The sequence below is a fragment of the Impatiens glandulifera genome, chromosome 4, assembly GCF_907164915.1.
Source record: "Impatiens glandulifera chromosome 4, dImpGla2.1, whole genome shotgun sequence".
Taxonomy (NCBI): domain Eukaryota; kingdom Viridiplantae; phylum Streptophyta; class Magnoliopsida; order Ericales; family Balsaminaceae; genus Impatiens; species Impatiens glandulifera.
Window position 1 is genome coordinate 13,632,059 of NC_061865.1, and position 72,089 is coordinate 13,704,147.

Below are 72,089 nucleotides of genomic sequence, written 5' to 3' on the forward strand. Positions count from 1 at the left end.
AAGGGTTAAAAATTTGATTTCAAATAACCCTTTATTAAAAATATAAACTGATAATCCCATATAGCTGAAATTATGTTTAATTGTTGCAGCAAGATTCAGGGCCATCGGATCAGCGTTGAATTTTCATCCAGCGCCTAGGAGGACGCCATGCGTCCGGATGTAATGAAACACATGCGCTCCCGGGGCCATACTCGATCAACTAACGGGACGTCAACCCAATTAGTCTAATCGCCCAAGTGCCAATAGAACGCTGACGGACCGCCAACAATGCATTTTGACTAAACAAAATGACGTCGTTTTGACCGTCTTCTTCGCGAGCTCCGGAGACCCGCGACTGGCAACAACAATCTTCTAGAATCTTTAGCTCCTTAGTTTCTCAACCTTTCATTTTTTCTCCCATGTTCTCGCCTTATCCTCACTTTCAATTCCCTTAGATATAAAAGTCAAACCCTAGCCAAAGAAGAATAAAGAACTTCGGGGATAAGATTTCAGTCATCAAATTGAAGTTGAATTAGACTTCAATAACTGAACTAGTTGAGTATAAATACTCTATAGGTCCTCCTCTTCTAGATTATCAAACAAAATCCCAATCTTACAAGTCAATTGAAGAAATTTCAAAAATTCAAACAAACTGATTTTTTGCAGAAGTTTCTCCGACGACCTAAGCTTCCATCTAGGCTTCGGGAAAGCTTCACATACATCCTTGGAGTGTTCTTCAAGTGTTGTAAGCTTCCAGATCGTCTGTATTTCGATTGATGATTAAAAATTGATTTTTTCTAAGTTTGATCGGCTTGATCTATTCTAAAGTTTAATTATGTGATTTTATTTGTTTAGTTACATTCCCTAGATGATATATGAACTTTCTTCTTAAAGACTTTTGATCAAATCAACCTAAAACGAAAAAAAATAAAAAATTGGTTTGAAAATCTGGATTTTTTGAATTTGATGTTCTTGAACTTTAAGCTTGAATTTTTTTTATTCAAATAGTTACTAAACATGTTTGTAAACATGTTAGGATGATTTTCAAATTATAATAACAACATCCCGATCATATTTGATCCAACTGGAATTTTGAAAAAAATGGATTTGAATTTCTTTTTCAAAAGTTGTTACAAAGCTTGAAGGATGTTATTGTTTTGTTGTGTTCGACTATGTTCATCATTTCAAAGCTAATGGAACAAGAATTAGGCCTTGAGATGACATAATTCAAAAGATCCCAAATTTTGACCTATAAATAGTTTTGAGAAATTGATATTTGTAGAGATCGATTGATCGTGATTAGGGTTAGGTCTTTTAATCCCTACAATCATATGCGTTGATTGCAACTTACATATCCTGATTTCATGATTTGTATCAGAAGATACAAGACCTGCAATTCTTGACAAATTCAAGAACTCTCGGTCGACTTGAACCAAGGAAAATGCCCGATGTTCTTAGCCTGGGACCGAGAAGGACCGAGACCAATGACCAGTGCTCTTGAGTCAAGACTGGGGCCAATGACCGATATTCTTGAGTTAGGACCGAAACCTAAGACCGGTGTTCTTAAGTAAGGACCAATGAATCCGAACGAGGTTTCTTACCTCGGACCGAGATGTCTCACCTGGGATAGAGCCTCCTAGGTCCACGATCGAGAAAGTTAGACATGGGTCCAAGCCTCCTAAACTTAGGACCGATCAACCTGAGTTTAGAACCGAGCCTCCTGAACCCTAGGACCGAGCCCTCCGGTCCCTCAACCGAGTAGTCCGAGTTCGAGACCGAGCCTCATGAACCCAAGACAGATCCCTCTAAATCCATGAACCCATGCTCCCGAGCCCTGATCTGGACCTTCCCGGTCTAGACTGATCCCGTCCAAGCCTAGAACGGTATAACCGGACCCAGGCCATAGGACTCTGGTCCTAAGACCTATTTGGTTCTGCTTTTCAAAATTTAAAAATATATTTTAATTTTGGAACCCCAATCTATTTTTAAATAATCCCAAAAGGTCAGAAAATGATATTGAAATATTTTTGGGATATTTCCCAAACAAATATTTTGGCGACCCTATTTGTAATTTATTTTTAAATTCTAACACTTTTCTGATATTTTTTAGGGTTTTTGCTTAATCTTATATCAACGCAATCGTATGTACGCCTTTTAATTAATTTTGTATAATTATTTACGTAATTTAAACATATCATTGTTTAGGACTCCCGAACTACTAATTAAAGAAAATAAATGTTATAAATAAATATTGTAATAGCCAAACTTTTCTTTTAAAAAATAAAACCGTCATTTGACGGGCGTGGAGGACATAGTGTGAAAGCCCTTTCCCGAGCGTAATAAAAAACCGAACTCCTTATAGAAACTCTAGTATAAAGTACGTTTATACACGTACTCTTTACTATTTTTTCTAAAATCATTTGCGACTTTATTTTCAAATAAATAACCTTTTAAATTAATTATATTTAATTAATTTAAATCGGGTTTTAATCAAATTATTATTTGGCCCAAATTATTAAAATTTTTAAAAAATTAATTATTTTTACATAATTAATTTCTAAAGTTCACACGTATTCTCAAGATCTTTTAAATTAATGGTTTCTTTTAACAAAAATGAATGACACGCAAACAAATGTTGAAAAACATCGAACCTCGGACTACTTTGGGCGTCCCCGTATTGCCACGTGTCGTCCAAACACGTGCTAAGCTACAAATGAGACCATTCCCGAGGGTTACAACTGGAAATTAAAGAATATTAACCAATTGCAAAATCAAAATAACGACTAATTATTAATTATAAATTGCATTAATCTATAATTCCAAATGAATCATGACTGAAAAATTAATATAATATTAATTGTATTTATTATTTATTAAATCAAATATTTGGTACTTTTGTTTTAACAAAATTAAAAAAATACATAATAAAAAGGACTAATGAATCATATTACTTTTTTATTTATGCAATGTCAAATGTGTAGTATACATGTGTCTTTTCATTATACATAAATTGTGAGCATTTATCAACTAATTATTGAAATTGCTAATTAGTACTTTCAAACTCTGATTTAAGATAAGGAATAAAAAACCTTTAGACCAACTAATTAAATATAATACCCTAGATTTGTTCAAGTCCAAACCTAATCCTACCAAACCTAATGACTTTCTTTACATAGGACGTTTGAATATGTCTTGGTTTTAACTTTTAACCTTATCTTCCCCTTATTAATCTTATTTTTCTTTTGCATAAGCTCCTGTTTTATCTTCTTATTAATGGCGTTTTTTTTTTATATATTTTCCTTCAACATAAACTCTGTTTTACTTTTTCAAGGTTTTTTCATTTCAAAGTCATAATATAAAAAGACACATAACTCTTTGTAAGGTAACAAGATAAACAAATATTCATAAACATATCATGTAAATGTCCTTCCAGATATATTCAAATACATGTAAAGTTTAAAAAATAAAACTATGTTATATTATAGAATGATCATAATTAATTAAGATGGATTGATTAACATTATTTTATAATACAACATGCAACTTATCATTTCATGTGAAAATTAAGTGCTTATTTAAAATAAATATCATTTGATAAGTGCGATTTAAAATGATTAAATTCATTATATATAATTCAAATTATTTTAAAATATTTAAATTAAAATATGAATGACTTAACAACTCAATATTATAATATGAACATAAGAAAAAAAAATAATCCTTAAAAATTAATTAATCTGTAAAGATAAAATAATTATTAAGTACTTTTCGCATTTTATCAATTCAACTTATATATATATCAAACTTGTATAATTCTAATTAAAATATTTTCATTTGATTTATATATTATTTATTTGTTAAACTTATATAATTTCAAAATTAACATCAATATTCATCACTTAAGTTTTAGTTTTTTTTTATTAAACACATTCGGGGTTAAAATATTTATAGATTTCTTATAGATAATTTTGCTTCATACTCAACATGAAAATGCATGCTTATATTTTATTTTGATAAAATATAACCGATGCATATTTAAGTTAATGGAAATAGAAAAATCATTTTTATTGAAATTGAAGACCTCTCTCGTATTAAAATATTGTAATTCCTAAATAACCATTGGTAAATTAAAGTTTTTTTTTGTCCAAACATAAAAATCAATGAAGACTACTTCAATGAATAAAGTCATTGCTGATGTTAATTTTGACGAATAAAATAGGTAAAAAATCAAAGGTGTCATATATATGTGACAGTTGAAGAACAAGTCCAATATTGATCCAAACTAGAATAAGCAAAGTATAATATAAAATATATATGTATATGAAATCATGAAGGACTCCCATCCATGCCTATAAATAACATGATTCTTCCACTCCCAAATTCATCGTATAAATAGTTTGCTTTCATTTCATATATCTTTTCCAAAACACGAATTAAGATGAAAGGACAATTCCTTGTTCTTGTGGCCGTTGTCGCATTGGCTTTCACTCTTGCCAAAGCTTCCGACCCAAGCTCTCTTCAAGACTTTTGTGTCGCAATTGATGATCCAACTGGTGCTTGTATGTAGTTATATTTATATATATACACTTGATTATTTTCTTCTTATCTAATAGTATTAAGAAATATCTTGTAATTTATCGGTAGTGTTTGTCAATGGAAAGTTTTGCAAGAACCCAAATCTCGTGAATGCAAAAGATTTCTTCTTTTCTGGACTAAACAAGGCCGGGGATACGTCAAATCCTCTTGGTTCAAATGTTACTGCGGTGAATGTCAATAATTTGAAAGGTATTAGTTTCTAACACCACAAGAGTGTTTCTTTAAGAAATGTTTTCTTATAACTTATTTTGGTTGTGATATAGGACTCAACACATTGGTATTTCTTTGGCTCGTATTGATTTTGCTCCTTATGGATTGAATCCACCACATACACACCCTCGTGCTACTGAGGTTCTTGTTGTCTTCGAGGGTACTCTTCTCGTAGGCTTTGTGACATCAAACATTCCTAACCAAAAGAATCGACTCTTTACCAAGACGTTATACCCGGGAGATGTTTTTGTGTTTCCCGAAGGACTCATCCATTTCCAACAAAATGTGGGGAAGACTAAGGCGGTTGCTGGAGCGGCCTTGAGTAGCCAAAATCCAGGAGTAATTACCATTGCAAATGCCGTGTTTGGATCAGACCCCAAGATTTCTCCCGATGTTTTAACCAAGGCTTTTCAAAATCCAGGAGTAATTACCATTGCAAATGCCGTGTTTGGATCAGACCCCAAGATTTCTCCCGATGTTTTAACCAAGGCTTTTCAAGTGGACAAAAACGTCATCAACTACCTTCAATCTCAGTTTTGGTGGGACAACAATAACTAAATGAACGACACTATGAAAAACAACTTACTTTAGTACTATTTACAACATTTTATAATTTTTTTACACAATAATTACTATATATATTCAATAAATTGATGTATGAATAAAGTTTGATTTTGCAATTATATACAATAAAGTTATTATGTTTGTTAAAACATACTATTTTTTCCAAGTCTATGTCTATTTCTCTTTTGTTAAAACATACATTCAAAACGAATTCATATAAACAATGTTTGCATTAAACACAATAGTTTATACTTGCACTATATATTTTTTAAAAGTAATTGCTGAATATATATATATATATATATTTATATATCTAATCATCCTGTTAAGGAATTGGAATTATATGTGAATTCCACCCTTATCAATTTGGGATTACAATTTCATTAAATCAATTTTAATTCTTATAGAATTGGGTGTTGGTGCAAATTCTTAAAATTGTGAGTTATAAGCTGGCAATATGAAAACATAATTGGTCTGTTAAATAGTATGAAAGTTCAAATAGGAGAATGTAAATACTAATATGAGAATCTTTCAAGTAAACCACTATAAGAAAGCCATGGTACGACGCCAAATAATTGTCTAAAAGTAATCAAATGAATGTTAGGATTTGCATCCCAAATCTGACATGCTTGAAACAATATATGAAAACAAAAAAAATTGAAGAACACAAGAAAATACAAATTTATAGTGGTTCACTCAAATGAGCTACGCCACTTCAACCGACACCAGATTTCACTATGAAGAAGAAGAAATACATAGTTTTTAGCCTCACATTCTATCTCTCTAAATTATGTCTCATCAATGTAAACTCTTAATAATTACATATTTATAGGGTAAACATTCAAGTAATAAAACTAAATAACTTTTGGTCAGGCCCAAGTGCAAATCCAAATACAAACCCAATAAACTACAATTAACTATTGTAGAGTTTATTATAAGTGCAGGCTCCATAACTCAACAATCTCCCACTTGGAGACTAATTTTATCATCTCTCGAACGGTAGTGACTTCCATCCGGTGTCTTAATGAAGAAGACCAACTGAAGTTGCACACAACTTAAGTTTCTCGTTTGTCACAGCTTGCATCAGCATATCAGTTAGATTTTTACTCCGGGAATCTTATCAAGAGCTAACACTCTATCTTTTAAAGCTAATTGGATAAAATGATAAAGAATCTATATATGTTTTATTCTTCCATGATAAATATGATTCTTTGTCAAATGAATGACACTTTAGCTGTCGCATCGCAACACTTCCCTCATAGTTTTGATCCAATTCTCGCAAAAAGGGTTGCAACTACATCATCCCCTTAGCAACCTCTTTCACAGCAACATACTCTGTCTCACAACTAAAAAGAGAAACAATCTTATGTAGTTTTGAAACCCAACTAATTGTAATACCTCCTAAATTATAGATGTATCATGTTGTGCTCTTTCTACTATCAACATCACACATTGCCAGCATCAACATATCCTTCCAAAGCCATATTAGACTTTCGAAAACAGAAAGCGAGACCCATACTTCCTTCTAAGTATCGTAGTATCCACTTTACTATGTCCCAATGATGTTTACTCGAGTTACTCATTAATATGCTAACAACTCTCACTGTATGTGCTATATTTGGTCGTGTGCAAAACATTGCATACATAATACAACCAATGGTAAAGGCATATAAAATAGTGTCTATGTAATTTTTCTCATCCTCTATTGAAGGCAATTGATCTTTAGATAGTTTGAAGTGACTGACTAAGGGGTAGTAACTAGTTTTACATCGTACAAGTTGAATTTGCTAAGAACTTTCTTCACATATTATTCTTGTGAAAGTTTGAGAACTTCTTTATATCTGAAAATTCTCATCCCAATGATTTGTTTTGCAGCACCCAAATCATTCATTGCAAAATTTTCAGACAACTTTTTCTTTAACTTGTTAATCTCATACAAGCTTGCTCTAGGATCAACATGTCATCAACGTAGAGGAGCAAAATAATGTACGATTTATCAAACCTCTTGATATAACAGTAATGATCAGCTTCACACCACAAAAAAATGTTACTTTTCATAAAGCTATTGAACTTCTTGTACCATTGTCTTGGAACCTATTTCAAACCATACAGACTCTTCTCAAGCTTACACAAAAGCTCATATTTTCCTTTGATTTCAAATCCTCGTGGTTGTCGCATATATATCTCTTCATCTTAATCGCCATGAAGAAAAACAATTTTAACATCCATTTATTGTAGATGATTGTCTTCTTTCATAACCAAACTCAAAATAGTTCTGATTGTCATGAATTTGACCACTAAAGAGAAGATCTTATTGTAGTCAATACCTTCCTTCTGTTGAAATCCTTTCACAACCAACCTTACCTTGTACCTCATGGTTTTGTCATGTTCTTCATGAAGATCAATTTGTTGTGATGTGCTTTCTTTCCCTTTGGTAGCTCAGTGAGCTCCCAAGTCTGATTTGACATCAAAGAGTCCATCTCATCTTTCACTAAAACTCTCACTTAACTGATTCATCAGATTGTATTTCTTTCTCGTATCATTTAGGTTCTCCTCTATCTATCATTTAGAGATGGGGACCACCTCACGACTGATTTTGATTTTTGACGATCTTCTTAATTGTATAACCAGTGTTTGATGATTTGCCTATGTGGACACGTTCTCAACGATTTCATCTAAAACAATACATTGGTCTTCTTCGATAATTGATATATATTCACCTAAAAATCTCTCAAATCGACTGTACCAGTCTCTTCTAGTTTAGAATCACCATCTGATGTCTTCTCAACACAATCTTTATAGAGAACTTGTTCATTGAAGATAACGTTTCTTCTATGGATAATCTTTTGATTTTGATTATCCCAAAAACGATAACCAAACTCGATATTAGCATAACCAATGAAAAAACATTTATTATACTTTGGATCAAGCTTGCTCATATCACATTCATTAATATGAACATATGATAAACAACAAAATACTTTAAAATAAGAAATATTTACCTATTTTATTACTCTAGGCTTGTTTATGAATTATGAATTCAAGAGGAATATATGGTCCTCTGTTTATCAAGTAGGCAACAATGTTGATAGATTATGCCTAGAAAGTTCTAGGCAGCCCTGCATGCAATCTCATGCCCATAGCACACTCGTTTAATGTTCGATTCATCTGATCATCTACTCCATTCTCTTAAGGAGTTTGGGGAACAGTCTTCATCATACTAATCCAATTCACATCACATTACTCTCTGAAATCTGAACTGATGTACTCGCCTCTGTTGTCGAATCTCAAGCATTTAACCTTCTAATTTGTTTCATTTTCAACCAAAGCCTTCCACTTTTTGAAAATAATAAATACTTTAGACTTGTGCTTCATTAAGTAAACTCATACTTTTCTTGTCAAAATATCTATAAAAGTGATGCAGTAGTGTGATCCACCAATAGAAGAAACATGTTAAGGTCCCACACATCAGTGTGTACCAACTCTAACCTTTCTTTCTTGAGCTCCTTCCTAATATTTAAGAAACTCACCCATTTCTATTTTCCAAGAATGCAATTTTCACATAACTGATGTTCAACCGACTTCAGTTCTGAAATCTGTCCATTCTTCAAAAGAAATTTCATCCATTTTTTGCTCATATGGACCAACCTGCAATGCCATTGCTCACTGTTCTTCGAGTCATCAACTACAACAACAACTATTTCTTTACAAGTTGAAGTCGTGTATAATGTTCCAGTTTTGTAACCTCCAGCAATAACTATTGCTCTTTTAGTCACATTCCACGCACCATTTCCACAACTGAAACTATGACCTTCTTCATCAAGTTGTGTAACAAAAATCAGATTGCAAATTAAAACTAGAATGTGTTTCACCTTATTAATCTTCCAAACATAACTATTTTTCATCTTCAATTTGATTTCTTCCAAGACAACAATATTTAGTGGCTCACCATCTGCGAGATAAACTTTCCCATAGTTTTCAGGAACATAATTCTCCATTAATTCTTTGTGGGCAGTGGTGTGGAAAGATGTTCCCGATTGCAAAACCCATGAATCTATCGGGCTATCAACAGACAGAAGAAACACATCAGTGACAGTTTCTGTAACTGAGTTGGCTGCATCATTTTTATCATCACCGTTTCTCTTTGGTAATTTGCAGTTCCTCTTTAAGTGACCCTACTTACCACAATTCTAGCAATCAAATGTCCACCCAGAATTGGACTAAATCCTCATATTCTTCGACACAGATCTTCTCTTACCTCGGTTGAAATTTCTATCATTACTCTTACCCTTATTTTCACCATTCATAATAGAACCTTTGAACGTTTCACCAGAATAAATTTTACGAATCTCTTCAACAAGAATACGATCTTTAACTTCAATAAATTTCGGTTTAGAATTTCCAACAGAGTTGCTAATTGTTGCCCTCATAGGCTCCTAACTATTTGGTAGAGATGTTTACAAAATCAGGGCACTAACTTTGTCCCTAAAATTAATCTCAATAGATAATATTTTTGATTCACAATTGTATTAAATTCGTTCAAATGAGTAGTGATAAAAGTACCATCAACCATTCTTAAATTGAAGAGTCTTTTAATTAAATATACATTGTTGTTAACAAATGGTTTCTCATACATATCAGAAGAGCTTTCATCAGACCCATGGCAGTCTTCTCCTTTGCTACGTTGTGAACAATAATTTTGGCTAGCGTCAATCGAACAACTCCCAAAACCTGTCTATCAAGGAGTTTCCATTCAACTTCATCCATCCTCTCTGATTTCTCACTCAAAGACACATGAAGCTTCTTTCCATATAGATAATTCTCAATTTGCATCCTCCACAATGCATAATCTATTCCATAAAATCTTCTAATCCCATGTCCTTTACTGTTATCGCCTGCCATCGTTTCAAATACTCCGATCTAGCCTAGAAGCTCTGATACTAGTTGTTATGATTTTGATTCCCCAAATCTGACCTATTTGAAATGATCTGTAAAAATGCAAGAAATGAAGAACACAATAAAATACAGATTTATAGTGGTTCACTCAAATGAGCTACGTCCACTTCAATTGCCACCAGATTTCACTATGAAGAAGATGAAATACAAAGCTTTTTTTGCGTCACACTTTATCTCTCTAGAATTCTGTCTCATCAATGTAAACCCTTAATAATAATATATTTATAGGATAAACATTCAAATAATAAAATCTAAATAACTCTTGGTTAGGCCCAAGCCCAAATCTAAATACAAACCAATAAACTCTAATTAACTATTGTAGAATTTATTATAAGTGCAAACTTAAAAGAAAAACATGTTGCAAAACAAATTATGAGGAGGTTATAGGTCCCGTCGATCGGGATGTAGTTGGAAGTCCAACCCCACCTTATCCTCACCATTTCCATAAAATTTTACTTGTTATGGATTTTAGCCAATGAATTATATATAAACCACGCAAAACAAATTATAAGAAAATGCATCCAAAATGTGATATAGAAAATTTTATTATTACGAGATTCTAAATTTTATTCAAAGATCTCATTTTTTGAATGGAGGAATTTGACGGATGATAGATGCAAAAATTATGTATTATGGTTAGTCGTTATAGAATATGTTGCGAAGAGGTGGAGAGGACACATCACTTGTTTTTGAATTGAATGAAGAAACTTGATTTGGAGCATATTTTGAAATATAATTGACATTGAATGTGTGATGCCTAAGTCAATTGTTGTATGCTGGGTTGTTGGATAGAGACTGCGAGCTGAATAATTTGGCTTATAAACTTTTACTTGAGATGTATTTTAGCCACTTAATTTTCCAAGTACGTACTTGATTTTGACAATGAATCTTATTATGCATTTTTTTAATTATGAAGAACTAACGTGACAACCATTGACATGACTCTCCACTTTCATTCAAAGAGCTTTCAATGAGAATCGAACTCGTGATAATTTGGTCTTTTAAGTGAACTATTTTCACTTAGTCACTCGAGGAATCTCATTATAATTATCTGTCTAATACTTCTTATTTTTCTTTCAATTGTCATTCTATTAAAAAAGTCGTCTAAAAAAGCTATTTGACGAATATTGTCAGTTCAATCGATAAGATGAAAGGAGCCACCAAGTAAAAAAAAAATAAACTGGCTGGAAACAAACCGCACCTTCTGTTTCCGATGATTATAAACGTCGGAGTACCTTCTACTGGCCGAAAGCAGAGAAAATTGCACAATCGTTCTTCTTTTACCGACGTTCATTTTTGAAGCCACTTCTTCAGTTATTCTAAATTGACAAGGGTGGAATTTCATATACTTTAAAATTCCACTGTATTTATAATTCCAATTCCTTAACAACATGATTAAATATATAGTGTTAAACAAAAATTTCTAACTTTTAAATATATAGTGCAATTAATGTATTTTTTTAACAAAAGAGAAACAAACTTAGATTTGGATAACAATAAAATGTTTTAACAAACGTAATAACTTTATTGTATATAATTGGTTTTGAATGTAAATGTTTTAGCAAAAGAGAAATAGAGAGACTTGAATAATGATAATAAGTTTTCTTTATTGTATATAATTGAATTATCAAATTTTATTAATGCATCATCTAATATAATAGTAATTATTGAGTAGAATAAGCTTGTTTGATATTGAAGTATTTTTTTTTTATCTAAACCGAATATTTTATCTCCTTTCATTTTATCTATTTTTAATCACTCTTTTTATATGTCAAAATATCAAAATACCATTTATTTAATATTTTTCTCTCATATTTTAATCTCAATTATTTAAAGTGTAAAATAATTATTAAATTTAAAAAACTAATTTTCGAAAAATTTAAGTTAACCATAGATTTTACCCTAAAAAACGCTAGATCAAACAGGCTCCAAAGTCTAAGGTAAGTCAAAATTCAAAACACTTTTTGAGGGGCGGATATGCTCTTTATTCAAAATAAAAATATGTCCAAAAGTATAATTTGGACCATAAACTTTTACTTGAGATGAATTTTAGCCACTTAATTTCTTAAGTACTTGATTTTGACAATTAATTTCATCAACTTGTAATATTTATAATTATCACTACCACTGCTTCTTATTTTTCTTTAAATGTCATATTAAAAATAAGTCGTTCAAAAAAAGCTGACAATTTATAACTTTTAACTGTAGATAAGTTAAAAAGAAACAGCGCCTTCAGTTTTCCGACGTTTATAAGCGTCGGAAAACCTTCTACCGGCGCAAAGAAGAAAAATGCTTAAATTGTCCTTCCTTTACTGACGTTTATTCCCGTCGTATATGTAGTACATCCGACGCCACTGCTCCTGTTATTATGGGCAGCGGTTTGTTTGGGTTTTTTAATCTAGGCAGGTCGCACACCCGTGTGATTTTTCGTTAATTCGGATATTGGAATCCGTTAATTCTGAAAACTTTTTGATAGGATATATATAATTGCTATCAAAATGTTTGAATGTCTTATATTTCTTAAAACCTTATGAATTTAAATGGAGAGTAGAAACGTAATTGAACTAGAGCTTATCTCGTCGATTGATCTCCGATTGGGCTTATGTTGTTGGGAAACCCCGGAGTTAGAATTATCTCTTATTGCAAGAACAAGAATAACATCTTACATGTGGCTTTAAAATAATTATTTATTTAAAATTCGTGCAATAAACTCATATATAAATTTTAGAAAATTTATTTATTAGCTCTCAATCATTTTAAAATATAAAATTGGGGACTAAAATTTGAGTGTCTACAGAGTACCCATCTTACACCAAGTTTGGATGATACACTTGAATTAATGAAAACGAATGTCCAAACTTAAATAATAGGCACCTAATTCAACTCTCCCAATTTCTCTGAACTTGTTTTACTTATAAAATGGTAATATACTGTAAATAGATCAAACTTGTCGAGTGTCACATGAGACTCACATATAGACAGACCTCTTTACAAGTTAGTTATAATTCGAGTCTTTATTAGCTAGATGCTGGATCGTTGGGACACAAACGAAGGAGCTTTTAGTTTGGAAGGGAAATGAAGATTTCCACTCATTTTATTCATTTGGCGCCTGTGGCGGTTGTTTTTCCTCAACACACATATGATAGACGACGAGTTTCTCCCGATACCTATAATTTTCTGGTGAATTATCTGGTGGAAAGAAATCAGAAAATATATAACAACCAAAGTAGGTCATTAAAAATTATTCACAATATCATTATCATAACGATGTTAAAGATTAGATTCGTATACATGTGAATTCGTGTGAAGACATTATTACTTTTCTTGAAGACTTTCGAGTCATTAATTTTATATGTTATTTTTCCTTACTTTTTTGAACTCTTTTTTTCCGTTTATGATTTTGTTATTGTGCTAAAACCATTTTTATTTGATTAAATGGATCCTTAAATAAAAAAACAAATTACTTTTTGACCAACTAATTAAATACAATACCCAAGATATGTTCAAGTCCAAACCAAACCTAATGAGTTTCTTTATACAGGGCGTTTGAATATGTCTTGGATTTAACTTTTAACGTTATCTTCCCCTTATTAATCTTATTTTCTTCCCCTTATTAATCTTATTTTCCTTTTGCATAAACCCGTGTTTTATCTTCTTATTGACGTTTTTTATAAATATTTTCCTTTTAACATAAACACTATTTTACTTTTTCAAGGTTTGACCATAATTTCATTTCAAAGTCATAATTTACTTTTAATAAAAAAAAGACGCATAATTAGCTATCTGGAAGGTAACAAGATAAACAATTCATAAATATATATATATCATGTAAAAATCCTTCCAGATGTATTCAAATACATGTAAAGTTTACAAAATAAAACTATATTATATTATAGAAAGATCATAATTAATTTAGATGGATAGATTAAAGAATATTTTATAATAAATCTTATCTTTAATCGAAAAATTAAGTGCTTATTTAAAATAAATATCATTTGATAAGTGCGATATAAAATTATTTAATTATTTATATTTAAATCAAATTAATTAAAAATAATTAATTAAAATATGAATGACTTAACAACCTTGATCAATAGTATAATATGAACATAATAAACAATTTGAACCCTTAAAAATGAATTAATCTGTAAAGATAAAATAATAATTATTTTTATTGAAACCATAGACCTCTCGTATTAAAATATTGTATCTCCTAAATCACCATTGATGAATTAAAGATTTTTTTTTGTCCAAATATAAAAAACAATGTAGACTACTTCAATGAATAAAGTCATAAGTGACAGTTGAAGAACCAGTCAAATATTGATCCAAATCAGATATGAAATATATATGTCACACAAATGTATATGAAATCATGAAAGACTTCCATTCATGCCTATAAATAACATGATTCCTCCACTCCCATATTCATTAATTCATCATATATCTTCTCCAAAACAATAATTAAGATGAAAAGACAATTCTTAGTTCTTGTGGCAATCGTTGCATTGGCTTTCACTCTTGCCCGAGCTTCCGACCCAAGCTCTCTTCAAGACTTTTGTGTCGCAATTGATGATCCAACCGGTGCTTGTATGTAGTTATATATGTATACACTTGATTATTTTCTTCTCATCTAATCGTATTAACAAATTAATTGTATTTTATCGGCAGTGTTTGTCAATGGGAAGTTTTGCAAGAACCCAAATCTCGTGAATGCAAACGATTTCTTCTTTTCTGGACTAAACAAGGCCGGGGATACGTCAAATCCTCTTGGTTCAAATGTTACTGCAGTGAATGTCAATAATTTGAAAGGTATTAGTTTCTAACATCACAAGAGTGTTTCTTTAGGAAATGTTTTCTTATAACTTATTTGTTGTACGTATAGGTCTCAACACATTGGGTATTTCTTTGGCTCGTATTGATTTCGCTCCTTATGGATTGAATCCACCACATACACACCCTCGTGCTACTGAGGTTCTCGTTGTCTTCGAGGGTACTCTTCTCGTAGGCTTTGTGACATCAAACATTCCGAACCAAAAGAACCGCCTCTTTACCAAGACGTTATACCCTGGAGATGTTTTTGTCTTTCCCGAGGGACTCGTCCATTTCCAACAAAATGTGGGGAAGACTAAGGCGGTTGCTGGAGCGGCCTTGAGTAGCCAAAATCCAGGAGTAATTACCATTGCAAATGCCGTGTTTGGATCAGACCCCAAGATTTCTCCCGATGTTTTAACCAAGGCTTTTCAAGTGGACAAAAACGTCATCAACTACCTTCAATCTCAGTTTTGGTGGGACAACAATAACTAAATTAACGACACTATGAAAATAACTTACTTAAGTATTATTTACAACATTTTATAAATTTACACAATAATTACTATATATATTCAATAAAATGATGTATGAATAAAGTTTGATTTTGCAATTATATACAATAAAGTAATTTTGTTTGTTAAAACATATTATTGTTTTCCAAATCTATATCTATTTCTCTTTTGTTAAAAAATACATTCAAAACCAATTCATATAAACAATGTTTATATTAACATACAATATATACTTGCACTATATATTTTTACAAAATTCTGTAAAGTGATTAAGTGAGAATTGAACCCTTGACATTTATCCTTAGGTCGATTCTTTTCAGTTAGTGTGAATCTATTTATAATTATTTAATACTTTTTATTTTCTTTTTTAATTGTCATTCTATTTAAATGTCATCGTAAAAAAGCTATTTGACGATTATTGTCAGTTCAATCGATAAGATCAAAAGAGTCATCAAGTAAAAAACATAATAAACTAACTGGAAACAAACAACACCTTCAATTTCCGACGCTTATAAGTGTCGGCGTACCTTCTACCGGTGCAAAGCATAGAAAATTGCTCAAATTGTTTTTCTTTTACCGGCGTTTATTTCCGTCATTTATGTAGTATTTCCGACGCCACTTCTTCAGTTATTCTAAATTCATTATAAGTGTGGAATTGAAACATAAAAAATCATTTACATTTCAATTCCACTATACTTATCATTTCAATACCTTAACAGCATGATTAAATATATAGTGCAATTATATATACTATTGTGTTTAGTATAAACATTATTTATATGAATTGGTTTTAATGCATCTTCTTTAACAAAAGAGAAATAGACATAGACTTGGATAACAATAAAATGTTTTAACAAAGATTATAACTTTATTGTATATAATTGGTTTTGAATGTATTTTTTTTTTTAGCAAAAGAGAAATATTAGAGAGACTTGAATAATGATAATAAGTTTTCAACAAACATAATAATTAACTTTATTGTATATAATTGCAATATTAAATTTTATTAATGCATCATCTAATATAATAGTAATTGTTGAGTAGAATAAGATTTTGGGATGATGCTTAAGTTTTACATAGTCCAAGATTAAGTTAAAAAATAGAAAAAAATGGGGAAATTGTAAATTAAGATTAAAGGAGAAATCGTTAATTAAGTTGAATTAAGAAAAATGTTTCAATTAATCAAAATAAACTTAGGATAATTAAAATGAACACACATAATTTTGATGATGATTTGATGAAGAAATAAAACTAAGTTCAATAATGTGTTAATATGCTGGTAAAACTGAGTGCGCTGACAACAGAGATGCTCTAACAGCTGAGTTGCCATCAGCAATATATTGTGCCAACATCTGAGTTGTCATCAGCAATGTTGCGCCAACATCAGTGTTGCATCAATATTTGTGTTGCGCCAACAGCTGAGTTGCCATCAACAGTGTTGCGCCAACAATAGTGTTGCTATTGAGCCAAAAACTGAGTTCAGTATCAGCAGTGTTGCTCATCACCAGAGCTCAATATCAGCCGAGTTCCACATCAGCTCTCTATTCTAACATACAAAATGATAAACGAATATTCCTTTCACCTACACACTACCCCGTACAAATAAATATGTCATTCGCCTGCGCACTACCCCGTACTAATGAATATTTCATTCTCCTGCACATTACCCCGTATGCCAGGCGTACGACAAATGTACCACTACCACATGTTAACAAAATGGATTCGACCATTGTCATGATTCAAGGATAAAAAGATATCAGAGAACAACGGTGAATCTTCTTTGTTGCTTCGTTCATGAAAATCTCTCTCGGTTCTCTCTGGATTAAAAAGTGATATTCACTGTTATTTACAAGTTACTACGTTAAGCATACACGAGACGATATACATAGAGATAATTTTTTGTATCATTAGATAGTGATTTCATTATTGTAAGTTGAACATAACGTTTTCTGTTCATAAAGATAGTGTGAGAGCTAGGAAGTCAGATAGTCAATCGTTAAGACCTGTGATCTGAGTGAGTTTGTGTAGAGGTTATACAAATCAAAGTCTTTTAGTGGAATTCTTCTGGAAATAGAAGAAGGGGTAACATATGAGTTTTATCGTCGAACATCCTTTGTCGGGTGTGATGTGAAGGAAGATATTGAGCTTGAACCACTACCTCCTTTGTACCCTGTGAGGTCCATTTTAGCAGAATTAAGGTGCTCCCACTACCCTTCTCAGAGCAATTCCTTGCTAGAGCTAACGAATTGGCATAAAATCTTGTATTGTCTATCAATTAATTAATGTTTCTCTTTATAATGAGAGATGAAAATAGTTAATCTTTATTATTTAAAAAATATAATTCATTTTTTTTATTTCAAAAAATCTTTTGAAAGGAGGAACACTACATCACAATTTTGAGAAAAAATGTTTTAAAGTCTTATATATGAATTTAAATCGAGAGTAGAAACGTAATTGAACTAGAGCTTATCTTTTCGATTGATCACTGATTGGGCTTATTGCTGAGATACCAGGAGATGAATTATCTCATAATGCAAAAACAATAACAACATCTTACATCTGTATTTAAAATAATATTTTATTTAAAATTCGTGTAATAAACCCATATATAAATTTTAGAAAATTTATTTATTGGCTCTCAATCATTTAAATGTATAAAATTAGGGGACACAAATTTGAGAGTCTACAGAATACCCATCTTACACAAAGTTTGGATGATACATTCAAGTTCATGAAAACGAATGTCCAAGCTTAATTAATAGTCACCTAATTCAACTCTTCCAATTTATACGAACTCATTTTACTTATAAAATGGTAATAATAGTGTAGAATTATCAAACCTATGAGACTCACATATAGACATACCACTTTATAAGTTAGTTCTAATTCGGCCCGGGATCGTCACTTTGTGGGTTTGACATCGTCTTCACCGCAGTTGTTGTTCCTCAACACGCATATGATAATCGTCGAGTTTCTCTCGATACCTATAATTTTCTTGTGAATTATCTGGTAAAAAAAATCAGAAAACATATAACAACCAAAGTAGGTCGTTAAAAATTATTCACAATGTCATTAGCATAACGATGTCAAAGATTAGATCCGGAATATATGTGAATTCGTGTGGAGACCTCGTTACTCTTCTTTAAGACTTTTGAGTCATTAATTTTATATGTTTTTTATTTATGAATTTGCTGTTTTAACGTTTTTTTATTTTATTAAAGTATCATTAAAAAAAAGTTACTTTCAATCTCTCATTTAAGAAATGATAAAAAAAATAAATTATTTTTAGACCAACTAATTATAATAGCCAAGATATGTTCAAGTCCAAACCTAATGATTTTCTTTATATATGGCGTTTGAATATGTCTTGGTATTAACTTTTAACCTTACCTTCCCCTTATTAATCTCATTTTCCTTTTGCATAAACTCGTGTTTTATCAATAATTTATAATACATCTTATCATTTCATCGAAAAATTAAGTATTTATTTAAAATAAATATCATTTGATAAGTGCAATTTAAAATTATTTAATTCTTTCTATTTAAATTAAAATAATTAAATTAAAATATGAATGACTTAACAATCTCAATAGTATAATATGAACATAAAAAACAATTTTAACACTTACAAATTAATTAATCTGTAAAGATAAATAATTATTAATTTTTTTTTTGGCATTTTATCAAATATTGTATTAAAATATTTTCATTTTATTTATATATTATTTACTTTTTAAACTTATATTATTCCCAGATTAATATAAATATTCATCACTTAAGTTTTAGTTTTATTAAACACATTCGGTTAAAATATTTAGAAATTTCAAATAGTTAATAGAAATTAAGGAAAACAAATTGACAACATTGCTTCAACTCAACATGTAAATGCATGCTTATATTTTATTTTGAGAAAATATAAAGATGCATATTTAAGTTCTCGGAAATAGTAAATTCATTTTTATTGAAACCAAAGAGCTCTCGTATTAAAATATAGTAATTCCTAAATTACCATCGATATCGATGAATTAAAGAGTTTTCTTTTTGTCCAAACATAAAAATCAATGAAGACTACTTCAATGAATAAAGTCATTGCTGATGTTAATTTTGACGAATAAAATAGGTAAAAAATCAAAGGTGTCATATATATGTGACAGTTGAAGAACAAGTCCAATATTGATCCAAACTAGAATAAGCAAAGTATAATATAAAATATATATGTATATGAAATCATGAAGGACTCCCATCCATGCCTATAAATAACATGATTCTTCCACTCCCAAATTCATCATATAAATAGTTTGCTTTCATTTCATATATCTTTTCCAAAACACGAATTAAGATGAAAGGACAATTCCTTGTTCTTGTGGCCGTCGTCGCATTGGCTTTCACTCTTGCCAAAGCTTCCGACCCAAGCTCTCTTCAAGACTTTTGTGTCGCAATTGATGATCCAACCGGTGCTTGTATGTAGTTATATTTATATATATACACTTGATTATTTTCTTCTCATCTAATAATATTAACAAATATCTTGTATTTTATCGTTAGTGTTTGTCAATGGAAAGTTTTGCAAGAACCCAAATCTCGTGAATGCAAACGATTTCTTCTTTTCTGGACTAAACAAGGCCGGGGATACGTCAAATCCTCTTGGTTCAAATGTTACTGCCGTGAATGTCAATAATTTGAAAGGTATTAGTTTCTAACACCACAAGAGTGTTTCTTTAGGAAATGTTTTCTTATAACTTATTTTGGTTGTGATATAGGACTCAACACATTGGGTATTTCTTTGGCTCGTATTGATTTTGCTCCTTATGGATTGAATCCACCACATACACACCCTCGTGCTACGGAGGTTCTTGTTGTCTTCGAGGGTACTCTTCTCGTAGGCTTTGTGACATCAAACATTCCTAACCAAAAGAATCGCCTCTTTACCAAGACGTTATACCCGGGAGATGTTTTCATCTTTCCCGAGGGACTCGTCCATTTCCAACAAAATGTGGGGAAGACTAAGGCGGTTGCTGGAGCGGCCTTGAGTAGCCAAAATCCAGGAGTAATTACCATTGCAAATGCCGTGTTCGGATCAGATCCCAAGATTTCTCCCGATGTTTTAACCAAGGCTTTTCAAGTGGACAAAAACGTCATCAACTACCTTCAATCTCAGTTTTGGTGGGACAACAATAACTAATTGGACGAGACTATGAAAAACTTAATTAAGCATCATTTTATAATTTTACACAATAATTACTATATTTATTTAATAAAATGATATATGAATAAAGTTTGATTTTGCAATTAAATACAATAAAGTTATTATGTTTGTTAAAACATGATTTTAATGTTATCCAAGTCTTTGTCTATTTCTCTTTTTGTTAAAAAAAATACATTAAAAACAATTCATATAAAAAATATTTATATTAAACAAAATAATATTGTGGAAACTCATATATAGCTCATTGTCATAACCTGATCGATTGAGGAATATTGAACCATTCTGAACAATCGGACTCATACTTGCACTATATATTTACAAGTTAGACATTTTTGTTTATTAAATAATGTTGTTAAGAATTGGAATTATAAGTGTGAAATTGGGCTAGAGTTTTGAGGCTCAATTTGGTGTGTCTCAATGTTAAGTAAAAAGGAGGAAAAAGATATTTGCGATAATTTGTTGAATTAAAAAAAAAGGCATGAAATCACATCATGGAGAAAATGTCAATCAAATCGTATTATTATGGAAATATCAATCGCCACGAGATCATATTATAGTTAAAATGTCAAATAAATCAAATGATCTTTACCCTAACTATGAATTATAAAATCGCATATATATATATTTATATTTATATATATACGAGGAAGAAGATGTGAGACTAAAACCTAAATCAAACAGAGAGAGTTAAAGTTTGTAATCCCTATTATAACTATATTGAATCGATTTTTCGAAAGTAGGACGTATGACATTGTTGGTCCGAACCTAGGTAAGATACTTGTGTCGTTATTTTGTTTTTCTTAGTTTTACGCTATTATTCTGAATTCCACTATGGTTTCTATTATTCCGCTTACATTCTTATGGTGATAATTTTTACCAGATGGGAAAAAAGACTTTGGGTCGTGGAAGATGAGGGCACACTTAAGCAACATGGGAGTTGCTAAATCACTCAAAGGAGAATCGCAATTACCATCCTCGATGGATGCGGAGAAAAAGATGGAGGTGTTGGAAAGGGCCTATAACACCTTGATTCTTAGTCTCAATGATAAGGTGCTGCGAGAGATTGCTAGTGTCACGACGATAACAAAGGTGTGACTTTAGTTGGAGTGTCTGTAGCACTATCATCTCAGATCTACATCAAATAGAAATTCTTCAAGTTTAAAATGACTGAGGGGAAGAACATGCAGACGCATCTCGATGATTATGTCAAGATTATCCTTGATTTGGAAAACATCGAGGAGAAATACAAAGATGAGGATAAGGCGCTGATGCTTTTGAATTCTTTTCCGAAGTCATATGAGACGTTCGTAGACATACTTGTGCATGAGAGAATGAAACTTACCCTCGATTATGTGATGAGTACATTGAAATCGAATGACCAAAAGAAGAAGAATGAAGAGATCAATATGTAAGTGGAGATGGACTCTTGGTTCGAGGGAAACAGAGATGTGAGACAATAAAGCAAGAAGAAGAGACATTCGAAGTCTCTTGGGAGAAATATACTAAGTGCTACAATTGTGACAAGGAGGGGAACTTTAAGCGAGATTGTCCAAATTTGAGTAATGACAGTAAGAAGAGCGGAAAAGTGACGGTTGTTCAAGAGGTTGAGAATGAGTACGAAAGTGTGGATGTTCTCGTTGTCTCCACTAATCAATCCAAAAAACATTATCTGATTAGTAACATTCACACAACCATACAACAAAGATTAAAAACTAAAATATTACAATCAATAATAGCTCATAATTATCTCAATTAGGGTTTTTATTTCCATATAAGTCATATTATTCATTTGCTCACCCCTAAATAATCTAGTATCCGAATGCAAAACAAATGTGTACATCTCATCTTGTATTAATATAAATGATGGTAATTATAACTATCTCTTGTAACTAGTTTATGGTAATTTCACCATTGATGATCGAATTAAGCTTTAATTTTTGAAGAATAAATACCCAACCTTATGGCGTGTGAATAATAATTAATCAAAGAAACCTAGGAGCTAGGTCTAACCAGGTGTTACTCAATGCATGTATTCTTGGCCAATATTGTATCAGTTTCAATCTTATCTTCTAGACAGTTATTTTCGGGACTAACCCAATCATACGAAACCTTGTAAACTTACTTATGTATTAATTAATCAAATAAACCTTGGAGACTTGGTCTAGCTAGGAAGATGTCACTCCATGCATGTTAAGATAAGTGAATGATTCAAACTTTCCATAAAATACATGTCACTGCTTTGCGTATCATTATAATCTCAACATGTGTCACGTAAATGAAGATTAAATCAAGAAAAACATTGAAAACATTAAAATAAGACTAACACTAAATTGCATTTAGAATAATCATAATTGAGATTTGAAAGATTAGATTATAATTTTCTACCAAAATCCCCCTTTTTGTGTAGTGTATATTTAGAACTCACATTCGACATATTTGTGATATATCTTAAAAAATTATTTATACAAAAAATAATAATTAACAAATAAGGATTTTAAACAAATTAATTAATTGATTAAACAAATATGTTGTCAAATAAACAAAATGTATGTACTTATTTATGTTTTAGTTAATTAATTTGAATTCACGTGTATCTCCTTGAATATAAACTTTTATTTTTTTATAGTAAAAAATAATAATTTACAAGTTAAATATTAATGAATTTTTTATTTTTCAAAAATTATTATACAAGTTTGAGTCATTAAACTTATGGTCATAATTATTGCCTTCTACATTCAGTTAAACAAGTATTAATGAAAAGATGTTAGAAGGAAATAGTTTATATATCCACTTCCTAGTTTTAAATTTATATTTCTGAAATTTAGTAGTCAATCCAAAACTTAATTTCTAGACCAAGTAAATATAGATTTGTTCAAGTCCTAACGTACGTAATCATATATAGCAAACCTTATAAACATACTTATGTATTAATTAATCAAATAAACCTAGTTAGGAGACTTGGTCTAGGAAGGTCTTACTCCATGCATGTTTTCTTGACCAATTATTTCAACCTTATCTTGACACTTATTTTCGGGATATATAGACGAATGATTCAAACTTTCGATATCATTGCATAGAAATACATATGTCACTACTTTGATCATCATTATAGTCACAACATTTGTTGCGTAAATGAAAATTAAATCAAGAAAAAATGGAAATTTTCAATTATGGGGGAAAATGGCAATTTTCATTCAAAATCAATAACTAAAACAACAAAAACATAAACAATGAAAACTTACATAGCTACGTACTTCTAAACAGGCTAAATGTTATGGTTTCCCAATTTTTTATATAATGGATGTATATTTAAGTTTTCGGAATTAAACTAGTAAATCCATTTTTTTTAAATTATCGTAATTACTGAGTTTACTTAGTGTAGATAGTTTCTAGTAATTTCACCCTGGATGAATCTGAGTTTTCTTTTATCATAATGTAAAAATCAATGTAGACTACTTCAATGATTAACGTCATTGTTGATTTTAATTTTGAAGATTAAAGAGGTGAAGAACAGGTCCAAATTAAGAACAAGCAACTATAATATACAAATTAAATATTTCACTCCATTGTATATGAAGTCACGAAGTAATCCCCTCCATGCCTATAAATAACATGATTCTTCCACTCCTATATATATTCATCAAACTTTACTTTTTTTATTCTTCTGCATTCTAAAATGAAAGGACGATTCCTTGTTCTTGTGGCCGTCATCGCATTGGCTTTCACACTTGCCCGAGCTTCCGACCCAAGCTCTCTTCAAGACTTTTGTGTCGCAACTGATGATCCAACCGGTGCTTGTATGTAGTTATATATATATATATGCTTGCCTATTTTCTTCTCATCTAACCAACAGGATTAATAAATTTCTTGTATTTTATCGGCAGTGTTTGTCAATGGAAAGTTTTGCAAGAACCCAAATGATGTGATTGCAGACGATTTCTTCTTTACCGGACTGAACAAACCTAGAGATACGTCAAATCCTCTTGGATCAAATGTTACCGGTGTGAATGTCAACAATTTGAAAGGTATTATTTTGTAACTTCCCAAAGTGTTTCTTTCCACATGGTATTTTTTGTATATTAATTTTGGTTATGTTATTTATTTGTTAATTATACAGGACTCAACACGTTGGGTATTTCTTTGGCACTTCTTTGGCACGTATTGATTTTGCACCTTATGGATTGAATCCACCGCATACTCACCCTCGTGCTACGGAGGTTATTGTCGTCATCGAGATTCGAGGGTACTCTTCTCGTAGGATTTGTGACATCAAACATTCCAAACCAGAAGAATCGCCTCTTTACCAAGACATTATACCCAGGAGATGTTTTTGTCTTTCCCGAGGGACTCATCCACTTCCAACAAAATGTGGGAAAGACTAATGCGCTTGCAATAGGGGCATTAAGTAGCCAAAATCCAGGAGTTATTACCATCGCTAATGCCGTGTTTGGATCAGACCCGAAGATTTCTCTCGATGTGCTAACTAAGGCTTTCCAGGTGGACGGAAACGTAATCAACTACCTTCAATCTCAGTTTTGGTGGGACAACAACAACTAAATAAAATGGACTATGTAAAACTTAAGCATTATCATTACTATTAGATTACATGATGTATGAATAAAAATTGATATTTCAATTATATACATACAATAATTAAAGTTAATTATTATGTTTGTTGAAAACTTATTATCATGATTCAAGTCTTTCTATTTCTCTTTTGCTAAAACATTTACATTCAAAGCCAATTTTACACTATATATGTTGATTTCTCTTTTGTTACAAAAGTACATTCAAAAGTATATATTTAAAAGTTAGGAATTTATGTTTAACAATATATATTTAATCATGCTGTTAAGGGATTGGAATTATAAATATATGATTTTTAAGTTTCAATTACACCCTTGTCAATTTAGAATATCTGGAAAAGTGGCGTCAGGAGTGCTACATAAACTTCGGGAATAAACGTCGGTAAAGAATAACGATTTGAACATTTTTCTCCTTTTTACGCCGGTAGAAGATATACTCCGACACTTATAATTGTGTGACACTGAAGGTGCTGTTTGTTTCCAGCCAGTTTATTTTGTTTTATTTGATGACTCCTTTGATCTTATCGATTGAACCGACTATAATAGTCAAATAACTTTATTTTTATTGAAGTTATTATGATAAATTATTTATAATAATCACAAAGTTAAATACTAAAATACTTATTATTTTATATTATTATTTATTATTTTATTGTCATATAATTAATACTTTTAAATTTTTAACAAAAAAAAATATATCACTTAATCATTATAAATCATTATTTTTTAAATAACCAAGTTATATAACCAAAACACTAACCAAACGATTTTCCTAGATATCAAATCTTACATATTTAGGATTGACGTATTTATGAACTAATTAACTTTAAAATAATTATTTTTATGAAAATAATTCTATAATAAGATATAGACGGGAGTCGTTTAAGGATAATGACAAAAGCATTATAAAAACACGAAGGTCTAAAGTGTCACCAAACACCCGAAACACGACGAGATTGACTATTTAGGGAAACAACAATGAAACACATAAGTCAAAAAATTTCTCCAACGAACAAATACAACATAAAATCTTGCATTAATGAGCTTGGAGATCTTCAAAAAGATCAATGAGTTCACCGACCGTCTCTACCAGTTTTCGAGAACAGACCTTCGCAATCGTCATAATAATAACGTTGTTGAGTAAATACATCGGTCGATCGCGATCACTCAACGTCCTACGGTTTCTTTCGAGTCAAATGGTCCACCAGAAATAATCGGGATAGAATCCCAACCTCCCAACATTCAACCATTGACTTAGGTATCACCCTCTTAATATCAATCATATTCCAAAATAGGCTTCAAATTGTAGCCACTCCTTTACAATTCAAAACTAAGTGAGGTGTCATCTTCACATTATGTAACGATTACTCATAATACATTTTTTGCATTTATATCCGTCAAGATTCATTTATTCAAAAACAAAATCTTTAAATGGAATTTAGAATCCCGCAACTTCTCCTATAAAAAATCATACGGCACAATATCCACAAATAAAATGTAACAAAGACAACCTTAAAGGAATACACAGCAATTTCAAACAAATATGATCACGAATGAATAAGCAAAGTGTATGTGTACTTATTTATGTTCTTAGTTAATATTCATTAACAGTTAACTTTATTAATATTAATTTTATAGTAAAAATTAATAATTTACAAGTTCAATATTAAGATATTTTTTATTTTTCAAAATATATTATAAAAATTTGAGCCATTAACCATATATTATGGTCATAATTCTTGCATTCTACATTCAGTTAAACAAGTCTTCATGAAAAGATGATAGAAGAAAATAACATATCCACTTACATATATAGTTTTAAGTTGGTTTATATTTGTAAAATTTAAGTCAATCCAAAAATTAATATATTTCAAATAAAAATAATCTTTGGCTATAAATAAAGAGTTAGCAAATTGACTCAACTCAGTTATTTGCAAAATTGACTCAACTCAGTTATTTGATCATAATTGAATTCTTATTATGATCAAAACATTGCATGACATCTTATAGTGGTTATTTGATCATAATTGAAAGATTCTCACATTAGTATTTACATATATTCTCTTATTTGAACTTTCATTCTATTTAACAGATCAGATATGTTTTCATATTGCGAGCACAATTTTCAGAATTTGCACCAATACCCAATTCTATAATTAAAATTGAATTACAATCAATTATATATCATGAAATTATAATCCCAAATTTATAAGGGTGGAATTGAATTATAATTCCAATTCCTTAACAGGATGATTATATATATAGTGTTAAACCAAAAAAACTTAACTTTAAATATATAGTGCAAGTATATATTATTGTGTTTAATATTAACATTGTTTATATGAATTGGTTTTGAATGTATTTTTTTAACTTTAGAGAAATAGACATAGACTTGGATAACAATTATATGTTTTAACAAACATAATAACTTGATTGCATATAATTGCAAAATCAAACTTTATTCATACATCATTTTATTGAATATATATAGTAAATATTGTATAAAATAAATGCTGTAAATGATACTTAATTAAGTTTAGTTATTGTTGTCCCACCAAAACTGAGATTGAAGGTAGTTGATGACGTTTTTGTCCACTTGAAAAGCCTTGGTTAAAACATCGGGAGAAATCTTGGGGTCTGATCCAAACACGGCATTTGCAATGGTAATTACTCCTGGATTTTGGCTACTCAAGGCCGCTCCAGCAACCGCCTTAGTCTTCCCCACATTTTGTTGGAAATGGATGAGTCCTTCGGGAAACACAAAAACATCTCCCGGGTATAACGTCTTGGTAAAGAGTCGATTCTTTTGGTTAGGAATGTTTGATGTCACAAAGCCTACGAGAAGAGTACCCTCGAAGACAACAAGAACCTCAGTAGCACGAGGGTGTGTATGTGGTGGATTCAATCCATAAGGAGCAAAATCAATACGAGCCAAAGAAATACCCAATGTGTTGAGTCCTATATCACAACCAAAATAAGTTATAAGAAAACATTGCCTATAGAAACACTCTTGTGATGTTACAAACTAATACCTTTCAAATTATTGACATTCACGGCAGTAACATTTGAACCAAGAGGATTTGACGTATCCCCGGCCTTGTTTAGTCCAGAAAAGAAGAAATCGTCTGCATTCACGAGATTTGGGTTCTTGCAAAACTTCCCATTGACAAATACTGCCGATAAAATACAAGAAATTTATTAATACGATTAGATGAGAAGAAAATAATCAAGTGTATATATAAATATAACTACTTACAAGCCCCGGTTGGATCATCAATTGCGACACAAAAGTCTTGAAGAGAGCTTGGGTCGGAAGCTCGGGCAAGAGTGAAAGCCAATGCGACGAGGGCTACAAGAACAAGGAATTGTCCTTTCATCTTAATTTTTGTTTTGGAAAAGATATATGAAATGAAAGCAAAGTTGGATGAATTGGTGAATATGGGAATGGAAGAATCATGTTATTTATAGGCATGGATGGAAGTCCTTCATGATTTCATATGCGTATATATTTTATATTATACTTTGCTTCTTCTAATTTGGATCAAAATTGGACTTGTTCTTCAACTGTCACATATGACGCACCTTTGATTTTTTACATCTTTTATTCTTCAAAATGAACATCAATAATGACTTTATTCATTGAAGTAGTCTTCATTGATATGTTTGTTTGGACAAAAAGAAAACTCTTTAATTCATCGATGGTACTGATTTAGGAATTACTATATTTTAATAAGAGAGCTCTTTGGTTTCAATAAAAATGAATTTACTAGTTCCAAGAACTTAAATATGCATGTTTATATTTTCTCAAAATAAAATATAAGCATGCATTTACATGCTGAGTTTGAAGCAAAGTTGTCATTTGTTTTTACTTTAAATCTATAAATATTTTAACCCGGATGTTTTAATAAAATTAAAAATTAAGTGATGAATATTGAAGTTAATTTTGGAATTATATACATTATTTTTTATATTAAAATTAAATTATGATTTTTGAAATGAAATTAAAACTCCTCTTTTTTATGGTTAAAATTCATGAGGTGAGAAAATAAAACGCGAGTTTATGCTATAAAAAAACATCTAGAATAAAAAGAAATTAAAACACAAAAAAATTAAACAATTGAGAATGACTATTTAGAATAATATGAAGATAAGGTTAAAAGTTAAAACCAATAAAATATGCATATTCAAAGGTCCTTAGGTAAAGAAATTCATTAGTTTTGGTAGGATTAGGTTTGGACTTGAACAAATCTAGGGTATTATATTTATTTAATTGGTCTAAAAGTATTTATTTTTTACCTTTTCTTAAATGATAATAAAAAAATTATTAATTTTAATACAAAATTATTATATATTTTTAATATAATATATAATAAGTTAAAAAAAAATATAATAATAAGAACAAATAAATTTTGGTCTTTGTACCCCCAAATTTCGAGATGATACCAAATATAAGAGAGTTTTGTATCTTTCTTTTTTTTTTTTTTTTTTTTGTGTTGAGAAAACGACATTTAATTAAAAAATCCCAAAAATAAGAAAAAAACCACGAGTTTAAGAGATTATTCTAGACAAGCCTAAAATGATTTTGAAGTCTTAACATTCTGAATAAAAGCTAAAAAACTAAAAACGTAAATGAATTATCTGATTACAATACTTTCAATTCTAGTGAGTTTAAAAAACGGTAAATTCCAGTTTCTACAGATATTCCAGTTCTGCTCCGTGCTTAGAATTCTTGTCCATGTTTCTGCAAGGGCGCTGCAATCCGATACAATGTATTTCCATAACTCTTCAACGCTCCTGCGGGTTCTGCCATATACCCTTGCATTCCGTTCTTGCCAAATGTTATACACCACTGCTTCAAAGTCGCATTTGAACACGCTTGTTGCAAATCTATTTTCCTTGGCTTTGAGTAGTGCTGCATCTTTGATTTCATTCCATTCGCTCGGGAAATTGATCAGCTCCAGGTTTTTATAGAATCTGTCCCAAAGCTATGAAGCAATGCAGTAGCTCCCAAATAGGTGATTTATGGTTTCTTCATTTCCTCTACATAGAAGACAGTTCGTGTCCGGGATGCTCATATATTTGCTGATACGATCACGAGTGTTGAGTCTTTCCTAGAAGGCGAGCCATATGATGAACTGGTGTCTAGGGATAATCTTCGTTGACCATACAAGAGGAGCCCATTCTACTTTCTGTGCTTTTTCCCGTGTTACCTCCCATATTTTCTTCGATACCAGTTTCCCATTGTCCTCAGCTTTCCATTCATAAATATCCGGTATGTCGTGTAGTTGTATGTTACTTATATGATCAAGTATCCTCTGTCCTTCTGGATTTCTTCTTAGGAGTGATTCCCAATTCCCGTCTTTAATGTCTCTGATTTTCGCTTCTGTGTAGTCCCTTCTGATGCGGGTATTTTGAAACTCCTCCTTGTGGATGATAGACTGGTTTTCGAACCAGGAGTCGTGCCAGAATAGAGTGTTTTTCCCGTCCCCTAGCCGAATGTCATAAAGATCTACAATATCGCTCTTAGTTTAAGAATCTTTTTTAGAGACCAGCTCATACATTCATGAATTTTGCAGGTCCAGATACTGGTTTCGTATTTCATAAACTTCGTGTGCACTCATTTGATCCATAGTGACTCCTGATTACGCTTCAAAACCCACAAATGCTTGAAGGTGAGAGCATTGTTCCACTCGATACAGTTCTTCAAGTCGATGCCTCTCTCGTCCTTCGGTTTGCAGATAGCGGTCCATTTGACTTTTTTTCTTCTTCTTCCGCTACTGCCCCAGATAAAGTTCCTCAACAGTGTATCGAGCTCCTTCATTACCTTCTTCAGAATGACTATTTGTTGCGTCCAGTAACCAACTATGCTCATGACCACGATTTTGATAAGTTCGATCCTCCCTACATAAGAAAGTTTTTTCGTTGCCCAACCGCATCTTTCTTATTTAACAATATTATGATGTGGGAAAGACATTATTAAAGTTTGACAAAGAGACATGAAGACTAAAAAAAATTCATTCGACAAAATCTTTAAAAAATCCAATATTAAACAAACTCTTGTGATTGTTACACTTCTTGCCCATTGGACTTTAAATATTATTTTTTTTAAACAAAATTATTCATTAAAATAAATAAATAAAATTAGTTTCATATAAAAAATAAAAATTCAAAATAAAGAATGATATAACCAAAAAAATAAGTGTATTCCATGCTCTGAACCGCCTCATTGTCATCCCTAATTCTATAATATGTCCGAGCATGGAGTCAAAATATCATACCATTCTAAAGTGAACCCAAACAAGTCCTAGGCATCTATATATATGCTCCAAAAAACCTACTTGAACAAATCTAGTGAAAACAAATGAAAAATATCACATGAGATAAGTTGTTTCTTACCCATTCCCCCTTTTATGTACTATTTTAAAAACGACTTAGTTTATATTTCTATATTTGTCTTCTTTTATATTTTGTTAAATGATTTTAAATGATCTATGATCGGCTTCCATCGGGTTCATTACTTTGAGTCGTCACGTAAATCAAAATAATCTTCTGAAAAATGAATGTAGCAACCTGATGCAGCGTGCGTGGCTAGGATGAATCTTTATCAAGATTCGTTGATTCTTACGAATACCGAAAGTCGATAGATATTGAGGAAACCTCGTTTTCTGATTAATAATCTTCTTCTCTCTTACAATGGAATACCTTCAGGGTATTTATAGGACTTACACGTATTAAATTAGGAATTACGTCTAATTACAATTTAATTACACTAATTTAGGATATTCCTTCCATAACAAGAATATCCCTACCTAATTTAGAATATCCCTTGTAATCTCTTCCTTAATTAGAATATATATTATAATCCTTTCCTTGATTAGAATATATCTTCCAATCCCTTCCTTAATTAGATTATCTTCCAATCTCTTCGACTCGCACCGCATCATTCCCCCCAGGGTAGAAAAGATTCGTCCTCGAATCTGGAACCGCATCATCCTCATCAGAAGAAGGCTCACCCACAAAAGGAACAAGATGCTTCACATTGAACACATCAGAGGTACGCACATGGCTGGGAAGGCGTAAACGATAAGCATTGGGGTTGATCTTCTCCACAATCTCAACAGGACCAATCTTCTTAGCAGCAAGCTTGCTATATTCATGAGCTGGAAAACGATCCTTAGTCAGAATAGCCCACACAAAGTCACCAACTTCAAAATCAACAGCACGCCTTCTCGAATCAGCCTTCTCCTTGTACTTGGCAGTAGCAGCAACCAAGCGGTCATGAGTGGTCTGATGAACCTGAGCCAACTGACCAACAAAATCCGCAGCAGTGGAATGAGGACGCACCTTGCTGGGCAGCGCTAACAAATCAAGAGGAGCACGCGGAGACAGCCCGTAAATCACATGGAAAGGACTGAAACCAGTGGAGCGATTAACAGCATGATTGTGAGCAAACTCGGCCTGAGGCAGCTTCAGATCCCAAGCCTTAGGATGATCCCCAATTAAACTGCGCAGAAGGTTCCCCAAAGACCTATTAACAACTTCAGTTTGGCCATCAGTTTGCGGGTGATAGGCACTGCTAAAATTCAGCTGAGTATTAACCAAACGCCAAAGACTCCTCCAAAAGTGACTCACAAAGCGAGTGTCCCGATCAGAAACTATGGAGGCAGGAAGTCCATGAAGGCGATACACATCCCTGAAATAAAGTTGTGCAACAGCCACAGCATCAGAGGTTTTCTTGCAGGGAATGAAATGAACCATCTTCGAGAATCGGTCAACCACCACAAAAATCGAATCAGAACCACGCTGGGTACGTGGCAGCCCAAGGACAAAATCCATACTGACATCAGACCATGGTTGAGTGGGAATAGGCAGAGGCAAGTATAACCCGGCATTAGTCGAAGCGCCCTTAGCCAACTGACAAACACGACAACGAGCAACAAAACGCCCCACCTCTTTGCGCATCGAAGGCCAGAAATAAGAAGCGGCAAGAAGCTGGAAGGTACGATCACGCTCAACATGGCCTTCTTTGTGGAGTTCCTGAATCATCCTCAAACGCAGGCTGCAATCTGGAATGCACAGCTGCACACCACGGAAAAGGAACCCATCCTTTTTTGGGGTAAGAAGGGCCGGGACAGCACAAGGACTAAGGCTTTCTCGAATGTGTCCCTTAGCCAGTAAGTCCTCCACCTGCCTACGCAACTCTTCATGTTCTTTGGGACTCATGCGGTAATGAGGACGGTTGGGTAGGGCAGCACCTGGAACCAAGTCAATGTGATGTTGGGTATCACGCAAAGGAGGCAAGGCACAAGGCAGATTCTCAGGAAAGACATCTGCAAACTCCTGTAACAGCGGCTGCACTGGAATAGGCACTTCAGAACTAGCACCACAGGTAATCAGCGAACAAAATGGAGCAAACACCATGCCCGATTCGACCATGGCGGTCTGAAAAGGACCCCGAGACAACAAGGTGGTAGGGGGGGCACATGATGAGTGGGGGCAGCACCCTTCTTGGGCTGATTTGGCATCAACACAATCTTGACTCAGCCAGGACAGACGATAAGGCTTGGGGTGAGGTTCAGTGGACAGACCCAGCTTCGAAACTGCAACCTCAGAAATCACATTCTCACAACTCCCAGCATCAATGATGAAGGTGCAAACTTTGCCACCGATGGTACAAGTGGAATGGAACAGATTATTACGTAACCACTCGTTGTCAGGAGCACGAGGGGTTAAACATGATCGACGAATCACCAAAAGGGGGCCAACATCACCAGAAACATACTCCTCCGCTGCCTCATCATCATAAACATCATACACTGGGGCTGAATCTGAAGGAAGAGCAGAGTCAGGATCCTCCACCTCAGTAAAAAGACCACGATTGGTGGACTTTGGGTTGCGACACTCTGCTTGGCGATGGCCAACTTCACCACAATTGAAACAACGCAAGCCACCGGGACGTCCCTGCGGGGGGGCTGTAGTGCTGCGAGGGGGGGCTGGGGTGGGATGGGCCGGCTGGGAAGAAGAACCAATGCCACTAGTGGGGACAACCTGTTTTCCAAAGCTACCCGAACCGCGTCTGGCTAGCTGTTTCTCAGCCTGTGAAGCACGCTGATGTGCCTCAGAAACAGTCAAGGGATCAAACATATTCAAAATATCCTGCAACTGGAGGCGAAGGCCACCAATATAGCGAGAAACCAACTGGAGAGGGGACTCAGACAGGTCAACACGAGCCACAAAGGTGTAAAACTCAGTGGAATAGTCATCCACGGAACGAGAACCCTGACGAAGATTCTGGAACCGCTGGTACAGGTTACGTTCGTAATTATATGGTAGAAACGCAGCCCTAATATGCTTCCTGAATTTGTCCCAATTCGTGAGTTTTGCCTTACCATGACGAACACGTGTCTGTTTCAACTGCTGCCACCATGCTTGTGCACGACCATGTAAGCGGATCGTAACAAGGGGTACACGACGATCTGCAGGAACTTCCTTGAAATCCAGAATCTCTTCAACCTGAGAAAGCCAATCAATAAACTCTTCCGGTGATAGACTACCATCGAACTTAGGGATGTCCACCCTGAAAGCCTGCTCCCAGCGATGATTGGGGCGTTCAGGGGATCGATTCCGAAGACCACCGAAAGGGTTTTCATCTGTCATCGTAACATCATCTTCAGGGTGGTGCATGTGCATAGATGCATCCATCCGTTGCGTCAACCATTCAACCTGCCGCCTCAAATCGTCGTTATCACGGCGAAACTCAGCGTTTTCACGTCGCAACTCAGCAAGGTCACCATCATCAGCACCAGGGGTAGGGTTGTGCGGCTGTCTTCGGGGCGGCATACCTCAGGGTCGACTGGAAACTGATACCAACTGATGCAGCGTGCGTGGCTAGGATGAATCTTTATCAAGATTCGTTGATTCTTACGAATACCGAAAGTCGATAGATATTGAGGAAACCTCGTTTTCTGATTAATAATCTTCTTCTCTCTTACAATGGAATACCTTCAGGGTATTTATAGGACTTACACGTATTAAATTAGGAATTACGTCTAATTACAATTTAATTACACTAATTTAGGATATTCCTTCCATAACAAGAATATCCCTACCTAATTTAGAATATCCCTTGTAATCTCTTCCTTAATTAGAATATATATTATAATCCTTTCCTTGATTAGAATATATCTTCCAATCCCTTCCTTAATTAGATTATCTTCCAATCTCTTCGACTCGCACCGCATCACAACCACCAGTAATCTTGAATAAATTGGTTCAAAACATATTAAAACACCCCCAAAAGAATAACTTACATTATACACGAAACTATATTTTCTAGTTAAACCTCAAAAGAGAGAACACTAAAATCCAAAACTTATTTCAACATAATTTTGTCGAGAAGACTGACAATACATCCGTCCAAGAACAAAAACTTCAAATGTTGAAGTTCATTGATTGAAACAAATATTCCAAATGAAGATCTTGCCTAAATCCAAACATATTATGTCTCAAAGGTCACCTTTAGATACAAATATAAACACTAAAAAACAGATTTGAGAAGAATTAGAGATGTTTTTAAAGTTTGAATGATGGCAAATCTCCTAAAAATAGGGATGTGTTTGGATTTTGGTCCATAATGACATATTTTTTAGAAAAGTAAAATATTTTTTTGATTCATTTAATAGTAAGAAACACAACCAAATGATAAAACCTTTCCCAATAAAATATTAAATTACAAAATCATGACTGACTCATGATAAGTTCTCAAAATAATAATAAAAATAAAACATCAAAAAAAATATATTAAAAAAAAAAGTCAGTACTTAAACCTTAAAACCCAGTAAAAAAAATCGAAAAATCCAAGATTCTGCCTAGTTTTTATTGTATGACCATTTTATTTTCATTTTCAATCGTAATTATTGTCACTGTGACGTTTATCTTTCGACTTACGTTGGTGTAAATAATAAAAAGACATAGAATTTAACATAATTCATGGAGATAAACTTGTCTACATCGATCAGAAATATATAATATTATTGAGAAGATTAGAACAGAGAATATAAACATTATGACAGACTAGCACTGGTGAAAAAGTGGTCAAAACCGAGAGTTAAAACTCTCGGTTTTGACCATATAACTCTCGGTAAAGAGACCTTACCGAAGGTTTTAGTAATTCTCGCCATCCCTCGGTATTGACTCTCTCGGGATTTCCACAAAGAGAAAAACCGAGAGTTATATGAAAACTTTCGGATTTTTCTCTTTTGGAAAAACCGAGGGTTTTACAAAGAACTTTCGGTTTTTCTCTTTTTGAAAAACCCGAGGGTTGTACAAATAACTTTCGGTTTTTCTCTGTGTGGAAAAACCGAGGGTTTTGCAAACAACTTTCAGTTTTTCTCATTGTGGAAAAACCGAGAGTTTTCATATAACTTTCGGTTTTTCTCTATGTGGAAAAACCGAGGGTTTTGCAAACAACTTTCGGGTTTTCTCTTTGTGGAAAAACCGAGAGATATTACAAAACTTTCGGTTTTCCCACAAACTAAAAAACCGAGAGTTATATGAAAAACCCTCGGTTTTTACCCAAAAGAGGAAAAACCGAGGGTTTTTCATATAACTCTCGGTTTTCTCTTCGGCTAAAAACCGAGAGTTTTCTAATATCTCTCGGTTTTTCCACAAAGAGAAAACCCGAGAGATTTCATTTTTACTTTCGGTTTTTTCCTGTAAATTTTTAAAAATGTGCGGATTATTTTGTTCGCAACCAAAACCTGTTCAGCCACCAAACCAATATATCAATGATAAAAGAAATGCAACATACATTAAACGATCACATTAATTGATCATGAACATTACAAAATTCGACACCAAACTAATATTCCGAACAATCTGTTCTAAATTCAACCACTAATGAAAAAATGTTTTGAATCGAAACAACCTTAGCTTGTGGGGGGAGGAGGTGGTCCTTGCCTCATATACAATTCGATTCTCTCCATTCTTGCGTTCATCTCTGACTTCTCCCTCTCCATTCTTTCCACAATTTCTTCATTTTCCGCTTTCATTTCATCCATTTTGCGCCTTCTTTCTTCATCCCTCTTCTCCAGTTCCTCCAGCTTGAGCTTCATCATTTGATTCTCTTCTAACAATCGCTCATTGTTTCGCTGTGAAATGTTTCCACTACGACGATCCTCACGAAAGTGTGTGGGCCGGACGCCTGATCCCATTCCGAAGACTACCCCGTGTTTTTGTTGTCCGAACACCCTCTCCGTCAATTCAAAATCAGATATTCCCGGTTCGTTCTTAACAACCTCCTCCATCTCAGCCTGCACAATTCAAATAAAATATCATTTCTATAATAAAAAAAACTAGGCATATTCAATTCACTTACAATTTTCTCTTGCACGTGTTCGTCCGGGACGGGTGTTGGGTTTTCTTGTGTCGGTTTTGGTGTACGGGTCCTCTTGAATACTTCAATTACAGACGGTGGCCATCCCATTTCAATCGCCTGTTGAAATAAATGATTTATATAATTAATAACAATCTTTATATTAAGTTATTACAAATAATGTACTTACCAACTCGTCTTCAATTTGTGCAAACGGTCTACTTCCCGTTCGATGCGGGAATTTCAGATTCTTCCGATTCTTCATATTTGTAGTACTGTGTCTCTGTATTTGAAATAACAAATGAAGTTAGATTAATTAATATCAACTTTTATTTGAATTATGAAACCGTACCTTAAACGTTTCTGTGAAGAAATGGTTGCGACACACAAACTCCCAATCATCTCGATCGTAGTCCGGTGGAGGATTAGCCAGTACCGCCGCCTCGTCTCCTTTGTGGACGCGGATATAATTCTTGTTCAAATCCGACCGCCATCTATCCCATATCTGATTGGCGTGTCCCAACCCGGTCTTTCGAAAATACTCAATGTCGCCATTAGTCGCTTCGAACGGATCCTGAAAAAAATAACATCCAAATGTTACAAATAATTATTTAATGACGTAATGTATAATCAAGTTATAAGTATTACCTTGATAGCAGTCCACAGTGAATCCAATTGGTCTGCACTTAAAGCCTTCCACTTGAGAAGACGGTGTGAGACGGCTGCGGGGTCCCGGATAATCGACCCCACATGTCTAGACCACCGTGTCCTTCCCACGTTGGTACCGCCTGGCCTCCCATCCTTCTCTCTAAACGTTAGAGGGATCCTCGTCCCCGCTAGCCTCTTAGACAGCGCAATATTCTTGTTCTTCCCCCGTCTTTTGCGGGCAGAAGATTCTTCAAAATTATCAAAATCTTAATTAAATATGTCAATCAATTGAAACACTAACTAATTTGTAAACGAAATACCTGTCGATGATGGGTCGGGAGTGGTCCCGTCCTCCTCCTCGTCTTCCTGCTCCTCGATAGGCTCCTCAAGACCCTCGTCTTCAGCCTCATCGCTAGGTAGGTTATCAGCGTATGTGCTCTCTATAAACTCGTGGAGATCATCATCGTCTTCAGTCTCGTATGTTCGGGGAGGCGCAGTAGCTATCGGGACCACAGGAATCGGTGGTTGGTCTCTAAAAGACGATCCTCGAAGCTTTAACGACTCGGATTGGGCAAGTAGGTTTTGGTAACTTTTATCCAATTTCTTGGGTGTCTTCCTCATACTCTTCCAAGTTGTTTTAGGACCTTCAGACATTCTTAATTCACATTCTTAATTCACACCATTAATAAAAATGAGCAGCGGATGTAGATCGACGGGCGGACAGCGGGCGGCTGAAATTCCTAATCCAAACCTAATAACAATAACCAACATTAATATAACCAAATATTCAAACCAATAAATCTAACCAAATCAAACTCCAATTAAACTTCAATCTAACCAAAATCAAAATTTCAACCTAAAATTCTAACCTAAACTTCAATCATATCTAACCTAAATCAAACCTCAATTAAAAAACAATCAAACCAACAAACATTCAACCAAACATATATCAAATCAATCCAAGAAAATAATCAATCCAAAACCTAAACTAACCAAAATCAAACCAAACATATATCAAATCAATCCAAGAAAATAATCAATCCAAAACCTAAACTAACCAAAATCAAACATATTTTCAACCTAATCTAACATTATCTTACAAAATCATACAACCAAACTCAATATAACCTAAAACCAAATCCAACAACCAATTACAAAAATCAAATCCAATAACATAATCTAAACTAATCAATCTAACAATAATATAAACCTAATGTAACAATTCAATATAATTAATCCAAAATCAAACTAATATCACCTAAACTAACCAAAATTAACCAAATTTTCAACCCAATCAAACAAATATAACCTAAAATCAAACAAATTAATAACAAACAAAATACCTAAAACAAAAATCTAACAATAATCTAACCTAATTGCAAAACTGTAACAAAAATCTAACAATAATCTAACCTAATTTCAAAAATCTAACACTAATCTAACCTAATCTGAAAAATCTAACAAGAATCTAAAATTAATCTAACCTAATTGCAACAATCTAACACTAATCTAACCTACTTTCAAAATAAATAATAAACTAACCTTACAGGGCGGCGGCGGCGGCGGCAGATATTCTTCACGTTTCGGCGGCGGCGGCAGAGGGCGATTCTTCAAAAGGTTCGGTGGTCTTCGGCAGGGCGGCGGCGCAAGGTCTTCGGCAGGGCGGCGGCGCAAGGTGTTCGGCAGGGAGTAGGCGCGGCGTCTTGTTCGTCGGGGAGAGAGGAGCGCGGCGGAGATGAGAGGAGAAGAGAGAAATGAATCGGGAAAAAGAAGAGGAAGAGGCGCGATTTTTTAATTTGATGATGTAATTTCCGAGAGTTGTATATAAAACTCTCGGTTTTACCCTTATTAAAACCCGAGAGTTGTATATAAAACTCTCGGTTTTACCCTTATAGAACCCGAGAGTTTTATATAAAACTCTCGGTTTTACCCTTATAGAACCCGAGAGTTTTATATACAACTCTCGGTTTTTAATGTTTAAATTCCGAGAGTTTTAATATAACTCTCGGTTTTTGATTTTTCAGGACATTTTTGCAATTAAATTTAAATTCACAAAAACGAGAGGCTTTTGTAAACCTGTCGTTTTTTATGCATATTTCCGAAAGTTGTATATTTAACTTTCGGTTTTACAACATGATAAATGGTAAAATTATTTGGATCCTCACTTTCTAATAACGTTGAAAAACATTAATTTAACACATTTGATATCCTTAAAACATTTCCCAATCCATATGATCAAACATTACACAAATACATAGGATAATCAAACATGAACATTCATATACACTTCTATATATAATCAAACACATTCATAAACATTTTAACATTAAAGACAATATAAATTTTTAAAATAAACTATATTACTTAGAGTCTAGATTGGAAGGTGGAAAACCAATTAATTTAACAATTTTGTGAAATGATAATTCCGAAAGTTATATAATTAACTTTCGGAAATATCGATCAAAACCGAAGGGTTTATATAAAACCCTCGTTCTTGAGAAATGTAAAACCCGAAAGTTTATATAAGACTTTCGGTTTTGAGGGTTATTTCCGAAAGTTAATTATATAACTTTCGTAATTAGAACTTGACAAATTGTTAAATTCTTTGGTTTTTCACCTTCTAATGAGCTTTAACAACATTAATTTAACACATTTGATGTATTTCAAATATTGCACAATCCATATGATCAAACATTACATACATTCATAAGATAATCAAACATGAACATTCATATAGACTTCTCTATAATAATCAAACACAATCATAAATATTTGAACATGAAACACAATATTAATTCTTAAAATACAACACAAAATTGATTATATTAGTTAGAAGTTAAGATTGGCGGGTCAAAAACAAAATTATTTAACAAACTATTTAGTGTTAAAACCGAAAGTTATAAAATTAACTTTCGGTTTTGATGTGTATTTGCGAAGGTTCGAAATATACCTCTCGGTCTTGAGCTTGATCAGAAGTTTTGGGGGAATTGTTAAAACCGAAGGTTTATTTAAAAACCTTCGGTTTTTACCCCTCTTTAAAAAAATCTGATTTTTTTCTAAGTATGGGGAAGGGTAAAAACCGAAGGTTTTCAAATAAACCTTCGGTTTTTACCCTTCCCCATACTTAGAAAAAAATCAGATTCTTTTAAAGAGGGGTCAAAACCGAAGGTTTTCAAATAAACCCTCGGTTTTTACCCTTCCCCATACTTAGAAAAAAATCAGATTTTTTTAAAGAGGGGTAAAAACCGAAGGTTTATTTGTAAACCTTCGGTTTTTACCCTTCCCCAAACTTAGAAAAAAATCATATTTTTTTAAAGAGGGGTCAAAACCGAAGGTTTTCAAATAAACCTTCGGTTTTTACCCTTCCCCACACTTAGAAAAAATCAGATTCTTTTAAAGAGGGGTCAAAACCGAAGGTTTTCAAATAAACCCTCGGTTTTTACCCTTCCCCATACTTAGAAAAAAATCAGATTTTTTTAAAGAGGGGTAAAAACCGAAGGTTTTCAAATAAAATTGTGTTATCAGATTCTGGTAACACGGATGCAGTTTCTCCGGTGTACGCCGAAGTCTCTTCCATGTCGAATCACCCATATCCTAAATGCATTTCAGATATATGTATATATATATATTAATCAAACAAAATAACGTAAACTAACATAAATCTAGATCTATATATAATATATATATATATAAACTTAAGAAATCTAAATCTTACAATAAACAAAACAAAAAAAACCAAATCAAACAAATTACCTGAAGAGAGGAGAAGAACCCGCGGCTTGGAGAAGGCAGGCGGCGGCGGCGGAAGAGAGAGAAAGGAGAGATGAGCGGAATGAAAAAGAGAAGGGTTATGGTTTGTATTTATAGAGGTTGAGGCCGAAGGTTTTCATAAAACTTTCGGTTTTGATATTAGTCAAAACCGAGGGTTTATTAAAAAAACCTTCGGAAAAACCAATTTCAAAAATTTGAATTTTTTTAATAAGCAAAACCGAAGGTTCTTTGTAAAACTTTCGGAAATGAAATTTTCAAAAAAGGCAAAACCGAAGGTTCTTTGAAAAACCTTCGCAATTCAAAAACCAAGGGATTTCAAAACCGAAGGTTTTTCCTAAAACCTTCGCAAATAACCCACACCCAACACTTAGAATTTTTTGGGGTTTTTTGGGAAGGTAAAAACCGAAAGTTCTTTGTAGAACTTTCGGTAATAATTAATAAACCCGAAGGGTTTACACCCCACTCGGAATCTATTTTTAATCCCGAAAGATTTGTTCCTCTCGGGAGTATTTAGGAGAGGTTTACAAAACCTTCGGGAAAAACCGTCGGTAAAGGTCCATTTTTTACCAGTGTAGAGTTTTGATACGAGTTTATATAACATTTGGTCCCCTAAAACCCTAACGATACATAACTGGGACTGAAAACGATGCTCTTAAATTTTAAGACAAAGACTTCAGTTTTCTAAAGTGTTCAACTACATTTTTAAATAAGCCTTAACTAGATCAACATCAATATTTTGACAAAGATTCTACCAAATATTGTCACAATATTTTTTAGTTGTATTACTATAATAAAATATTATATTTTTTATTTTTGTTAATTTTATTTTCTTATATCAAGATTATATAAAAATATATAATTTATTTTTAAATATTCATTTTTCTTGTAACAAACAATTCAATGCTACTCATAGTTGACATTTTTATTATATCAGGTATGAATGGTAAAATTGGGGCTCTTGGTTTTAATAATTGAGATTTTGAATATTTTTTTCAAATCTCACACGTATATTTATAAATAAAATATATCACTAATTTAACTATCGAATTTCAGTGTAAGAAAAAATTTAACTACCAAATTTTTAAAAATTGTAGTTAAAACTCTAAATTCGTTGAAATTCGGTAGTTAAATTAATAGCATTAATATTTTATTTATATATTTATAAATATCATGTATATAATAAGTACATGTTTAAAACTGTTAAAATAAAATATCATTTGGTATTAACTTTAACAACAACTAGGAAGATTCTCGTGCGATGCACACGGATAACAATTTAAATAAAATAAATTTAACAAAAAAAATAATAATAATAATAATAATATGTATTCAATGTCCAAAAAATTTAATAAATCACGAATAATATATAACAATAAAAAATAGAACGCTCTCATTGCACATTATATTCACTTCGGTAAAATAGTTTATCTTCTCACATATCTCATCACATATTTTTTTCGAATAAACCTCTCATCACATGACCTTACACTTTCACTTTGGTTAATCAAATATTTGATTCATATTTTTTAATATTTAACATTGTGACCTCACACTTTGGTCAATTAAATATTTGATTCATATTTTTTTAACCACTTTCAATTGATATCGCCCTATTAACCATCGGCAAACCACATCTCAATCATACTTTGTTAAAAGGTTGTATTTGTTTTGTTAGGTTGCAAGTTCGAAACAAACATATAACATTTTTAATTTTATTTTTAACCGTTTTAAGTTTATGGACGGGTCAACCCACAATCCGATCCAAGTATCAATTTATTTTCACATATATATCCAAATTAACCACAGCTCTCGACCCGACAATCCATATAATTTAAAAATTAAACATCATTATATATATATATTAGTTAGTTAAAAAATTGAACTTATATTGTTAAAATGTCTCGCGTATTATAAAATTTGGTGTTTAATTTAAAATATAAAGTGTTATTAGTCTTGATGGTTAAAGGGGTGTATTTGTTTTATTATGTTGCAAGTTCAAAACATACATATAACATTTTTAGTTTTATTTTTAACCGTTTTAAATTTATGCGGGTCAACCCACAATCCGACCCAAATATCAATTTACTCTCATATATATATATATATATTCAAATTAACCACAACTCTCCACCCGACAATTCAGACACTTTAAAAATTAAACATTATGTAAAAATATATAAAAGGAGATTCTATTTCATAATTTTTCAATTATACAAGTTAGATCTCATCACAAATTTTAAATTCTAAGCTTTTTAGAAATTAAATTAGATTTATAAAGAAACTAATATATATATATATATATATATATATATATATATAATTTTATAATATATTACCAATATATTATATATTATATATTATATATTATATATTATATATTATATATTATATATTATATATATATATATATATATATTTTAGAATCAATTGGGTTATTTAAATAAATTTTAATCTAAATAATTAAGCCATAAAGAGTCGGTTGTTAGTTTAGTTATTTATTATTTGAAAAATAAAAAGAACAAGCAAATAGTGTAATTGACCGGAGAAGAACAAGAGCATCAAAAGGGAGATCGGAGCGGCGGCCATAGAAGAAGCTGTTGTTAGCGGCGACGAGAGAATCAACAACTACTTGGTGTTCACAATCTTCTTCTGAGAAGAAGAAACAATGGTTAGATTCTCTGTTTCATCTTCTTCCAAATTAAGTGCCCTAATTCTCTGTTTCTCAATCGGAATCATGAAACCATATTCGTTTGATTTTTAATAGATGGGTTCTTCTTAGCCTGACGCCTAACTTGATTTGACGAAAAGGGTGTTTTCTGTGATTACTTGTAGGAAAAGAAATCTTTGAACTTGTGATTATCATTGCCTAGATTCGATTGTATTGATTTTTACAGAATATAAAAGGTATTGAGGACAGATTCAGAAGGAAATTCGATGAGTTTTGACTAGGGCAATGTTCTTTTGAGGATGTTCTGCTAATTTTGAACCTAGATATGCCCAATTTGATTACAAACTGGGGGAATTTACTTTGAATCTCTGAATCCTTTGTTAGACTGGCTGAAGATGGTTATGCCCAATTCTTTATTTTCAGTATCAACTTGTTGGTTATCTGAATCTTTCTATTTTCAAATGTATGATTGTGTCTCATATGAATTGGGGTCAGATATGTGAAGGGTTAGCATTAAATGGTTTGAAATTTGCCCCTTTTTACAGGCTGCCAAGATTCTTGCAAATCTGCTTGTAATTGGGTCTGGGGTTTTTGCTAGGGCTTTTATTCAAGCTTATCGTCAAGCACTTACAAGTAAGTTCAGATTGATTCTTTTTTTTCGAATGCAGAATTATTCGTTTGCTTACTTGTGGATATTTGATAGACTATTGTTTAAGTACAACAACAAAAGCATATACAAAGATGCAAACAAATTGTTACAACTCCAATAAGTGTTTCCAAACCAAATCTCAAAGAAACTCAATTCCTAACATCACCTGTTGGAAAATTGTCCATATAGCAACAAATTAGAATCTGTTCATAATTATGTCTGGTTTTTGAAGTTTGAATCCAAGATTAATGAACATGATGGTAAATGGCTGTGATTTTCTTATTTTTCGTGGTTTCAGATGCGTCTAAGACAGGTGTAGCTCAGGAGACGTTGCAGAACGTTGCCAGTCGTGTAAGCAAAACCATGACAGAGCAGGAGGCAAGGCAGATTCTTGGAGTTGCTGAGAAAACGTCATGGGAGGAAATTATGCAGGTTAGTTTCTTTCTCCAATGTTTGATTAGTTTACGTTTCAGAACACTTTCTGGAGTTGGATCAAACAATTTGTGAATAAATATCTAACTAATTTACGTTTCATAACATTATTTCATCTAAATTAACATCAAAATACCTTAAGGAAAAAAGTGTTTTCAAGGAAATTTATCGATAAACACAGATCCAACTCCAGTAAGAGTTTCCAAAGTGGGTTACGATAGATTTGGTTGGTTCTTACTTTTCGGGATTACTTAAAATGCAGAAATATAATAAACTGTTTGAGAAGAACGCCAAGAATGGAAGTTTTTACCTTCAATCAAAAGTTCACAGGGCTAAGGAATGTTTGGAACCATTGTGTCAACTTAAAAACTAGATGGCGACGACTCCTTCAAGTTGGAACACTAGGGCTTGCGTTCGGGTTTACAGATTATCATTGAATTAGTTTGTTTTAATTTGAAATTTGATTGGTGAGGGCAAAATAATCTGTGTGAAATATAAAGAATTTAAAGAGAAAGTGTTCTTGAATTGTTAACTTTAGGATGTAATAATATTGAATAATCTATTTATAAAAGTGATGAAGTTTTGATATTTATTTTTGTTGTTGATGCCAACTTGAAGTTTTTCTTTTAAAGTGATCATTAAGAAATTGTTTGTCCTTATAAATAGATTTTGGTTTATGAAATGTTTTTGTAATGTAAGAATATTTTATAAATGATTAAATATTTCATTTCAGACTATGTTGGTTTAAGGAAATACTTAAAATTGGTATTTAAGGTTTTGATTTGAATTTTTATCTATCTAGGTTTATTTTAACTTAAAATGTTTCAACACTAATAATTATATAATTAGTAATTATATAAGCTTATATTTTTTATACAAAACTGTAAAATGTTTAGATGATATCAAATTAAAAATTTTTATGTTGAAGGAAAATAAAATTGCACAATAGATTAGATTTATAGTTGAATTTTGAGATTTTAATTTGTTTAATGTAAGAATTTTAAGAATGTTACTAAATTGTTATTGCCATATAAGCAAATTATTATTTAGAAAAAATATACAAATATTTGAATTAGCAAACTAACTAACCTAATTAAAAGTTTAGCATGTTCATGTTTAGATTATTTTTATATATTTTCTTACACTTTGATTCAATTAGAAATTTGTCTTTTTAACGGAATTTTTAATATAATATATGTCGCATAGAAGAAACTCATATTATTTACTTTTTAAAGAGTTTAATATTAAAAATGAAAAAAAAAATTATTTAAGCCTAACAAAAAAATCATGACACGAAAAGGAAAAAAATGGTACTTAATAAATTATCGAGCTCGTAAATTTTTGAGAAAAACAATTAACTCCCGACAAACACTACTGGTTTTCTGAACGAATCTCAGAAAATATCGTAATAATATTATTATGAATGATACGCATCAAACGACTACGTTCATTGAAAGTTCGACAAATTTTTTCTAACCAGATAGTGTAACAAAAAAATAATTTATTTGGTAACCCAAATATGTAAAGAATTAAATTTAAACTCCGGTGATTTTATATATTTAATTATTTTTTATAATATTCAGGTAGAATTGAGTGAAACATGGTGAAGTCGGAACAACAACACAAATTTGATCTCCGCTGAACTACCGATCAAATTGAAAAAAAAAATGGTTTCAGACAAATTATAGTAGTCCCTATTTTGAGTAATACTGACTTTCCATATTCAAAAATTATATATATTTCTAAGAGAAAAATAAAATAAATAATTAAGATGCCATTTAAAAATAAATTTAGTCTGATAGGAATTTAGAAAGTAACAATTTTTATGTATTATATAAACCCTAGATTCCCCTGCACAAAGTAAACTAAGCTGAGATTTGGTCATAAAGCATCACAATTACAATATCGTCGGCCGGAGCTCAGACATTTAATCGTCTCTATCGCCGGCGGCACTGTCTCTGGATAGGTTATCTCTCTCGCTCCGCTCCGTTTCTTCCTTGTTGTTAACTTGATGCAGTATTAATGAAATGAATCATTTTTCTTCATAACATGCAATTTGGATTGTGTTTATCTTTATCAGTCACCCAACTTCTTCATTTATCATGATTATGGAGATCAATATTATATTTAACCTGATTGAATGACATCCCATGTATAGAAATTAGAAACCACTTACTTTGTACTGCTAAATCATGGTCAAAGTGCAGTTTGAAGCTATTAGATAAAGGAAAATGGAAACAAGATTGTCTGTTTATTGATGATCATGGTGAATCATGATATGATCTGAATAATTCACATATACTTTTGATGTTCTTGAGTTGTAACTGTAAGAGTATATGCTGCGAGTTTATCTGTTAACAGGTATTCATTCATGAATCATGACTAATTGACAAAGGTGTTTAGTTTTATCTATTAGGGTTTCATTTCATGTCATTTTGATATGGTCTCTTTTGTCCTGCAGAGGTGAAACTTACATGAGGGACGATTGAAACTTAAATTGTTCTGTCTATAGTGAAAAGGGGGAGAAAATAGACAATATACAATGGCAACAACTTGTGAAGATGATAAGAAAGAGGCAAGCCCTGTATCTGTAAGCTGGGTAGGGACGATTGAGGAACAATATAGGAAGATGAAACAAAATGCAGAGGCTTACCCATATGTATGGGGATCCTATATTGTTGTTTATGGTGGATTTGGTCTTTGGTTTGCTTATAGATGGAGGAAGCTTCGTAGAACTGAGGATAGGGTTAGAGTTCTTCAGGAGAGGCTTCGTAAACTTGTCGAATCTGAGGAATCATCAAACTCTGCACCGAAATAGCTGTCTAGTTGGTTGGTTGGTCTTTCTTCTGATTCATTTTTCATGTATACATAATCAGTTCTATGAGACTTTCAGGAAAAGCTCGAAAAAAGGTATGTTTTCGCACTTGAGTTAGGAATTTAATGTATGATAAGTTGAGTAAGCAAATGCACTATGAAAATAATCAAGGTTTAAACTTCATTGTTCTTATGGATCCATCACTTATTGGAATTACATGTAATTTTTTATTTATATAAGTCTGAAATGAACCAACTTTTTGTGTTTTTGAGTTTGATTATGGGTTATTTGAATCAAATTTGATGGATGAAAAAATATGTTATTTGAGTTGAATTATTAAATTATATATATAAATAAAAAAGTAAAGTAAGAATAATTTAATATAGTTTAGTTAATGTATTAAATAATTTAATTGTTTAAAAAATAAATAATTTGATTGAGAGATTATTTGAATTAATTTCAAATAACTACCCCATAAACATTTATATATATTTAAATATGTATATCTGTCTATTTAACTCCTTTCTAATTTTGGTTTTAAAAAAAAATCATTCTTTATTTAATTCACTATTTTAAATATAAATATATTTATGAATTAATATTGTATTAGTTAGATTAAGACTGAAAAAACCTCTAAATTTTGATGAATTAAAAGTTATTAATGGATGGAAGAATAATAAATATAAAAACTAATTAGAAGGAAAAAGAAAAAAAAATAATGTATATGTAACATTGGTCAACTGTTTTAACGGATTAATGTTAAACCAATTTTTTTTTTTTTTAAATGCCAAAAGCCTCAACAACACAATTATCAGCTTCATTCTAAAAGTAAAAAATCCAATAAAAAGTTACTCAATTTAAACCAATCAACTTATTATAATTTTACATATAAAATCATCACAAAAGTCGCTAACAGATTACAACCACGAATAAAAGAGACAAATCTATTGCACAAGAAATCATGCATATGTTAAAGAAAAAAAAAAAATTTGAATTTGCTAAACTTGATATGCAAAAGCATATAATATATTGCAGTGAGATTTCATTTGTGAAACCATAATTAAAATGAGATTTTCTGACAAATGGACAAACATGATTATTGAATGCATAGTATTGGTCTCATATCAAATTAATCTAAATGGAGAGCAATTATCAACAATTACCCACTAGAGGCATTTGATAGAGATATCTACTTTCTTCATATCTTTTTATTTTTGCTTCGGAAGGTTTGATGAAATTTATTGATAAATTAATTGTTTTTAGTGATATTGCAAGATCAAAATTGGAAAAAGTGGATCAAAAATCTTAAATCTTCTATTTGCAGATGATTCAATTCTATTTGAACAAGCTAATAAAAAGAAGATTACAAAAATCATTGATCCTCTTAATAGGTATTATCATGCATTAGGTCAACTCATTAATCTTAATAAGTTAATAATCACTTTTAGTCAAAATATACCATAATAATCCAACAAAATCTCTATAGATTAATAAAAAAAAATTCTTAGCACAAATACAAAAGTTTATCTTTGTATCCCACTTAAATTAGAAAGATAAAAAAAAAATGTTTAATAATTTATTAGGAAAAATTGAAAGATACATTCACGGGTGGAGAGTCAAACTTTTACCACAAGCAGAAAAGGAAGTTCTAATTAAAAGTATTTTATAATCACTTCCAATTTATATTATTAACGTTTTTAAATTCTCAATTTCAATCCTTAAACGAATCACTTCACTAATAAATCATTTTTGATGAAAAATAAATATAAAAAAAATAAAAAAAATATGATAAAAGAAAATTAGGTATGTGATTCAAAGATTGTAAAAACATGAATAAAGTTATGTTGGCTAAACAAGTTTAGAGATCAACACACAATCAAGACTTGTTGTGGAAAACAACTTTTAAGTTTATATACTTTTCAAACTTATCATTCTGGTATATTAGAGACAAAACTAATTCATCATGGATTTGGAAGAGTTTATCTGGGACAAGGGTCTTCTAAATGATAATATGAGATGACAAATTTTATCGGGTAAGACAAAAAAGATTTGAAAACATAAATGAATTATATCATATATCAAACTAAATAACAAATGTAATTTTTTTCAAACTTGTGTTAATGAACTCTTATTTGATTATGGAAAAAACTAGAATATTGAAATTCTTGCACAAATTTTTAATAATGATATAATGTCAAAACATTTGTCATTCCCTTTAATAGGTGTAGAGGAAGATGATATTAAAGTTTGAAATTGGTCTAATTATGAACAATATAACGTTAATTTGAGACTCAAATCAATAATGAAAATAATTTGTAAAATGATTTTGATATTTGGGGAAAATTCGGAATCTTTAAGTGCCCACCAAAATAAAATAAAAATTATGTGGAGAGTAATTAATGAAATAGTAGCATCAAAAATGAATTTTTCAAAAAAAATATTATCACTGACATTATATATAGTCAATGTAAAATTTCACATGAAACAATTAAACACATTATTCTTCATTGTGATTTTGATTTTGTCAAAAATATTTGGCATAAATCAAATATTATCCTCACAATAATAATTATTTTTTACAGGATTGGATGCTCTTAAATTTGAAAAAGATTTAAGATAAAAGGATGGTCAGTTGAAAAATATTGCGTGGATATGTTAGGAGATATGGAAGCAATAAATAATTCTACATTCAGAAATCAAAATATGGACGAGAACCACAATGATGCACAAGGATTCCAAACATATGGTCAAACTAACTTGAAAAAAAAGTCGTAGAAGGAAGAGAGTTAGAAAAAGCACAAAACATATTCACTCAAATCAAATCATTACACATGTGGATGCGGTCATCAATAAGAGTACGAAAAAATTATGTTATAGTGATATTGTGCATGTCAAGTGGAGAAACTATTACATGATGGACAAAATCTTTTAAGGGTGTTGATGTCACAATTGCTGAAACGAAGGCGCTTTAAGACTAACAACGAAAATGACTTAGGAACTACATTGAGATGATGTTATCATATTTTTTTGACAGTCAATTGACTATTAAAAATCTTGAAACGTTTAAACATGTACTAAAAGACGAGATCGATAAAAATAAACATTCTTAAATGTCTAGAAATCGAACAAGGGTTTCAAAAATGAAATGCAAACAAAAAATTGATTCACCGATTATATGGAATGAGCTTAACCTTCGACAAATTCAAAACTTATTTTTCACTTACTACAAATATTTTGGTGAATTTGAACGAGTGGTTGACGAATCAAATTCTCGACAATCGAATTGAATCAAGATAACTCGACAAATAAATTAGAGCGGAAATGAAATTTTTCAGAGAACATATATATATATATATATATGCAATTAAAGTAAGAGTAATACAACTTTTTCGTAGACGTTCACTTGCATCACAAACACAAGTGCTTTATGTACCGTGCAATAAGGTCACCCATAACACGACTCTCCCACTTGAGTTACCGGTCCGTGGACCCTAGGCCATGCCTTATTTAATTCTTTTCTTTTTCATTTACATGATATTTTTTTTTATAACGGTGAATTATTATTGTATTTTCTTATGTAATATATATCAATATATATCATTTGGGTCAGAATGAGTTATTTTTTTTAAAATTAATACATTTAAATAAATATTTATTATAGGTTAAAATGATTTAATTATATAAATGAACTTTTATTTTTATATACTTATGTCTGGTACATAAAATATATATATTACTATTTAAATTAACTTTTTATGGGTGGGCGGTTGAAATTGAAGAGAAGGGTAATTGTCAATTTGCTATTATTTGTGTCTCAAATTCCAATATGGCATATTCAATTATTGTGAATGGAAAATATGTATTAATGGCCTTTGTGTTGGGGAAATTTGATGAATGGCCCTCATAAGAAGTCTAATTCCAAAAAAGGCCCCCGGTTAATAAAGTTGGCAAAAAGGGCCTTTTTGTCCTGTGAAAAGTCTGTAATACTCTCGCGCGCCTGTTTTTCCGCTCAATTACGAGAAATGTATTTCTCGCATTTGGTATTTCTCGCATTTGGCTCAATTACGAGAAATGTATTTCTCGCATTTGATATTTCTCGCATTTGGCTCAATTACGAGAAATGTATTTCTCGCATTTGGTATTTCTCGTATTTTGTATTTCTCGCATTTGGTATTTCTCGCATTTGTTATTTCTCGCATTTGGTATATCTGAGTATATATTGAGATTCGGACATTTGTAAAATATATGAAAACGGCTAGGGTTTCGAATCGATCTACAATAAACTACGAAAGAACAATCTCCAATGGAGGACGCTATCGCGATGCATTCATCTCTGGATATCAGATTAACACACATACATGACGACGACTCAAGACAAGAACGCCTTATCATCGGAGGCTCCACTTGCCCCATCACCGTCGAACGCAAAGTTCGCTCCGACCTCGACACCACACTTCCAAAGCCTTGTATGTATTCTCTAGCTAGATCTTGTTCTTTCAAATTATCAGATCTTTGAGATTGGGTCTTTTTTCATCAAATATGCAGACTTGGCTAGAGGGTCGACTGCTCCTGACATGGACCATCCACAAGGAACAATAGGGCACCCTCAATATGGCATGAGTGTCCTCCAGCAACATGATTCCTTATTTGATCAAGATGACAATGGAATAGTCATCTTTCGGCGCCAGGGCTTGCGTTGTCTAACAATGACAGCAGGCTCAATTACGAGAAATGTATTTCTCGCATTTGGTAAATATTCTCCAGCCACGAACCCTAAATTTAGGATTCTCATATAAATACTCTAAAATTTAGATTTTCAAATGAAATTGTCAATTTTGAAATATGGGTTCTTTAGATTTTGATGATATTGTTTGAGATGCAGATTTGCGTCAATTGGGTTTCAATATTATTGTATCTCTTGTAATGTCTATGTTTATAAACGGAGCTATGAGTTATCCTTCTCTTCCTGTGAGTATTTTTCTGCTTTTAAATCAACCAATCTTGTGAAATTGTATCCATTTCTAACATATTTTGTGATGCATGAAGAGATGGATACCTTCTTCATTCCTTCCTATATACATAGCCAACATCCATAAAGACAAACATGGAAGTGCTTCTGGAACTTATGATACAGAAGGAAGGTACATGCCGGTGAACTTTGAGAACATGTTTAGCAAGTATGCACTCACTATACCTGATAGGCTCACTTTTGGGGAGATGTGGGCGATGACCGAAGCAAATCGAGTAGCATTGGACTTCTTTGGATGGTATGTATGAACTATAAAGAAGAGATTTTTGTTTTCCTTTGGTATTGTTTTAATATTGAAATCGCTAAACAGGTTTGCGGCTAAGGTGGAGTGGATAATGTTGTATGTTCTAGCTCGGGATAGTGAAGGAATGTTGTCTAAAGAGGCGGTAAGGTGTTTTGATGGGAGTTTGTTTGATTACATTGCAAAGATGCAGATGAGTGAAAGGAAGATGTACTAAGAAGAAGATGAAGAACTTCTTAGTCTTGTTTGGTGATAATAATAATGATAATAAAGTGTACTACCAGACAAGAAGAAAACAAAGTTTTTTCTGCATTGTGTTTCAATATATTATATGTTGCAGTAATATATCTTGTTACCACCATTATCTCAAATCTTAAAGAGGAATGATCCAACTTGTAGTGAGCAAAGCATATGCATAAAACCAAAATCAAATCAATAAAAATCACAAAAATTGAAAGGGTATATGATTCTAATCTCAGTTGTGAATCAAAAAACAAAATTGACAAGTTTTTAAAAGCAAAAGAGTCCCCCGGCTTTATCAGACAATAGCATTGGCAGCACTTGCAATTCTGGGTCATAAATCAGCACATTCCTTCCCAATTGGACCAGTAATGGCAGAACCTGGTTTTTTTACCATTAAACAAATAATTGTGAGTGAATGAATGAGGCCTAAAGATGATATAGTAATTTAACACATTTTGAGACATTTTTTACCTTTCATTTCTCCCTTAGGATTCACTATCACACCAGCATTATCTGCATAGTAACAACATATTTATCAACCAAGATATTTACATATTACAATCAACAAATTTCATATATAAAAAAGACCGAGAAGTATGTAAGACTTAGAACGCAAATAAGTGAGTATAGTGTTTCTAAATACATCATTCATCATACCATAAACTTTATTCATTATCCCTAAACTCTTTCTTTAATATCTTAGTGGGTATATACAATACCCAAACACCCTTGAAAACCAATACTAAAGAAAAACTATTTCTAAATCCTCAGCATAACAAATAAGGGATTGTATCAATCAAATCGTGAAAAGAGTGGGTTCTTGTCTAACTGTTCTAGTAAAGAATAACAAAAAATTGGTTAAACAAGTAACAAGTTATAACACAAAACAAAATCAGAATCTACTAAATCACCTTCAAAATACATGAACACTCCATCATTTCAGCGCCAGGGCTTGCGTTGTCTAACAATGACAATAGGCATGACCTTCTGTCTCAAATCAGGTTTCCCTTTCTTCACCGTTGCCATAACCATATCTCCCACACAAGTAGGCGACAATCGATTCAAACGACCCTTGATCCCCTTCACTGATATGATGTAGAGATTCTTCGCGCCGGTATTGTCGGCATAGTTGACCGTAACCGCCACAGGAAGACCCAGTGACATGCGGAACTTGTTTCCCGCCAATCCTCCGTGACCTGAAACGTGTTGTTTTTCAACATTGAATTACTATCAAGTATCAAGCATGTAGTTAACAGAGAATTGTATAGAAGATGAAAAAACTAACATCGCTTCAACATTTTGGCAGCTTCAGAATACAAGGACAATGTGAAATTAGGGTTTTAGAGTATTTATATGAGAACCCTAAATTTAGGATTCGTGGCCAGATAATATTTATCAAATGCGAGAAATACCAAATGCGAGAAATACATTTCTCGTAATTGAGCCAAATGCGAGAAATACCAAATGCGAGAAATACATTTCTCGTAATTGAGGCAAATGCGAGAAATACCAAATACGAGAAATACATTTCTCGTAATTGAGCGGTAAAACAGGCGCGTGAGGGTATTACAGACTTTTCACAGGGCAAAAAGGCCCTTTTTGCTAACTTTATCAACCGTAGACCTTTTTGGAATTAGACTTCTTATGAGAGCCATTTCATCAAATTTTCCTTGTGTGGGTCCTCTCTTTCTTTAAAGTTAAACAGATGTATTTTCTTTATATTTATATTTTACTTAAAAATCTCTAATAGAATAAAATTCTTTTTATATTAGAAGAAATTCAAATAAAATAGGACCAATATTCATGGTATAAGTAGTACATTGCTTTAAATTCAGCCAGACTTTCAAAAGATGGGTACTTTAAGTGACAACATGTGAAATCTATGTACTACATGATAATAAATTTTATAACATTTTTTTACTATAAGTGAAAATAAGTCAATTGGGAGTCAATTTTTTAAATTATAATAAAATATCTGAGGCCTTTGAATCAAACAAAAACACATTTCACTATTATTACCACCCTTCTTATATAAAATAAATAATAATAATAAAAAGTTATACTTTCTAATTTAAATATTTTTTTTAGTAATAACAAAATTTATGATCTTTAATCTCTTAAATATGACTATATTTATACTAAAATATTATATTTGAAAATGTAAATTAAACAAAAGTTGGGAAAGACAAATTCTTTCAATTACCTCTAGGGCTTGTTTGAGAAAAGAGTTTTTTGGGTTTTATCTGGGATAAATTCTAAAAACCTTTTTTTTTTATCAAAATTAAGAAAAAACTGATTTTTAAAATTAAAAAAACTAATTTACCCTCTAACTATACACAAATTGTTTAACCTTAATGTTGTCTCTATTACGAAAAATTAACAATATTTAGGTTTCTACTACTTGTCATGTCATTATGATATAAATTACTATATTACATTTTTAATTATGAAAATAAAAATTCAGAAATTAAAAAATCTTTAATGAATATTTGTTTTAGCAAATATTTATGACAGACAAATCCGAATATTAAATACTGAATCTTAATTTATCTAATTTTGAAATTATTTAAAATAGGGTAAATTATCTGGGCTGTTCTCTAATTAATCCGATGACTCACTTTTAGTCCTTAAATTAATTTTTAAAACAAATTGTTCCTTCAACTTTTAGAAATGTCACAAATGGTCATTTCGTCAACTTTTTGATTAAACTTAACCGTTTAAGCTTAAAATATTATTTTATATATATTATTTTTAATCATTAATTTATATATAATATTATATATAAATTTATATATATATTATCTTTAATCATTCATTTATATATAATATTTATAATATATAGTTTATAAATAATTTGAGGGTTTAAAATAATTGAGTAGTTGGAAAGTGAGACTTACTTCTTTCAAATTATTTTTTCAAATATATATTATATAAATTTATATATATATATATATATATATAAAAATTAATGATTAAAGATACTATATATAAATTATTTTTAAACTTTATTTTTATAGATATAGATAAAAATAAATAATATATATCTTTTATCTATCTATATCTATATCTAAAAAAAAAAAATTAAGCTTAAACCTTTATATTTAACCAAAAAGTTGACGGATGGTCATTGGTGACTTTTCTAAAAGTTGAAGGACGATTTGTTTTAAAAAATACTTTAAAGACTATAAATGATCGATCAGAGTAATTAGAGTACCGCCAAGACAATTGCTTTTTAAAATAAAAGTGTTTTTAAAAGTGTAGACATTTTATTATTTTATTCAAATAACTTCAAATAACCCATACACATACAAGCATAAAAAAATCTATTTAAATTAAAAAAAAATAGTACTAAAAAACTATTAAAAGATTGAATGTGATTTGAAAAAGTAGTTTAATGATATATTGGGATAGCTTTCTATTAATATTTTATTAAAGAAAGTCTCTTTCCAAAAAATCTATCTAGATTAAAAAAATAGTACTAAAACATTATCAAAAGATTGAATGTGATTTAGTTTAATGAGATATTGGGATATTTCTCTATTAATACTTTATTAAAGAAAGTCTCTTTCCAGGTCTTGTTTGATCTTTTTTTTTATAGTTATATTTAAACAAAAACAAGATCATAGAATCAAAAAATGTATAAAGATGTAGTCTTTATTCAAATCATAGATCATCCATCCCGCCCCGCCTCAATCTCTCTCCGGCAGAGAAAGCTTTATGTACACTGTACTTCTTCTTCATCATCATCCATCCTCTGTTCTAGGTTACCTCGCCAACAATGGTGATGGGTATTAAGCTTATTATAATAACATTCTGTTTGAATGCTATGATCTTCAATTGTGAAGGAATAGGCAAATTAAGCAATGAAATATCATCAATGGCGTCTGCAGTTGGAGACCCAGGAATGAGAAGAGATGGTTTAAGAATTGCATTCGAAGCTTGGAACTCCTGCAATGAAGTCGGCCATGAAGAAGCTCCTTCCATGGGTAGTCCCAGAGCAGCCGACTGTTTCGACCTTTCAAAAGATTATTCATTGAATCACAAGATCAGTGAAAAAATGAACAAGCTTGGAGTTGGTAAACCATTTCCTGGATTAACTTCATCAGCTATGAACAATAAAGACTTATATGCAGTTGAGAAGGAGCTTTATCTAGCTTCATTATGTGAAGTTAAAGAATCTTCAGAAAATCCATGGCAGTTTTGGATGATTATGTTGAAGAATGGTAACTATGATTCAACTTCTGGTTTATGTCCTGAAAATGGGAAGAAGGGTTCTCCTTTTAAACCAGGAAGGTTTCCTTGTTTTGGAAAAGGATGTATGAACCAGCCAGATTTATATCATGAACAAACAAGGTATGATAGGAAAACTAATACTATGATTGGAAGTTTTAAGGGGAGTTATGATTTGGGTTCAGATATTATTGTTAAAAATAATGATACCTCTTACTTTGAGGTTGTTTGGAAGAAGAAGATTGGAATTGGGAGTTGGGTTTTTTATCATAAATTGAAAACTTCTAAGAAGTATCCATGGTTGATGTTGTATTTAAGAGCTGATGCAACTAAAGGTTTTTCTGGTGGTTATCATTATGATACTAGAGGAATGCTCAAAACTGTAAGTCCAATCAAAACCCTAATCTAGGTTTGGATTCATAGTGTTTGAACTTTGAACAACACTAATCTCTGTTTATTTCTTCTACAGTTACCGGAGTCGCCAAACTTCAAAGTGAAGTTGACATTGAACATCAAACAAGGAGGGGGGCCAAAGAGTCAATTCTACTTAATAGACATGGGAAGTTGTTGGAAAAACGACGGTTCACCATGCAATGGCGATGTTCTAACCGACGTGACTCGATATAGCGAGATGATTATCAACCCTGAGACACCAGCTATTTGCAGCCCGACCAGGCTGCAAAATTGCCCGCCTTACCATATTACACCTAGTGATATCAAGATTTACAGGAACGACACTGCACGATTTCCTTATGGGGCTTATCATTACTATTGTGTACCTGGAAATGGAAAGTACTTGGAGAAACCTTATAGCACTTGTGATCCTTATAGTAATCCTCAGGCTCAAGAAATTGTTCAGCTTTTGCCTCATCCTATATGGGCTGAGTATGGCTATCCTACTAAAAAAGGTGACGGTTGGATTGGGGATGCTAGAACGTGGGAGCTTGATGTTGGCGGCCTTTCGAGTAGACTTTACTTTTATCAGGTCTTTAACACTATTTTGGATATGGGTTGAGAACCAAATGCTTAGTGTCACGGATCTGGGTCTGGATGAGAAACAGTTCGCGATTAGAAACAGTTTTCTCATCTAGCTCCCAATCAAGATCCGTGTTTCTAAATGGGCTAACAAGAACTTAGTTAGACAAATGAACAAAATATTTAAATATTTTCTTTTGCAGGATCCGGATTCGAAACCTGCAAAACGGATATGGACATCGCTCGATGTGGGGACTGAAGTATTTGTGAGTGACAAAGATGAAACAGCTGAATGGACTCTAAGTGACTTTGATGTGATTCTGAATTCCCCAACCGTTGTCTAGTTTTAGTTACAATCGAATTTAAATGAATTTATTGATCACTCTTATTATTGAATCCTATTTACAATCAGAAAGCAAACAATTTTATGTTACCGTTTTTTAAACTTACAAGAGATCTCAGATTGCTCGGTTTTAAAGTAGAATCATTGTCGATCTTTGGCTGCAATACTCTTTGATGTGCCATTCAGAAGCTTTAGATCGGTTTCCAAAACGAACCACCTCTCCCATAAAGATCTTCAATTCATAAAACAATCAGTAAGAATCAATTACTATACAACACAAAAAGATTGCAAGATATATTTGACTTATTAGATGCAGCAAAAACCTCTTATCAATGGCAACAATCGTAGAATTCATCTTCATTTTCATTCACTAACTTAGGTTGTTCAAAAGCAAACGGAGGTTGCTGCGCATTAGGGCTAGCTTTATTTGAATGATTGTTCCCCATTTTTCAAATGAAAATTTCAGAAACGCAATCTAATCAAAGATAAAGAGAGGTTACCTTAGGAAGTATACAATTGATAGCAGCCTACATTTACACCATTATAACAATAACTAAAACATGTTATCATATCTACAAAACCTAATTCCATCATTGAAGTATCAATCCGGAAAGAGAAACTGTTACAAGACACAATTAAAAATATCAAAGGGCTGAGAATCTTACACGTGGAGCTGCTGAAGCCGTTGGATCTGGAGAGCAACATTATCTTTTCTTTCTTTTTAAATAACCATTTGGTTATTCTGTTTTACCTTTCTGCATTTATTTCCCTGTACTGTTTATCATTTTACAAAGTGGTCCCTAGTTTGTTAGGCCACCTCAGCAGTTAGTTTGTAACCAAATTAAGAGAATCTTCTGAGCACTATATACTCAGATAGATTTCTCACGTATGGAGCATGTTGAATGTTATGAGCAGTAGCTCTTTCTTTTATCTCACCTCCTCTCTATCACAACCCTGATTTCTTCATCTTCCTGGTGAAGAACTATCTTCTCTTCCCATCTTTTTCTAGTAACTGTGTATCATTTGGTATCAGAGCAGTCGATCTTCACGATGGTCGAAACAAGGCATCAATCGGATAACGATTCCCTGCGTGTATCGGTAGAGTCAATGAACCAGACGATAATGGAAGTACGTAAATGGATGGAGACTAAAGTCGGATACATCGAAGAACAATTACATACCTTGGCAACTAAGGATAACGGTGATCGTTCGGAAGATGGTGCAGGGTCTTCACGAACAGGTGCGCCAAGAGATAGGCCGTATGTTCCGCCTACAAGACTCACGAAAGTTGATTTTCCTAAATTTGATGGAGTGGACGTTGAAGGCTGGATTATAGCGGCAGAACAGTTCTTTAGAGTCGATCACACCACAGATGCAACTAAGGTGGAGATCGCTCCTATTCACTTCTCGGGGGATGCTCGAAACTGGTACGGGTCGTTTCTGCAAACCAGAAATCAAACAATAGCATTAACTTGGTTAAATCTCAAGCAGTCGCTGCTTCAGCAATTTGGCCCATCGATTTGTGATACCCCAATCAGGCAACTGATGAATCTGAAACAAACCAAAACTGTTCAAGATTATAATCTAAGGTACATGACTATTTCTCAGAAACTTATACACATGCCGGATGAATATATATTAGACTGCTATCTAAGTGGTCTTAGAGAAGAGATCGCTAACTCGGTACGGCTGTTGCAACCTCAGTCTCTAAACGATGCTATGGCAGTAGCCAAGGTTCAAGAAGCCACCTACAAATCATTGATGAGTAGTGGTTACTTATACAGTCCTAGTCCACCAATCTTACCCACACCCTCTTATCCGAAACCTACCTTGTCTAATCATCCCAAACCATATCACCCTAACCCCTCTTACTCTTACTCTTCCCCTTTTAACCCAAATCCCAGACAGAGGTATATGCAACAAATGGATCCTAAAGTTCTTGATGATAGAAGGAAGAAAGGTCTCTGTTATACTTGTGATGAGAAATACGATTCCAATCACAAGTGTAAAGCCAAGTTGTTTATGATACTAGTGAATGAAACGGGAGAAAGTGAGAACATACCTGAAATAACTGAAACCGCTAACCTGAATACTCTTATGTCCACGCCGAACTGTGAAGAACCTTCCATATCTCTCCATGCCTTGTCTGGATCGAAGAACTATCAAACCCTGCGAATTCTGGGAAAGATTGGGCTACTATCAGTTGTTATTCTCATAGACACTGGTAGTACTCATAATTTTATTAGCAGTAGGGTTCTCAAAAACATTCACCACCCTATTGTTACAACTAAAGCTCTACAAGTAAAGGTAGCTGATGGATCAAACCTGGTAAGTGACCGTTGCTGTCAAGACTTGAAGTGGACCATGAACGGTGATGAATATACAGCTGACATGCGGGTGTTACCTATGTCCAGTTATGACGTGGTTTTGGGCATTGAATGGCTTATAACCTTAGGGCCATCATCATGGAATTTTGAGAAACTCACATTGACTTATGAACGAGAAGGGAATATTAAATGCCTGCAGGGAATTAATCAAACAAAGATCAACATAATGGAGGGTAACAAACTGTCTAAACTACTGCAAAAAGGAAATATGGCAGCGCTAGTACAAGTAAGGAACTCACTTGATGAAGGAGGACAATTCTTTGCGATTGCTGCTGTGAGTTTTCATGAGGCCCCTAAAGGCCTGGCTGAAATTTTGGCTTCGTTTGAAGACCTATTCCAGAAACCCACCGAACTCCCACCAGGCCGGGACCATGATCACCAAATCCTTTTGAAAGCAGGTACAGAACCAATATGCTTAAGATCATATCGTTACCCTGCATTACAAAAAACCGAAATTGAGACAATGGTGGATGAAATGCTGGAAAAAGGAATCATTCAACATAGTCATAGCGCTTTTGCCGCACCAGTTGTCTTAGTAAGAAAGAAAGATCTATCTTGGAGGTTGTGTATTGACTATCGCCAACTAAATGCAGCTACAGTCAAGGACAAATTTCCTATTCCCATCATCGAAGAGTTACTGGAGGAGCTTCATGGTTCTAAATTCTTCTCAAAACTCGACTTGCGTTCGGGCTATCATCAGATTCGTATGAAAACGAGTGACTGCCACAAGACAGCATTCCGCACACATGAAGGATTGTATGAATTCCTGGTAATGCCCTTTGGGTTAACTAATGCTCCATCCACTTTTCAGAGTCTGATGAACTCTATTCTTAAACCGTTTTTGAGGAAGTTCGTATTGGTCTTCTTTGATGACATCCTGGTATATAGCCGCACTTGGGAAGATCACATGCTGCATGTTACTCAAATTCTGGAGATTCTAAGAACCAACACCCTGTTTCTCAACCGAGAAAAATGTGAATTTGGATGTATCCAGATAGCATATTTGGGACATATCATAAGTGAAGAGGGAGTAGCAGCTGACCCTGAAAAGCTGAAAGCTATGGAAACCTGGCCACCTCCTACGACGATTAAACAACTCAGAGGGTTCTTGGGTCTTACGGGATATTATCGTCGATTCATTCGAAAATATGGATTGATAGCAAAACCATTAACAGATTTGCTAAAAAAGGGGAATTTTAATTGGACTGAAGAAGCAGGGCTGGCTTTTAAACACCTCAAGCAATTGATGATGTCTCCTCCTGTTCTAGCATTACCTAATTTTGCTATTCCCTTTGTAGTTGAAACAGACGCTAGCGGAAGTGGAATTGGAGCAGTACTAATGCAGGAAAACCGTCCTATTGCATTCATCAGCAGATCCCTTCCGAGTGATAACAGTCCTTCTTCAACGTATGAAAGGGAGTTGTTAGCCCTCACATTTGCTGTCGAGAAGTGGAGACCCTACCTGCGATACAAACCATTCGTAGTTAAGACAGATCATGAATCACTCAAATATCTGCTGGAACAAAGAGTACAAACACCCGCCCAAGAAAAGTGGCTTTACAAGCTGATCGGGTTTGACTTTACAGTACAATTTAAACGTGGCAAAGATAATGTAGTTGCGGATGCTTTATCTAGAAGGGGTAATGAAGTGCAATGTGCGGGTATTTCAGTTTACCATTCACCAGTCATCCAGAGGATTAATGTAACATGGGCCACTGATCCTAATCTAATTAAGATCATTCAGGAAATCCAGGAAAATGAAGAAGTTCATAAGGAATTTACCTTCATAGATGGTACGTTGAGGAAAAATGGTAAGCTGGTGGTGGGCTATGATCCTGAGCTTCGAACGATACTCATTGCTGCAATGCATTCTAGCCCGACTGGTGGTCACTCAGGTACTCTTGTCACCTGTAAAAAACTGCAATTGGCATATTATTGGGCAGGAATGACACGAGATGTTAGGGAATATATTCGATCATGCGATGTTTGTCAAAGAAACAAAGGAGAAACACAGGCTCCAAAGGGTCTTCTACAACCACTGCCTATTCCTAATAAATTCTGGGAATCAATATCTATGGATTTCATAGAACACTTACCTAAAGCAGGGGGAAAAACAGTGATTTTTGTGGTGGTTGATCGCTTATCCAAAATGGCACACTTCGTGGGTTTACACCATCCTTTCACAGCTAAAAAGATTGCAGAAGTGTTCTTGGACAACGTCTTCAAACTCCATGGAATGCCGCTATCAATAATAAGTGACCGAGACAAAATCTTTATTAGCATGTTCTGGCGAGAGTTCCTCAAAATGCAGGGTGTGCATCAAGCCCTTTCTTCAGCTTATCACCCACAATCTGATGGTCAAACGGAAGTCGTCAATCGCTGTCTGGGAACATATCTGCGTTGTATGGCAGGACAACGCCCGAATCAATGGGATCAATGGCTTCCCCTTGCGGAATGGTGGTACAACACTAACTTTCACTCAGCCACTCAGGTTTCTCCTTTCGAAGCTATATATGGGTATAAACCCCCAATTCATACACCCTATCTAGCAGGAGATTCTCGAATTGAGGAAGTAAACCGCACCTTGTTGAATAGGGAAGCCACCCTCCAATTGCTCAAGTTTCACCTGCAAAGAGCCCAAAACAGAATGAAACAGATTCATGATAAACATCGAACAGAAGCAAAGTTTTCGGTGGAAGATTGGGTTCTTGTTAAACTTCAGCCATATCGACAACTTTCTGTAAGGAAAACATATCACAAACTTTCCCCCAAATTCTTTGGTCCATTTCGTATAACAGAACGAATTGGGGAAGTAGCCTATAGGTTGGATCTAGGGCAGGAAGCTAAAATTCATAATGTTTTCCACATATCACAACTGAAAAGTTATCATGGAACACCGAACAGGATTGAAGACATACCTAGTTTGGTGGTTCCAGACTGTATCCCGGAAGAAATTCGAGCTGAAAAACACTTGATGAAGGAAGGCACTCGGCGTCGTCAGTTGCTCGTTAAATGGTCAGGCAAAGAAGAAGAAGAAAACTCCTGGGAGGATGCTGAGACGCTGGCTATGGAACACCCTGAGAAAATCCTAGAATGGGGGCAGACAAGGAAGAGGTCGGTGAGACTTCGTTGAGGTCAACGAAGTGTTGAAGAAGAGGGTATTGTTACAAGACACAATTAAAAATATCAAAGGGCTGAGAATCTTACACGTGGAGCTGCTGAAGCCGTTGGATCTGGAGAGCAACATTATCTTTTCTTTCTTTTTAAATAACCATTTGGTTATTCTGTTTTACCTTTCTGCATTTATTTCCCTGTACTGTTTATCATTTTACAAAGTGGTCCCTAGTTTGTTAGGCCACCTCAGCAGTTAGTTTGTAACCAAATTAAGAGAATCTTCTGAGCACTATATACTCAGATAGATTTCTCACGTATGGAGCATGTTGAATGTTATGAGCAGTAGCTCTTTCTTTTATCTCACCTCCTCTCTATCACAACCCTGATTTCTTCATCTTCCTGGTGAAGAACTATCTTCTCTTCCCATCTTTTTCTAGTAACTGTGTATCAGAAACCTGTAAGAGAATCTGGGTTTTGGAAGAAGGAGATGGGCCGGCGATCTGAACAATGTTGCCGAGACGGAGAGGAACTTTGTGAAGTGGGGGGTAAGAGTAACAGAGGTCGCTCCTTTTGAACCCTGGCTAGCATTTCCAACGCAGTTTCATCTACTTGTATTAATGATTGTTTCTTGCCAATTCTCAATTTAGCTTCAAACAGTTCTTGCCAATTTTCCCATTTAATCTCCTCTTAATCCCTCCGCAGGTCGAGCCCGATTCTCCGATTTTCTCCGCCATCTCCGATTCTCCCTTCTCTCCCAAGTCCCAATTGAATCCCCTGCTGCAGATAACAAACAAGCACATTCTTACAAGCGCATGCAAGTCTCCCATCTCATTGAAAACTACGTCCTATAGCCCGTCCTTGCGAGTATTAGAAACTGGTTCTTAGCGGGAAATTGGACGAAATGACCCTAAAAATGGGGTTATTTGCCTCCATGGTCACCTAATAATAAAATTGATCTGGTGACCACTTTATTTTTTTTAGACGAAATTACCCTTTTCGCGTAACGCGAAGGGACTTCGCGAAACGCGAAGTGAAACAGTGTGAATATATATACTCAAATTTTTTCATTTTCTTCATTTCGTTTCTCTCTCTTCTCTCTCTGTTCTTGTTCGTCGGCGGCGGCGAAACGGCGGTGGCGGCGAAACTTCGGCGACAGCGACTTCGGTTATGCCTTGAATCTACAAAGATAAGAAACCTTAACCCTGAATCGATGTTTATAATACAGATTTATGCTCTTATTTCCATATCTTAATTTCAAACCCTAACCCTAACCCAAATCGATTTATGTTCATGTTTCTAATATCTCCATCTGAAAACCCTAAATCAATTTATGTTCTTATTGTCTATTATCTTCATTTCAAACGATTTATGTTCTTTTTAATGAAACCCTAACCCTAAATCAATTAAATCTGTTTATATTGGTTCATATTTGTTTATATTTGTTCATATTTGTTAATATTGGTTCATACTGGTTCATATTGGTTCATATTGGTTCATTTTTTGTTCATCTTATTGTTCTTATGTCGATGATGATATTTGCAGATCATATGGGTTCCGTTTCACGAAGGGCTTCTCGTTACGCGAAGGGCTTCTCGTTACGCGAAGGGCTTCTCGTTTCGCGAAGGGCTTCACGAATCTAATCTTGGGCGAAGATATTGAAAGAAATGGGTCGGAATTCAGTGAAGAAGTACTTACAGCAAGACGAAAACCGGCTAAGTGCCGACGTTATGGATGAAGGGTTTTCTCAATAGTTAATACAATTGAGTTGTTTTCATTTAGGTGTTCTATAATTATATGTTAAAGGGTTTGTTTGTAGAATTGCATTTTGATAGGGGGGAGACATAGAGAAATTGAGATTGGACTTGGATAAACTTCCCTTCATATTAAGGGACTTTAATCCAATTTGCATTATTAAACCTAATCCTAATGGAAATTAAAATAAGCTTCATTTCCTTAGATACTCTAATTAAAAGGAAGCTTCATTTCTTTTGTCTGTTTTATTTTTATAATCAAATATATATGAAACTTTTCTAATTATTAATGTAATATTGTACTTTCATCCTGTCACCTAAAGAAATTAAATGATAAACATATTTTTGTTATTTACAATTTGGGATAGAAATTTAAGATAAAACTCACCAAAATGGAATGTTTTTATCATTCATACTCACCAAGAAGTTTCAAACTAGACTAGAGAGTTATCATATATATAGCTATAAAAAAACAAAAAATGGAGGAAATGGTGTCGTTGACGACATTCATGTTCATACAATCCCTCCACTTCATCCTCCGGTTCATCACGATTCGTTGGCTTCTCATAAGATCGCTCACGAGATTTCTCCCTATCATCCTCTCTATCTCTTCCCTTTTCACGGGATTTTTCCCTACACATGATGGGAAATGAAAGTGAAGAAAATTATAAAAATTATGCAGATTAAAAGATCTCATATTGTCTACTTGTTATAGGTAGTGGATGCAAGCTCTATTAGATATACAACCATCATTGCATTCTTTCCTCTTCAAAATTTAACTCAAGTTGTTCAACAAATACATTGAGAAGGTAACATATAAAGAAAAAATTCACATAGAGTTTCTAAAGAGGCTTGTGAAAGTAAAAGGCATCATAATCAATTACCTCCCCAATTGTTTTTTATTTACATCTTCACCTCCAATCCTGGTTGTTCCTAGGAATCAGGAAAAGAAATAAACACACACATATAAAATATAACATCGATCTATACAAATTACAGACAGACCTTTCATGCCTCTTGTGTGCACATACTTTATGAATGCATAAAGGGAAGCCCTTCGCGAAACGAGAAGCCCTTCGCGTAACGAGAAGCCCTTCGCGTAACGAGAAGCCCTTCGCGTAACGAGAAGCCCTTCGTGAAACGGAACCCATGTGATCTGCAAATATCATCATCGACATAAGAATAATAAGATGAACAAAAAATGAACCAATATGAACCAATATGAACCAGTATGAACCAATATTAACAAATATGAACAAATATGAACAAATATGAACCAATATGAACCAATATTAACAAATTTAATTAATTTAGGGTTAGGGTTTCATTAAAAAGAACATAAATCATTTGAAATGAAGATAATAGACAATAAGAACATAAATTCATTTAGGGTTTTAGATAAAGATACTGGAAACATGAAAATAAAACCATTTGGGTTAGGGTTAGGGTTTCGAATGAAGAAATACAAATAAGAACATAAATCTGTTATATAAACATAGATTCAGGGATGAGGTTTCTTATCTTTGTAGATTTAGGTTATAGTAGTCGTCGTCGCCGGAGTTTACGCCACCGCCGACAAAATGAGAGAGAGGACACCTTGAGATGAGAGAGAAACAAAATGAGAGAAATGAAAAAATTTGAGTATATATATCAATACTGTTTCACTTCGCGAAACGCGAACTCCCTTCGCGTTACGCGAAAAGGGTAATTTTGTCAAAAAAAAATAAAGTGGTCACCAGATCAAATTTTATTATCAGTGACCACGGATGCAAATGACCCTATCTTTAGGGTCATTTAGTCCAATTTCCCTTCTTAGCCGTTCTATGCATTGCCGGTCCAGAAATATTTTATCGGAGCCAAATATATAATAACGTAGCATTTTTTTTGCGATCAAATAAATGTATTTTCTAATTAAAATTTTACTCGATAATTACATAAAAATAATAACAAACACAATTACAAAATACTAACAAGCACAATTACTAAATTATTCTTGTTCATTAGTCGACAAAAAAAAAGACAAATTTATTCTACGAGATTTTATTTGTTGAAAATATTGTAATATTGGCTCATTTTCAATTGTTGAGAAAATATTTTTCTTAACATATACAACTAAACTATCATTCATATATTCATCTTCCATTCGATTACGCAAATCAATCTTCACGGTCTTCATTGCAGAAAAAACTCTTTCAACAGATGCAGTTGCAACTGGTAAAACTAAAGCCAACTTGACTCATCATGTCCTCGAAAAGGTAATCATTGCCTCAATAGAAAGCGTGTTACATCTAATATTGTCGTTAAACGAGTGCGATAATTTATTTATATATCACGACCATGTGTCCGTCATAAAACGTTTATCACGCTATTTTTTAATCTTGAAATGATTCAAATTGAATTATAGCTTCATTATGACAACTATTTGAAGTTCTCATATGACGATTGAATCTTTCAAATGCCTTTTTCCAATTTTTGTACTCATCTCCTATAAATGTATCATCTACGTTTTATCTATTTAAAGGCTTGAAAAAATAACACCAAAAATAAAATACTGCATCTTTTGATATGCTATATTCTAACCATGTATATTTTGGATACCAATTTTCTTGAAAGCTCATTTCATGATTATTAAAAAATGTTTTCGGATACAAATGACCATTTAATTGACAAGGCCCTCGAAGTACATATTCTCTTCGAGCTTGATCTCGAATAGCAATATCAAATTTCTCAATTGATTTTTTAATCCCGGATCACTAATAATATCATTCAAATTTAATTCAACACGTGATTGATTTCCTATTTAATTAGTAACATTAGACTCATTAGTAGGCTCATTAATTGATTGAGAAGGCTCAGACTAGTCATATGATGTAGAAGTACAAATTCGTTTATAGAACCTGTTAGATAAAATTAGACCGGTTAATAGAACTTAACACAAACAAATCTCCTATGCAGGAACAAACAAAGAACCGGACCGGTCAAATCACTGAACCGGTTAAGAAACTCAACCGGTCAAACACCTAAACTGACCAGAAACATGACCGCACAAAGAAGGCAAGATCGGTCAAAACAAGAAGGCCGGAAACACTAGACAGTTGCCAAGGAATAACCGGAAGTCATCCGGTTAACACAAATAACCGACCAGCATAAGAAGATACTTCGGGTATCTGTTGAGAATGATACCAAAGGAACAGACTGAACATTGCCATATCCATACAAGTCTGAGGACAGTCTGCAGGCTGCAGAAGACAGTCCTACAAGATCTTTCTACTTCAGGATAAAACAGAAAGACAATCTCCCAAGTACAGACAACTGTCTAACCGACAGTTACCACATTGAGTAAAAGACAAACCTAGCCGGTTTGACCTACATACTGGAAGAACAGACCGCCATGTCTGAAAGGTTGACCGCTAGGTCTGAATCACTGAACCTCTGCTCAACCAATCAAATTCAAGAAAAAGAAATGTGACCGTTGGCACATTTCACCTATAAAAGGAAGAGCTGAAGAGGAGTAAATGCGGGACACAGTGGACAATTAATTTACAAGTGATAAAATTGTGTTCTATCTCTAGAAAGCTTAAGTGCTAAGTTGAAGTGTGTATTTACAATTTCGGTTAAAATTGTACGGGTGTTATCAAGCAGGAAATAAGTCTCGATCGGATTGTGTTTGTATTCCTTAGTGAATATTTTTCTCGCGGTTTCGAGAGAAGGGGTGACGTAAGAGTTTTATCTCCGAACATCCATAAAAACCTGTCTTGTTATTTACTTTCTGTCGGTTCTACATTCTAACCGATCTGTACTAACCTACTTACACCGCTTTGACTGACTCTACATTACCTAAACCGAATCACTAAGATCCAAAACCGACCCAACAACCCCCAAACCTGTCTTATCCAAAACCGGTCCTGCCTATCTCGTGAGTGTGCTTCTTCAACCTGAAACAAACCTCTTCCGCGCTTGAACCTGGTTCAAGGGTTTGTGACAGTTTGTGTAGTATTGAAACTCCGGTGTTAATCTCTAACCGGATTAATCACCACCCTTTGAGTGAGACGCACTAACCGGCCCAACCCCGGTCCTCCAACCGCGACCTAGATCCTAATAATTGGTATCAGAGCAGTTAGTTTCAATACTCAAGCAAGCATGTCTTTCGATAGGCCCCCAATGCTAGAAGGTGATGACTTTGCCAACTGGAAGGCACGCATGTACCTGCACTTAATCACCATGGATGAGGAGATGCAGTTCATAATAGCCGAAGGACCGATAAGCATTGATAAGGATAGGAAGGATTGGACAGCTGAAGATAGGAGAAGAAACAATCTGGATAATCATGCCAGAAACCGGATCTCCAACGGTGTGGACAGAAACACGTACTGCAAGATCAGAGACTGCAAAACCGTAAAGGAAACGTGGGAAACGGTTATACAGATTCATGAGGGAAATGAAAGAACCAAGGAAAACAAGGTAATGGTAGCTACTCAGAAGTTTGAAAGCATCAAGATGAAACCGGGAGAAACAATGAGAGAATACAATGACCGGTTCACAGGTGTGTTAGACGAGCTAGCAACTCTTGGTAAGAGGTATGATAACAAGGAGGTCATCATGAAAGCGTTAAGATCTCTTCCAAGTGCATGGGACATAAAACAATGGTAATGAGGGAATCAAACTGCCTAAGTAAGATGAAACTATACGATGTATTCGAAGACCTTAAGGCATATGAGTTCGAAATGAGATCTAGGACTGAAGAAGAAGTTTCAGCCTCAACCTCAACCAGAGCATTGATCACATCCACAAAACCGGTTGCACCTGCACCGATCAGAACCGCCGAATAGTTCACCGAGGATGCCATGGCAATGCTTGCACAGAAATTTGGGAGGTTCATGAAAAGGAGCCAACCGACAAACAACTACAACTATGGTGATAAATCTAATGTAAGATGTTATAACTGTAACTGTTTGGGACATTTCAAGTGGGAATGCAGAAAACCGAGGAGGGATGA

At 33.1% G+C, this 72,089-nt stretch overlaps 6 protein-coding genes and 4 pseudogenes across 6 annotated transcripts; 8 read left to right on the top strand and 2 right to left on the bottom strand.

The window, feature by feature from the left end:
* The first annotated feature begins 4,417 nt into the window (after positions 1-4,417).
* Positions 4,418-5,493, top strand: LOC124934774 (annotated as a pseudogene).
* A 9,281-nt stretch (positions 5,494-14,774) lies between these two features.
* On the top strand, positions 14,775-15,775 carry LOC124936166 (germin-like protein subfamily 1 member 13). The gene is made up of 3 exons (XM_047476633.1): positions 14,775-14,895; positions 14,977-15,117; positions 15,191-15,775. Exons 1-3 carry the CDS (start codon positions 14,775-14,777, stop codon positions 15,610-15,612), a joined length of 684 nt encoding a protein of 227 aa, XP_047332589.1. The 3' UTR covers positions 15,613-15,775.
* Positions 15,776-19,946: 4,171 nt separating this feature from the next.
* On the top strand, positions 19,947-20,815 carry LOC124936264 (germin-like protein subfamily 1 member 13). Its single transcript, XM_047476748.1, has 3 exons — positions 19,947-20,092; positions 20,178-20,318; positions 20,393-20,815. Exons 1-3 carry the CDS (start codon positions 19,972-19,974, stop codon positions 20,812-20,814), a joined length of 684 nt encoding a protein of 227 aa, XP_047332704.1. The 5' UTR covers positions 19,947-19,971; the 3' UTR covers position 20,815.
* Positions 20,816-24,514: 3,699 nt separating this feature from the next.
* LOC124936265 lies at positions 24,515-25,424 on the top strand (annotated as a pseudogene).
* A 2,534-nt stretch (positions 25,425-27,958) lies between these two features.
* On the bottom strand, positions 27,959-28,820 carry LOC124936194 (germin-like protein subfamily 1 member 13). The gene is made up of 3 exons (XM_047476673.1): positions 28,681-28,820; positions 28,457-28,597; positions 27,959-28,382 (listed from the first exon to the last, which is right to left on the bottom strand). Exons 1-3 carry the CDS (start codon positions 28,799-28,801, stop codon positions 27,961-27,963), a joined length of 684 nt encoding a protein of 227 aa, XP_047332629.1. The 5' UTR covers positions 28,802-28,820; the 3' UTR covers positions 27,959-27,960.
* Positions 28,821-44,725: 15,905 nt separating this feature from the next.
* Positions 44,726-46,560, top strand: LOC124936279 (mitochondrial import inner membrane translocase subunit PAM16 like 2-like). Its single transcript, XM_047476762.1, has 4 exons — positions 44,726-44,884; positions 45,430-45,517; positions 45,832-45,965; positions 46,228-46,560. The coding sequence occupies exons 1-4, from the start codon at positions 44,882-44,884 to the stop codon at positions 46,336-46,338; spliced, it is 336 nt and encodes a 111-aa protein (XP_047332718.1). The 5' UTR covers positions 44,726-44,881; the 3' UTR covers positions 46,339-46,560.
* A 1,217-nt stretch (positions 46,561-47,777) lies between these two features.
* LOC124936558 lies at positions 47,778-49,014 on the top strand. Its single transcript, XM_047477066.1, has 2 exons — positions 47,778-47,931; positions 48,427-49,014. Exon 2 carries the CDS (start codon positions 48,508-48,510, stop codon positions 48,781-48,783), a length of 276 nt encoding a protein of 91 aa, XP_047333022.1. The 5' UTR covers positions 47,778-47,931; positions 48,427-48,507; the 3' UTR covers positions 48,784-49,014.
* Positions 49,015-53,138: 4,124 nt separating this feature from the next.
* LOC124936913 lies at positions 53,139-54,275 on the top strand (annotated as a pseudogene).
* Positions 54,276-54,588: 313 nt separating this feature from the next.
* On the bottom strand, positions 54,589-55,478 carry LOC124937080 (annotated as a pseudogene).
* Positions 55,479-57,992: 2,514 nt separating this feature from the next.
* Positions 57,993-59,922, top strand: LOC124933608. The gene is made up of 3 exons (XM_047474040.1): positions 57,993-58,905; positions 58,993-59,508; positions 59,702-59,922. Exons 1-3 carry the CDS (start codon positions 58,072-58,074, stop codon positions 59,840-59,842), a joined length of 1,491 nt encoding a protein of 496 aa, XP_047329996.1. The 5' UTR covers positions 57,993-58,071; the 3' UTR covers positions 59,843-59,922.
* Positions 59,923-72,089: the final 12,167 nt, after the last annotated feature.

Excerpts from the sequence above, each read along its gene's own strand:
- LOC124936264 (XM_047476748.1), top strand. The coding sequence starts at position 19,972 with ATGAAAGGACAATTCCTTGTTCTTGTGGCCGTCGTCGCATTGGCTTTC. Across the intron at positions 20,093-20,177 it reads TGATGATCCAACCGGTGCTT|TGTTTGTCAATGGAAAGTTT; the intron begins GTATGTAGTTAT and ends TTTTATCGTTAG. Across the intron at positions 20,319-20,392 it reads GAATGTCAATAATTTGAAAG|GACTCAACACATTGGGTATT; the intron begins GTATTAGTTTCT and ends GTTGTGATATAG.
- LOC124936194 (XM_047476673.1), bottom strand. The coding sequence starts at position 28,801 with ATGAAAGGACAATTCCTTGTTCTTGTAGCCCTCGTCGCATTGGCTTTC. Across the intron at positions 28,598-28,680 it reads TGATGATCCAACCGGGGCTT|TATTTGTCAATGGGAAGTTT; the intron begins GTAAGTAGTTAT and ends TTTTATCGGCAG. Across the intron at positions 28,383-28,456 it reads GAATGTCAATAATTTGAAAG|GACTCAACACATTGGGTATT; the intron begins GTATTAGTTTGT and ends GTTGTGATATAG.
- LOC124933608 (XM_047474040.1), top strand. The coding sequence starts at position 58,072 with ATGGTGATGGGTATTAAGCTTATTATAATAACATTCTGTTTGAATGCT. Across the intron at positions 58,906-58,992 it reads CTAGAGGAATGCTCAAAACT|TTACCGGAGTCGCCAAACTT; the intron begins GTAAGTCCAATC and ends TTTCTTCTACAG. Across the intron at positions 59,509-59,701 it reads GTAGACTTTACTTTTATCAG|GATCCGGATTCGAAACCTGC; the intron begins GTCTTTAACACT and ends TTTCTTTTGCAG.
- LOC124936279 (XM_047476762.1), top strand. Across the intron at positions 45,518-45,831 it reads TTATCGTCAAGCACTTACAA|ATGCGTCTAAGACAGGTGTA; the intron begins GTAAGTTCAGAT and ends TCGTGGTTTCAG. Across the intron at positions 45,966-46,227 it reads CATGGGAGGAAATTATGCAG|AAATATAATAAACTGTTTGA; the intron begins GTTAGTTTCTTT and ends CTTAAAATGCAG.
- LOC124936558 (XM_047477066.1), top strand. The coding sequence starts at position 48,508 with ATGGCAACAACTTGTGAAGATGATAAGAAAGAGGCAAGCCCTGTATCT.
- LOC124936166 (XM_047476633.1), top strand. The coding sequence starts at position 14,775 with ATGAAAAGACAATTCTTAGTTCTTGTGGCAATCGTTGCATTGGCTTTC. Across the intron at positions 14,896-14,976 it reads TGATGATCCAACCGGTGCTT|TGTTTGTCAATGGGAAGTTT; the intron begins GTATGTAGTTAT and ends TTTTATCGGCAG. Across the intron at positions 15,118-15,190 it reads GAATGTCAATAATTTGAAAG|GTCTCAACACATTGGGTATT; the intron begins GTATTAGTTTCT and ends TTGTACGTATAG.